General features: G+C 35.0%; 1 protein-coding gene across 2 annotated transcripts; it reads right to left on the reverse strand.

The window, feature by feature from the left end:
• Positions 1-31,621: 31,621 nt before the first annotated feature.
• Positions 31,622-37,559, reverse strand: LOC131146272 (HVA22-like protein a). 2 transcript variants are annotated; one of them, XM_058095748.1, is made up of 5 exons: positions 37,277-37,559; positions 37,067-37,093; positions 36,748-36,870; positions 32,160-32,403; positions 31,622-31,951 (listed from the first exon to the last, which is right to left on the reverse strand). In XM_058095748.1, the coding sequence occupies exons 1-5, from the start codon at positions 37,339-37,341 to the stop codon at positions 31,877-31,879; spliced, it is 534 nt and encodes a 177-aa protein (XP_057951731.1). In that variant the 5' UTR covers positions 37,342-37,559; the 3' UTR covers positions 31,622-31,876. The 2 variants fall into 2 exon arrangements, with proteins under 2 accessions (XP_057951731.1, XP_057951729.1); XM_058095746.1 differs by having other exon boundaries at positions 31,622-32,403; positions 37,277-37,554.
• Positions 37,560-72,089: the final 34,530 nt, after the last annotated feature.

Below are 72,089 nucleotides of genomic sequence, written 5' to 3' on the forward strand. Positions count from 1 at the left end.
TGTACCCATTAGGGTTTACAAGATTTGAAATTCAAAAAGGGAAACTTTTGCAAGTATCTCGCAATGTAGATCATCGTCATCGACTATGTCGCCCCCATGTTCTTCCTCGGTTGCGCCCTGGTCGAAGGTCTTGAGAAATCACGGATTTGAATTCGGCTCCTCTTGACATAGTCGCACCATTGGGTCTTTATTGGTCGAGTTGATGGTCAAGGCTTGTAGGAACTCATACTTCAGGAAATCTCAAGAACTCGACATAGTAGCTCGTAGTGGTCTCTCTGGTCAAAGACTTGGTCGATATTCTTGATAATTTTGTCTTAGTTAGTTTCAGTCTTTGGACCTCATTGCCCCAGAGGGTTGCTGTGCCAAGGACTTGGTCAAACCCTGTAGTTGTTTAGCTTCAAGCTTGAACCTTGGAGTCTTCAGCTGCAGCCTTAGTCACCCTTGAGTTAGCTATTCGCACCCCATGGTTGAACAATATATTTCTTCCTTTAATCATTCAAGGCTCTAAGGAATTGGTTGATCATCTGATTTGAGCTTTAAGTCTTCCAAATTCTCCCTTGGCTTCTCATGTTGTCTAACTCCTTGGTTTTAACTTGTTTTCCTTGAAACACGAATAAACCTTGCGTGACTCCAAAACATGATAACAAAGGGTTACATACAAGATGAAAGAGGATAAACAAAGGTAATTGAGGGAATAAAATCATGCATTTTAGGGACTCATCAATGGGGAACTAGAAAATGCTTTACTTAAAATGCACAAGTTTCTAGTTAGGATGTCTAAGAAGAAAACATTATTGAAAAATGAGAATAAAAGGCTAACAAAACAATTAGAAGAATTAAAAAATTATCATGCCATCCTAAAGAAGAAAAAGATTGAGAAGATTTTGAAAATAACATGCTTGGAGAGAAAAATAGAAAATCATTCTAAAATAACAACCAAAGCTAAAAGTGAGAAGAATGGTTCAAATAAATCCTTAGGAGTTGAAAAGAAAAATCTTTTAAAAAAATATTTGAACTCATATAAATCTCAGTCATTTTTATGCCTCATCAAGTAAAAATAGAATAAATAAACATAGTCCTTCACATATATACTAAACTTGTTTATACTGTGAAAAGAAAGGGCACATTCAATATTCTTGTCTATTTAAAGGTGTCAAAAGCAAAGCAAGAAAAATGGTATGGGTTGTCAAGAAAGCAAACCCCTCACAACCAATGGAAGAAGAGACTTCAATAGGAATTACATAATGGTTTAGATCAATTCTTCCTTAGATGTTAGGATGCATTATAAAAGGGGATAGTGATATCTAAATGCTTGGGAAGTGGTCTGTGTCTAAAATATCAAATCCTAGTATACACTGTTGTTATACTAAGAATCTTAGAGAATCAAGCCAATATTAAAATTTAGTGATGTATCCAATCTGACCACTTAACATATATCATAATGATTGGGTAAAATATGAAAATATTGGCTATAGCATGCTAACTTTGAACTGAAAAGGAATGAGTCAATCTCTGCTTGAATGGGATGTTGGTCTCCACACAATTCACCTCATTCCTCTTAAATGTTCCAAGGTTAAGGGCTTAATTGAGTAAAATTTCCAAAACCTATAATTTTTTATATGGAAAATATAAATCATCATATCTTGAATAATATGTCAAAAGCATGATTGAGTAAAATCCACTTTGAAATGGACAAAGACATTTTTACTTGATAAATGATTCATAATGCTTAACTCCTGCTTAAATATGAATATCTAAAGTTAAACATACTTTGTCCATCACATAGAATGGAGCTTTAGGAAACCAATCTTATACTACATATCCTTTATTCCTAAACTCATTTGTGAACATAAAATCCTTGATGAAAATTTAGTCATCACTCAGGTCATAAGCACTGTTTATCATAAATTCCTAATCTATTAAAGTGCTTGTTTAAAGACATCCTTTTATAATCAAGTTAAGAGGGATCCACTAAGGGATTCAAGTTTTATTGTCAAATTAAAATATTCCCTTTTTTACTTAAAATGCAAGAATTCCCTAATTCTTGTTCATGCTAAATCCATCTCCTCCATAGGAAAACTTTACCATTCCACGATCATATCTGGTAAAGTATCATCCATTCATTAGTTTGTATCCTTGCTCAAGATTGTGATCATATCTAGGGGATGCATTCCAATAGTGATAAATTAGAAATCACCAAAGAGCTTTGTTTAAGAAAGATTCATATTCTTTTAAACGCTCTTTGCCAAAATAGTGAGGACATAATCTTTAGCTTGTCTATCTTGAATAATGTCCTGCTTCTCCTAAATACTCTTCTGAACTTATTAGTGATTTAACTTTTAAGAGTATTTATTCGATCTCCTTTCATAAGCTCTCAAATAAAAATAAAATCCATTAGAGCTTTATATTCTTTTAATGGTGTTGAATGGTTAAATTGGTTGCATTAGGTTTCAATCTAGATGAAGGCATAAATTTCAAAGGAAACCTAGGCACGACCTGTTAAAATGGAAAGCCATTTGAACCTTGTGCCCTTCATATTCTGAAAAATTGGCCTATTACACTGAAGGGACATTGTTTAGGAATTTTTGGTCCTACGAGCCTAAGCTTCTAAAGGCAAGTTCAAATCATTGAAAATTTAAGGCACTTGGCTAAAATTTTGAAGTATGAAAAGATGACAAAGGCACAAGATGATGAGTAAAGTGCATAACTGAGGGGGAGTATTTCTCTTTGTCATTTCATGGCTATATATATATATATATATATATATATTAAATGCTCTTATGATCATATTTTATGCCTATATGCCTTTATGAGAACAACATTGCAGCTTATTATCCATTATGTACCAAATGATTAAATTTCTTTGATGGATGGTTAATATCTAGTATTCTGAACTGCTATTGATTATACTGAATTGTTACCATCTGCATGCTGATAGAAAGATGGGTTGTTGCATGCTAATTGATCTAAACGCCATCTGCATAGATTATGCAGACTTTGTGAATTGCATGCTGTAGAAACAACCAAGCTTTTGGTGCATACCTATATGAACTACATTACTATTGCATGATTATTTGAGTATAATTTTGTTGGCTACCGAGTTCTGAATGGGATGCAATGTGCAGTAACTTTGTACTAAATGTTTATAATATACTGCATGCTGAAATTCCTATGAAGGATGATTGAATGATGAATGTTTTGATTAGTAAACTTCATCCTTAGCTCAAAATGCTTTTATATGTGCATTTAGGGGAGCTAAGCTCCATCCTTTGAGAAAAAGCATAGATTTAAATATCTTAAGGACTCATTTGCATCATATTTCACTTTTTGAGTATTGAGGCTCTTTAGAAAACCTTGAACATCATATCCTGCTCTTAAAGCTCTATGAATAGATATTCTATGGAAAAAATATGATAAAGGCCAATATTATGAAGACAATAAACCCGACTATACATTTTTTCCCTAAGTGAGTTCACCGCCAACTGTAGCGGCACCATTGGCTAAAATTTGTCCCTTTTTTAATGCATTTATCATGTTGAACTTGTGTTTTTTTATGCATACAAGTATGGATTTTTCTCAGGTATATAAGAACTAGTGTACGCCTTAAAATCTAATTTCTGATGCATTTGTGGTCTATAGGGATGATTATACTGGTTGCATGTTAGAAATAAATTAATCAATATCCAATATAATTATTCTAAAGATTCAAAAATGATTGCTTATAATTAATCTTTGCTTATACTACTTGACAACTGTACCAATTAAGTGTAATAATATGAGTGCGATTAACATATCTAAAAATCCTATTTCACACTCAAGAACAAAGCATATTGACATAAGACACCACTTCCTAAGAGATCATGTTAAAAAAGAAGACATTATTCTAGAATTCATCAATACAAATGATCAATGGGTTGATATCTTTACTAAGCCACTCTCATAAGATAGATTTATAACCATTAGAAGAGAGCTTGGTCTACTACATAATATAGAAACAAACTAAAAGGACAAGACTTAAAGAAAAATCCACAGTCAGCCAACTAACTCTAAGGTCATCTGACTAACTGAAGTGCTTTTTGGAATGGAGGCCAGTTAGCCAACTAACCCTAAGGTCAGCTAACTGACTGAGGTACATTACCCTGGACACGAGAGCAGTCAACCAACTGACACTAAGGTCAGCCGACTGATTGACAGAGCAACCCAAGACTTGTTTAAAGTTGTTAGTTAACTAACTTAGGGTTTGTTTTTTTGTGTGATCTAAGTTTGTTTTGGCATGTACTTTGTTGAGTTGTATAATACAACACTTATCTTGGATTGCCTTCCTTGTTGCTTGAAAAATAGGCTCATGATATGTGATATGCAGCATGCTACATGTGGATGTTTGAAAAATTGGTATCTTGAAATTGGTATTTTGAAAATCTGAGCATAAAGTTATTAAGTATGAAACATGATTTTTTTTTGGAAATGTCTTGACCATGTATGCTTATGATCATACGAATAAATGAAAAATTGGCATCTATGGGAGGTGCATGATAAAAGTTCAACATGAATATCTAAGATGTATATTGGTATTCATGAATATATCACTTGATTTTTGAGCAATAAAACATAATTATGAGAATTGGTAATATTGTCATGATCTTGGTATTTGAATGATGCATTATGCATGACAAATGTAATTTTTTTAAGTATCTTTCACAAATATGAATGTTGGGCACCATATGCATGACTGAAAATTCTAAGATCTCGCAACACATATGAAATAAGAATGCCCAATATGAAATATGATATTGAATTTTGGCATGATTGAGAAGTGTGTGATCATATGTTCATTTGAATCTTTACCCTTTTTGATTGATGTCACAAGGGAGAGTAGTATTTGAGCAAAAATTTTGGCATGATTGAGAGCAAGATATTGAATTTTGAGCATGTTGAGCATGGTAGTGAAAAATCATGTTGGCCTAACAAGGCTTACAATTATTATTTTGATGATAACAAATCATGATGTGTTTAATATGGTTTAAGTGAAAGTTTTTTAGGAAAAAAGCAAGGCTTAAAGGTAGCAACAAAGTTCAAAAGGATGATAAAATTTATTGATCAAAAAAGGTCCTGAAGAGTATGAGGATTAAAGATAATTTGATGAAAGCTCAAAGAAAAGATCAAAAACTCAAAGATGATGGAAGAATAAGGACTTACTTGAAGATCAAAGGAATAAATTTTTAAGGATGTTTGTATGTAAGTACTTCAAGTAAATTTCAAGTATAAACTGAATTGAAGAGGGCCAATCCTTAACTCGTCCACCAATCTTTTGTGGACACAACTACACATTTTGGAAAAAGAGAATGCAAATCTACCTCCAACACATGGATTGGAAAGCATGGGAAGTAGTTATGGATGGAGACCTTATTCCCACCAAGGTATTAGATGGAAAACAAATTCCAAAAGAGAAAAAGGATATGATTGATTGAAATTATAAAATGCTTCAAATAAACTCAAGTGCTATAAATGCTTTGTATTATGCTTTAGACGCTAACGAATTCAATAGGGTCATGGCTTGTAAAACGGCTAAAGAAATATGGGACAAATTAGAAGTTACATATGAAGGAACTATTGATGTAAGGGACAATAGGATAGACATGTTAACAAGCGAATATGAAGCATTCAAGATGAGTTAAGATGAAACCATATCAAGTATGTACAAAAGATTCACCCACATAATCAATTCCTTAAGTGCCTTAGGAAAAACTTATACCACCTACGAAATGATTAGGAAAATCTTGAGAGGCCTTCCCTCCATATGGGAACCTAAGGCCACAACAATTACTGAAGGAAGAAACCTTAAGACCACCTCCTTAGATGAACTCATATGTTCACTCCTTACCTATGAAATGGCTCTAAAAGAAAGAAATCCTGAACCAAAGCATAAAAATTCTATTGCACTAAAAGCATCAAGCCACAGCTCAAGTGAGGAAGAAAGTGAAACAAGTGACTTAGATCAAGACGAATTAGCATTCATCACTAAGAGACTAGGAAAGTTTTATAGAAGGAATAAAAGATTTCCTAAGAAGTTCAACAAAAGGAAAATTGAAAAAGGAGAATCAAGCAGAAAAGAAAAGAAAAGTAAAAGTGAACCTCCTATATGTTATCATTGTAAGAAGCCAGGAGATATCAAATCGGACTGCCCATTGCTCAAGAAAGATAAGAAGAAAAAGAAGGAAGCTATGAAGGCTACTTGGGATGACTCAAGCTCCAGAGAAATAGAAAATGAATCAAGTGGACAAGAGATGGCAAACGTATGCTTCATGGCGAATGCTGAAGAGGTAAAATCTTACTACTCTTCAACAGAATCTTGCAATGAATCTTGTGACGAGTCATGTGAAAGTATGCCCTCATACAAAGAATTACAAGCTGAATTATTTTCCTTACATAAAAGATTCATAAAAATTTCCAAAAAAAATATAACCTTGAAGGAACAAAATAAAGAACTATTGAAGCAACTTGAATTATTTAAAACAATTGAAAGAGAAAAATATTTTTGTATTGAGAAGTTAGAGGAGGAAGTAAGTAAAGTAACTTAAGAATTAGGCAAAACTCATAAAGAAAACTTGAATAGAAAGGATCTAGAAATAAATAAACTAAAGAAATCAGTAGAAGATAAAGAAAAAATTATATATAATTTTACAAAAGGTAAAGATAATTTTGAAAAAAATGATTGGACAGCAAAGGCTACATGTGAATAAAGAAGGAATAGGTTACAATGGTAAAATAAACAAAAAGAATAAAAAATTATACATGCAATACTCCGTCAAGAAAGCCAAGCACTATGCTAGCACTTCCTCAAACAACAAACATGAACACACTACTTGCTATATGTGCAAGACTAAAGGTCACGTAATGTTCGATTGCCCACTAAAAAGGAAGTATGTTAAAGTACAAAGAGAATGAAAAGTTAATAATGGAACTAACAACAAAACAAAGAAAGTTAAAAGGATTTGGGTTCCAAAGACTAACACAATGAATCCTCCATTGTAGGTATGTTTTAGGACAACATCATCAATGGACAAGTAGTACTTGGACAGCGGGTGTTCAAGACACATAATTGGTGATAAGACCAAGTTTTCCTCTCTAAAACAAAAGGATAGAGGATATGTCACCTTCGGCGATAATGCCAAAGGTAAGATCATTGGCATCAGGAGAATAGGTAAAGAACCTTCTATTACTATTGATAATGTATTATTAGTAGAAGGTTTAAAACACAATCTTTTAAGCATTAGCCAATTAAGTGACAAAGGGTTTGAAATAACCTTTAAGAAAGAAAAATGTGTTATTCAAAATCCCAAAGAAAATAAAATCTTGTTTATAGCTCTAAGGATAAATAATGTTTATTGTATAAACCTTGAGAATCTAATGAATCAAAACATTACCTGTTTGGCAGCCATGAATGAAATAAGTTGGCTATCGCATAGGAAGTTAGGACATGCTGGCATGGACTTATTATCCAAATTATCAAAGAAAAATCTTGTAAAAGGATTATCAAATACCAAATTCATAAAAGATAAGATGTGTGACGCATGCCAAAAGGAAAAGCAAGTTAAAACAAGCTTTAAAAAGAAAAAAAGTATATATCTACTAAAAGACCCCTAGAACTATTACACCTAGACTTATTCGGCCCAACTAGAACCTTAAGCCTAGGAGGAAAACAATATGTTTTTGTAATAGTGAATGATTATTCAAGATTCACTTGGGTATTATTCCTAACAAATAAAGATGAAGCTTGTGACATGTCAATCACCTTATGTAAGAAATTACAAAATGAAAAGGGCTATAATGTAACAAGTTTTAGAAGTGGTCAAGGTAAGGAGTTTAGAAACAAAGAGGTTGATAAATTCTGTAATGAATATGGAATAAACCATAATTTCTCAGCACCTAGAACTCCACAACAAAATGGAGTTGTAGAAATAAAAAATAGAACTCTACAAGAGATGGTTAGAATAATGATAAACGAAAATAACCTATCTAAATACTTTTGGGTTGAAGCTATAAATACAGCATGTTGTATTATAAATAGGGTATCTATAAGATCAATTATAGATAAAACACCGTATGAACTATGGAAAGGAAGCAAACCTAATATCTCTTACTTTCATGTATTTGGATGTAAATGTTTCATTCTTAACACTAAAGATGATTTAGGAAAGTTTGATGCAAAATCTGATGAAGGTATTTTTTTAGGCTATTCTACAAATAGCAAAGCTTATAGAGTTTATAATAGAAGAACTCTTACTATCATTGAATCAATACACATAACATTTGATGAATCAAATAATTATGAAAAGAAAATAAAGAATGATGAAAAAGAAGATATTCCACAAAAAGATGAAGATCTTGAAATAAAAGAAGAAGATAATAATGTGACTTCAAAAGAAAACATTATAGAAAATCTAGAACTGCCTAAAGAATGGAAATATGCTAAAAGTCATCCAAAAGAACAAATACTTGGAGAAACTTCAAAAGGAATAACAACTCGAGCCTCATTGAAAAATATTTGCAATCATTATGCCTTTTATCTCAAGATGAACCCAAAAATATTGAAGAAACCTTAAAAGATGACTCTTGGATTATAGCTATGCAAGAGGAACTAAATCAATTTGAAAGAAGCCAAGTGTGGGAACTTATACCTAAACCTAAAGACAAATCAATCATAGGAACTAAATGGGTGTTTAGAAATAAAAAGGATGAAAATGGAGTTGTTGTAAGAAATAAAGTTAGACTAGTAGCACAAGGGTATAATCAAGAAGAAGGTATCGATTACGATGAAACTTTTGCCCCCGTAGCAAGAATGGAAGCAATTAGGACGCTCTTAGCTTATGCAGCCTATAAGGACTTCAAATTATACCAAATGGATGTAAAAAGTGTTTTCTTAAATGGATATATAAATGAAGAAGTATATGTAAAACAACCTCCAGGTTTTGAAAATTCAAAAAATTCAGATCATGTATTTAAGTTAACAAAAGCTTTATATGGATTGAAGCAAGCTCCTAGAGCTTGGTATGAAAGGCTAAGCAAGTTCCTAATTCAAAACAATCTCTCAAAAGGAAAGATAGATAGTACTTTATTTATAAAAACAAAAAATAAAGACATACTTATAGTACAAATTTATGTTGATAATATTATTTTTAGAGCAACTCATGAGGATTTGTGTAATGAATTTGCTAAGTTTATGCAAAAAGATTTTGAGATGAGCATGATGAGAAAGTTAAATTACTTTCTAGGGTTACAAATCAAACAAGCAAAAAATGGAACTTTCATAAATCAATCTAAATATATTAAAGACATGTTAAAGAAGTTTAATATGGAAGAAAGTAAACCTATAGGGACTCCCATGAGTTCTTCAACTAGTCTTGACAAGGATGAAAAAGGGAAACAAGTAGATACTAAGCATTACCGAGGCATGATAGGAAGCTTACTTTACCTAACAGCAAGTAAACCGGATATTATGTTTAGCGTATGTATGTGTGCTAGGTTTCAATAAGCTCCTAAGGAATCACACCAATCAGCAGTTAAAAGAATCCTTAGATATCTACTAGGCACACTTGAACTAGGTTTATGGTATCTAAAGGGAACTGAATTTGAAATGATAAGCTATTCCGATGTAGACTTTGCTGGATGCAAGGTAGATAGAAAAAGCACAAGTGGAACGTGTCAATTTTTAGGACACTCTCTAGTCTCTTGGTCTTCAAAGAAACAAAACTCTGTAGCATTATCCACAGCAGAAGCAAAGTACATAGTAGTAGGGAGTTGCTGTGCCCAAACATTGTATATGAAACAACAACTAAAAGATTTCAAAATTCAATATCAAACTATTCCAATAAAATGTGACAACATAAGTGCCATAAATAATTCAAAAAATTCGGTATCTCACTCAAAAACAAAACATATTGACATAAGACATCATTTCTTGAGAGATCACGTGCAAAACGAAGACATAATGCTAGAATTTGTAAATACTAATGACCAATTAGCTGATGTATTCACAAAACCACTCTCTGAAGAGCGATTCATATTCATTAGAAGAGAATTGGGTATGATGCATATTCAAGAATTTTTTTTGCTTGGCAGGCGACTGCCACCAAGGTACCAAATGATTGCTAGGCTACTGACTTTTGAATTTATTATTGGCAGGCGCCTGCCTTATCCTAGCAAGCTACTGCCTCGCGGAAGGTAGGGTTTAAAACCTTGTTTTATGTCTTTTTAACTTCCATTAGGCGCCTGTTACTTCTCATTTCTCTCCAAAAATCATCTTTCCTACTCTCTCCATATAGTCTCCTATTCCAAATTAGCCTGAAACAGAGCATCAAATCTGCCCTCCACATCAAATCACGAACACTACCTAAGGTTTATCAACCTTTCTTTTCAATACAAACATGTCATGGATCAAATCGGTTGGTAACAAGGGTTCTTCCTCTTCGACAAGGATCAACAATGATGAAGTAGAGAAATGGTTAGGCACTCCACATGCTAAGAAACTTTATAGAAATCAAATCGCTTCAGCCGAACCCATTCTAGGTAAAGTTCTTGATGTTACATTCTTCAATTTCGATTTTCCTAAAATTATGGAACTTTTCAAGGAAATTGGTTGGGATCGGTTTATTACATACCAAGCAAAAGGATACTATCCAAACGTGGTTTAGATTTTCTATGCAAATATGGAACGATTTGAAAACGGGATCAAAACAAATCTTCTTGGAAAAAATATGCATCTTACTCCCATATCTTTAGGAAAAATTATTCGCGTCAAGCCAGGAGATTTTGAGGTCCACATTGTTAAGAAACAATGGATAATGTCCCAAGGATTTACTCCAGAGGAATTTTTACCTCTAGTCATAACTGATACACCTATCAACTTTGGACACCCACCTCTTTACAAACAGCTTAATCTACAAGCTTTAATCCTACACAAACTTATTACTTATAATATCCTACCTCGTTCTGGTTCTCATGATCATATTTCTTTCTTAGATTGTTTTGTTATGTGGTGTATTCTTAAAGGAAAAAAGCTGGATCTTCCAAGTTTAATTACCCAATGGATTATTATGAAAGTTGATGCTCCTCGTGTCATTCTACCATATGCTGGGATGTTAAACATAGTGTTTTCTCATTTTAATATTCTTACACCATCATTTAACTTCACTAGAAAAACTAATTACGATATTTTTTTAGATACTATTCTTAAGCGTATGGGATATTAGCACTCTCCTCAAGGGTGGTTTCATAAGGGACATCATCATAGATCATCTGCACCACCACCTCAGCCTTCCATACCAACCTCTTCAGTTCAACCTGACCCAAAAACTCCTTCTTGGTTCGTTCCATTTTTTGTGATTGAATGCAATCTAGACTTGATACACTAAGGGAAAAGGTTTCTACTGTGGAAACTCATTATTCCAACCTTGTTCAGCGTGTTGACAAGATTGAGAAACATTTGGCCAACTCTTCTAAAGGCAAATCTCATATGGATATCAGCTCTGCTCCATCAAGTGATGATGAATCTGTTGAAAAATTTGATAAACAAGAAGAAGAAGAAGAAGAAGAAGAAGAAGAAGAAGAAAGTGGATCTATGGAAGCCTCCGATTGATGTGTCTCATTTATGTGCTATTTCACACTTTTTGTCTATGTATTCATGTTTCACCGGATAGTATGTTCTTTATGTTTGTAAGATCTACGAGTACTATGCAGCACTTCTCTATTTTTTTTGTATTACCCTTTTCTCCTTTTTGATTGATGTACAAAGGGGGAGATGTTTGAGAGAAGGGAGTGCAAAAATGATAAAACTATGACTATGGATGTATGAAAAATGTTAATATGCTCTATAGTTTGTAAAACTATGGATGTATGGATCATTTATGTTTTATCTTGCATGGATTATCTTGTATGAATTATTTTGCCAATAACATAAATTCATTACTTATGTGACTATGACTATGAATATATCATGCTTGTTGCAAGGGGGAGCCATGAGAATTATCTCTTATTATTTTTGCTCTCAATTTGTCATCATCAAAAAGGGGGAGATTGTTGGCCTAACAAGGCTTACAATTCTTATTTTAATGATAACAAATCATGATGTGTTTAATATGGTTGAAGTGAAATTTTTTTAGGAAAAAAGCAAGGCTTAAAGGTAGTAACAAAGCTCAAAAGGATGATAAAGTTTATGGATCAAAAAAGGTCATGAAGAGTATGAGGATTAAAGATAATTTGATGAAAGCTCAAAGAAAAGATCATAAACTCAAAGATGATGGAAGAACAAGGACTTACTTGAAGATCAAAGGAATAAAGTTTTAAAAATGTTTGTATGTAAGTACTTCAAGTAAATTTCAAGTATAAACTGAATTGAAGCTCACATAAAATCAAAAGAAATTTAGAAATATATTTTTAGAAAAACCCTAAAATATGTTTTTCAAAAATCATAGAAAAGAAGAGTTTTAAAAATGAAAGAAAAGTTTTTAATAGAAGGACCAGGCGACTGCCTCCTTGTGGTAGGCGACTGCCAAATTAAATGATGATTTTTTCAAAGAGACAGTAGCATGCCAGGCGACTGCTTGAACATAGCTAGGCACCTAGGTGGTCATGCCAGGTGACTACCTTGGTTCTGGTAGGCGACTGCCAGTATTCTGTATTGTAAGTTTCTACTATGACAGGCGACTGCCAAGTCGTGATAGGTGATTGCCACTCGAATGTTGGCTTAAAACTCTTAATGGGAAGATTTTTTAAATGGATTTTTTTGGACACTGTTATTTTGAAAAACTTGGAAACTACTTAGAGGAAACTTTGGGGCTAAGGAATTACTTTTAAAACTTCTATAAATAGCTCCAAACTTCAAAGATTTTAAATACCAAGAAATTTTCAGCAATCAAAGTTCTCTAAAAAGCTCTCAAACTTTCTTGTGTTCATCCATCTTCATCCTCTGAGTTACTGCTGATATAAACTTCGAAGTAAAGCATTCAAAGTCTAAATCTTTCAATACTTGAAAGATATTTGGTGATTTAAATTCAGTATTGAGCTTCAAATTCTTTTATATTTGATTTACTTTGAAGTATTGTTGTGCTGAATGTTGTACTAACCTACTCTGCTATGAGAGTGTTTTCTTGTACACAAACTCTTCTCTATATTAGTTCTTGTTTATAGACGATTCAAGGTTGTAGAATCATTGGACCAAACAAGGGAATATCATTTGGAGAGACAGGCTCTAGCCCAACGGAAGGAGTGATTGTAATCGGTATTGTTCCACCCGTCAACGAAATTGAACTAGTGAATCCTTTGGTGGTTTGCCAAAGGCGAGGACGTAGGCTGGGTATAAGCTAAACCTCGTAAAACCTTCTGTCTTTCTCTTCTACCTTACTCTTTACTTTTCATCAATACTTACAACTTGTGTGTATGCTTTAAATTGTTTAATTCTGAGTGTATGGTTGTTAAATAGACTAGAGGATAATTTGTTTTGGCTTGATCAGCATTGATTGTGGAAACCGAAAGGGACTACATTGGTTGATCATCCTAGACTTATTAATCTGAAAGTTTGTTTAAAAACTAAACACAAAGAAAAGTTTTGAGTTTGGAATAACACAAGGATTGCATAAATTCAGCGTGCTTTACAATTCATTATAGGGCTATTGTTACAAAGAACAAGACTTTGATTATCTTGTTGATTGGTTGTGGTTGAATTGTTTTTATTTACTTGTTGTAATTATTGATATAAAACAAAGAATTAAAATTGAAATATTTTTAAAAAATCCAATTCACCCCCCCTCTTGGGAAGCTATCCTAATTTCAAATCATATTTGAGCATATTGAGCATGATAAGAATAAAAAATTGAGCAATGAGCATGATTGGTCTTGAATCTACAAATTGTTAAAATAATGCTTATGGTAAGGGGGAGTAGAATAATGCTAGTTGTAAGGGGGAGATTTTTTTAACGCTTATTCATATTTTTTGCTCCTCATTTTTCATCATAAAAAAGGAGGAGATTGTTGGCCTAACTGGGCTTTTCAATCTTGTTTTGATGATAACAAAATGAAGGCTGCTTTAACATGTGGTGTTGAGTGATTTGATTTCCGATCTAGGTAAAAGGAGACTCACGGTTGATAAGCTGAAGATCAATGTCAATCTAGTGGAAGCTCCTCAGAATATTGAAGCAATGAACGACAAATGAAGAAGTTAAAGGCCAAGCAAATCTTAAAGTCAAAAGTGAACCTTGAGAGGCTGAAGGACTTAGTGATTAAGGAGACCATGATTAGAAGGTGTTGACTCTACGAGTCCAATCTGATTTTGATAATGACAAATCACTTGGTATTTGATCTGTGCATTGAGTTTGTGAACAGGAACTATATTAAGCATGCACAGAAGGATAAAAAGTCATGAAAGCCATAAAGTAAAGCTGACATATCTTGCCAAGATCCATGGAACTCAAAGAGTACGAGAATCAAGATGCAAAAGGCAAAGTTCAAGAACGTCATGGAATGGGTACTTAGAACTGATATATTTACATTTTCATATGATTTAATTTGAGGCTCAACATATACCCTAGAATGACTTTAGAACTCATGCATTTCATGAATGTCATTAGATGACATTCATGGACTTAGAAATATTGTTAAAACCTTGGAAAATGTTTTTAAAAAAGAGCCAAGAAATAGAGCAAAACATATTTTTAAATTAGAAAAGAAAAATTCAGAAAAGGGGCACTTTGGTAGCCTAAACTCAACCTCAATCGCTTGAAGAATTTCTTCAGGAGTCTGAAGATTAAGTTCAGTAGCCTAAAGAATTAATGGGAAACACAGAAAGTTGGCCGAGGCACTTCAGTCGCCTGAACCTAGAACTTCAGGCGCCTGAACTCGCCGCTTCAGGAGCCTGAACCTCACTTTAGGCACTTGACCTTGTATTCCAAGTTAATTTTTCAAAGCTTTAAGGGACTTCGATCGCCTGGGCTTCAACCTAAGTCGCCTGAACTTGCAGGAAAATTTAAAATTTTTATTTTTATTAAAAGGACTCGCGAGATATTTCTTTGATCTAACAGTTGAGATCAATTCTAAGGGTAAGACACTATATATAATGAATATCTAAACCCTAGTATGGAAGAAAAAGAAAGTCAAGATCAAAGAGGAGAGAAGAGAACTTTGTTTGAAAGAGAATTAAGAAATCTGAGCGTAAAGTTATACGATTGCCTGCACTCTAGCTTATATTCATCAAGCTTAGGCAATTCTACTTTAGAAATCAAAAGGGGATTCATTTACTCAACTTTATTTCTTCTTGGTATTGAGGTTTGTTTGATTCATTTAGCTTTTCAAGAGATTCTCATATCAACATCTGTTATTGAATATCTTTAGAGAAGTTTGGTATTGAATTTTTTCATATTTATATAAAGATTGTTTTTTGACAAGTTGAATACTTGAGAAATTTTTTATTTGTCCATTGTTTAAAGAGTAATCATTCAAGTGTGTTCAAAGTTAAAGACGTGATATTTTGGTTACTTCTAAACGATTGCATCGTTTCATACATTCTGAGCTTCAAGTTTAATCATATGTTAATGTATTAGAAATTTAAATTGTACTCACGAGCTTTGTTTGAAAGCTATTTTGAGTGTTTTACATATTTCATTGTATTCACGGTTTGGCTTGTGAACCGAGGTTTGAGGAGAGATCTGTATCTCTTGTAAACAGCGGAATAGGAGGGAGTTGTTCCTCTTGTAAGCAGTCAATTGTAAGGGAAGCTCAGTCCTAATTTAAAGAGCAGTGATTTTAGTGAAATCCTTGAGTGGGTTGCTCAAGGCGAGGACGTAGGTTGAGTTGGCTGAACCTCGTAAAAACTACGTTTGTCTTCTCTCTTCCCTTAACTCTTTACTTTTCGCACTACATTATATTATTTGCATTGCATGTGGATGTTGAATTACTTTGCACACAATTAATTGGGTAAAGAGAACTTATTGATAAAATCAATTTAAGTTAGTTATAAATCCTAGCAATTGATTTGGTAAATATACAAATAGGGATTAAGTGGTAAATAGGTTCAAAGAATTTTAAAATACCCAATTCACCCCCCCTCTTAGGATTACACCTTAATCAATCTTTGGTATCAGAGCGGGTTTACATAGACTTAATAGTCAATTTGTAAAAAGATCACATGACACATATCAGTGTAACTCCATTCGCTAAAGGACACTCATCCACTAGACCACCCATTTTCTATGGTGTAAATTACGCTTATTGGAAACGTATGATGAGCATATATCTATTGAACGTAGATTGAAAGGTATGAAAAATAGTGACTAAGGGTAATCATATTCCCATGAAATTAATTGATAAGATTAATGTACCTAAAACTGAATATGAGTATACAGAGGAAGACTGGAAATCAGTATAAATCAATGCTACTGTTATGAACTTGCTTTTCTGTGCACTAGACGTAAATAAATTTAATAGGGTAATGGCATGTAACTCGGCTAAAGAAATTTGGGAAAAAATTAGAAGCTACATCTGAAGGCACTAAGGAAGTAAAAGACAATAGGATATATATGCTCACTAGTGAATATGAAGCATTTAAAATGACTGTTGATGAATCTATACAATCCATGTACACTAGATTCACACATATCATTAACTCTTTAAATGCTCTTGGAAAAACTTACCCTATTTATGAGTTGATCAGGAAAATACTCAAGGGATTACCTCCAGTGTGGGAAGCGAAAGCTACGACAATAGCAGAAGGGAGAAATCTCAAGGAGATGTTAGTGGACGAACTCATTGGATCACTCATCACCTATGAGCTGGCAATAAATAAGAGAAAGAATGAGCAAAGTAAAGCAGAGAAGGTCACTGCACTTAAGGCATCATCAAGCTACTCAAGTGAAGGAAGTGATTCTGAAACGGATGATGACATAGCCTTGCTTACAAATAAGTTCGTAAAGTCCTTGAAAAAGAATAAGAAGTCCAACAAAAAATTTCGAAACTCTAAATCTGAAATAGGAGAGTCTAGCATGAAGAAAAAGAATGAGGATCCACCAACATGCTACAACTGCCGAGAGGTTGGACACATCAAACCTGAGTGTCCTAAACTAGTGAGAGCCTCAAAGAAAAAGAAGAAGGCGCTGAAAGTTGGTTGGGGTACACACAACACTAAATGTTCAGAATCTGAAACCAGCGACGATGAGGTTGTCAATCTGTGTCTAATGGCACATGATGATCTTGAGGTACAATCATCATTTTCATCATCTTCGTATTATTCAAGTGATTCTGAAAATGAAAATGATATGATTTCATATGATGAACTGAAACAAGAATACTTGTACTCTATTAAAATGCTTGAGAAAAAAACAAAGAAAATTTTTGAGTTGAAAAGTAAAGTCAAAGAACTTGCAAGCTTACTTGAACGTCAAAATGAATCTCATGCATCTTTCATAAGAAATAAAGATTTGAAAATTGAGGAGTTAGAAAAAGATTTGAATGATAAATATGAAATTATTTGCAAGTTTACTGAAGAAAAAAATAATTTTGAAAAGCTCCTAAGATCTCAAAGAAATTCCCTAGAAAAGGAAGGGCTTGGCTTTAATGAGAAGGAAAATCTCAAGAAGTGACATCTTTACATGGGTTATTTTATAAGAGAGTCAAAGTCATTTGTTCCAACTAAGAAATATCATAGAAATACTACATGCTTTAAATGTAAAAGGTTGGGCTACATACAGTTCGACTGTCCTTCCAAAAATAAAGATGTTAAAATTAAAAAAGTATGGAAGGTAAAAGGAGAATTTAGCACTAACCCCTCTACATCCAAGAAAATCTGTGTACCAAAGCTAGTTGTTTGATTATGTCTTGCAAATATGTTTAAGATCAGCATCCTCAAAATATAAATGGTACATGGATAGTGGATGTTCACGTCATATGACCAGGAATAAAGCGAAGTTCACATCCATCACCCCCAAGGATGAAGGGTTTGTCACTTTTGGAGATAATGCTAAGGGAAGGATCACTGGTGTAGGTAAAGTTGGTAATAACTCGTTATTAATTATAGATGATGTCTTATTGGTTGAAGGTTTAAAACACAACTTATTGAGCATAAGCCAACTATGTGATAAAGGTTACAAAGTATCTTTTGAACATGACAAGTGCATAGTTGAACACAAAACTGATGATAAGATATTTTCACTGTTAAACGTCATGAAAACATATATACCACAAGCTTTGATAACTTAACTTCACAAAGTGTGACATGCTTATCTGCTATGAATGAAATTAGTTGAATTTGGCATAGGAGACTAGGACATGCAAACATGGATTTAATCTCAAAACTTGTTAAGAAAGAATTAGTTAAGGGGCTGCCTAAGACTAAATTCATGAAAGATAAAATCTATGATGCATGTTCACTGGGAAAACAAGTAAGAACAAGTTTTAAGAAGAAGAAAAAAATCTCCACTACTAGGCCACTCCAAATGCTACACTTAGACTTATTTGGTCCAAACCCAATTCAGAACTTAGGAGGAAAATCATACGCCTTTATCATAGTTGAGGATTTTTCTAGATATACATGGGTATTATTCTTATAGCACAACGATGAAGTATGTGAACAATTCATAAACCTGTGCAAGAAAATCCAAAATGAATAGGGATATACAATCACTAAAATTAGAAGTGATAGGGATAGAGAATTTAAAAATCAAGACATGGAAGATTATTGTAATTCATTAGGAATTACCATTAACTTTTCAGCCCCTAGAACACCACAACAGAATGGTGTAGTTGAAAGGAAGAATAGGTCTATACAAGAAATGGCCAGAACTACGCTTAATGAACATAAATTACCTAAGTACTTCTAGGCTAAGACAGTGAATACCACCTGCTATGTTCTAAATAGAGTTCTAATTAGACCATCACTTAATAAGACTTCTTACAAAGTATGGAATGGCCATAGACCGAACATATCATATTTTCATGTCTTTGGCTGTAAATGTTTTGTGCTTAGAGACAATGAGCATCTAGAAAAGTTTGATGTGAAATCTAATGAAGGTATCTTCCTAGGGCATACCTTAGATAGTAAAGCCTATAGAGTATATAACAAACGAACATTGATGGTTATAGAATCTATTCATGTAGTGTTTGATGAGTCAAATCCCTTCTCCAAAAGAACTGTTGAAGATGAAATTGAATTAAACAAGGAATTTGAAGAGCTATCCATTGAGAATGATTCAGAAAAGAAAAATGAACTTAAGGAACCATCCACTGAAACTAATCAAACTAAAAATAAGGTTAATGAACCACCTAGAGAATAGAAATATCTAAAGAATCATCCCATAGATCAAATAATAGGTGAACCATTACGTGGAGTAGCCACTCGATCCTCACTTAGGAATATGATTTGTCACACTGTATTTTTATCTCAAGAAGAACCTAAGAATGTGGGTGAAGCTATAGAGGATGAACCATGGGTGTTGTCCATGCAAGAAGAGTTAAATCAATTTGAGAGAAACAAAGTATAGACATTAGTTCCTATACCTGAGGATAAGTCAATCATCGGAACCAAATGAATATATAAGAATAAGAAAGATGAACATGGAGTAGTTGTGAGAAATAAGGCTAGATTAGTAGCTTAGGGATATAATCAAGAAGAAGGTATAAATTTTGAAGAAACATTTGCACCTATAGCTAGAATGGAAACCATTCGAATGCTTTTAGCATATGCAGCGTTTATGGATTTCAAACTATATCAAATGGACGTCAAGAGCGCATTTTTAAATGGTTACATAAATGAAGAAGTGTATGTAAAACAACCCTCGGGTTTTGAAAATCATAAGAATCCAGATCACGTGTATGGACTGACAAAAGCCTTGTATGGTTTAAAGTAAGCTCCTAGAGTTTAGTATGAAAGGCTAAACAATTTTTTATTACAAAATGGATTTACAAGAGGAAAGATAGATACAATCCTATTCATAAATTCTAAGATGACATTCTCCTAGTGCAAGTATATGTAGATGACATCATATTGGGCACTACGAATCAAGAATTATGCAATGAATTTGCCAATACTATGCAAAACGAATTTAAGATGAGCATGATGGGTGAACTAAATTTCTTCCTAGTACTTCAAATCAAACAAGCAAAACATAGAATATTCATAAATCAATCGAAGTATATTAGATACCTACTCAAAAAGTTTAATATGGAAAATGGAAAAATACTAAGTACACCTATAAGCGCTTCATTGAAATTAGACAAAGATGAACAAGGTATACTAGTAGATGTCAAGTTATATTCGTGGAATGATAGGTAGCTTATTATATCTTATTGCCAATAGATCTGATATAATGTTTAGCGTATGTTTGTGCGCAAGATTTCAATCTGCACCAAAAGAGTCACATTTGTTAGCCGTTAAACGAATACTTAGATACCTAATAGAAATCGTGGAAATTGGATTATGGTATCCTAAGTACACATCTTTTGAGATTATTAACTATTCAAATGCTGATTTTGCGGGTAGCAAAGTGGACAAGAAGAGCACTAGTAACACTTGTAATTTCTTAGGACATTCCTTAGTCTCTTGGTTTTCCAAGAAACAAAATTCAATCGCTCTATCCACAGTTGAGGCTGAATACATAGTGGTAGGTAGTTGTTGTGCTCAAACGCTATACATGAAGCAACAACTGAAGGATTTTGGATTAAGTTATGAAACAATCCCTATTAGATGCGATAATATGAGTGTGATAAATATTTCAAAGAATCCCATATTACATTCACAAACTAAGCATATAGAGATACGACATCACTTTCTTCGTGATCATGTGCAAAAAGGGGATGTAACACTTGAGTTTGTATGCACGGATGAACAATGGGCAGATATATTCATGAAACCACTTGCGGAGGATAGGTTTATCCAAATTAGGCATGAATTAGGCCTGATGCATAGTCGAGAGGTTGCTTAGAATTATATTAGATAACATAATTCAAGGGGAGCAACGTCACTTAAAGATGTAATAACTTGGTATCAAATCAATCAATCAATATTTGTACACATTCGATATAATATTAGTCTACATTTGGTATCGCATCGATCAATATTTGGTATCCTCACATATTCATTGAAACTTATGCATTATCAAGGGGGATGGTTGATGTAAAAAGGGAAGAAGTAAAATTTTTCCAAATCTAATGGTTGAACAAGATTAAAACTTTAAAATTTCAAAAAGGAGAAGAACATAAGGTTATGTCCATTCATGTCTTTTTATTATACACCTTTTTGTTGATGTCAAAAGGGGGAGAAGAATGAGTAAAAATTGTTTTTGATGTTATGAAAAAAGGGGAGATATGTAAGGGGAGAAGGATATCAGCAAAAATAAAAATTGTTTAAACATCATGTTTCATTTGGATTCAGGCTAAACAATTTGTGTATAAACATGAGCATATTTTCATTTATTGAATATTTGATGCATTAATTGAGGGGGAGCCTTGTTAGGCGTAACCTATTATATATATATATATATATATATATATATATATATTTTTGCTCATGTATTTGTCATCATCAAAAAAGGGGAGATTGTTGACTCTATGAGTCCAATCCGGTTTTGATAATGACAAATCACTTGGTATTTGAACTGTGCATTGAGTTTTTGAACAGAAACTATATTAAGCATGCACAGAAGGATAACAAGTCATGGAAACCATAAAGTAAAGGTGACATATCTTGGCAAGATCCATGAAACTCAAAGAGTATGAAAATAAAGATGCAAGCGACAAAGTTCAAGAACGTCATGGGAATGAATGCTTAGAACTCATGTATTTACATTTTCGTATGATTTAATTTGAGGCTTAACATATACCCTAGAATGACTTTAGGACTCATGCATTTCATAAACATCATTAGGGGACATTCATGGACTTAAAAATATTGTTAAAACCTTGGAAAATGTTTTTATAAAACCAAGAAAGAAAGCAAAGCATATTTTTAAATTAGAAAAGAAAATTTCAAAAAAAGGACACTTCGGTAGCCTGAACTCAACCTCAGTCACCTGAAAAATTTCTTCAGGAGCTTAAAGATTAAGTTCGGTAGCTTGAAGAATTAATAGGAAACACAGAAAGTTGGCCGAGGCACCTCAGTCCCCTGAACTTAGAACTTCAGGCGCCTGAACTCACCACTTTAGGAGCTTGAACCTCAATTTAGGCGCTTGACCTTGTATTCCAAGTTAATTTTTCAAGGCTTTAAGGGACTTCGATTGCTTGGGCTTCGACCTCAGTTGCCTAAACTTGCGAGAAAACTTAAAAATATGAATTTTATTAAAAGGACTCGCGAGATGTTTCTTTGATCCAACAGTTGAGATCAATTCTAAGGGTATGACACTATATATATTGAATATATAAACCCTAGTACGGAAGAAAAAGAAAGCCAAGATCAAAGAGAAGAGAAGAGAACTTTGTTTGGAAGAGAATTGAGAAATATGAGCGTAAAGTTGTACGATTGCCTGCACTCTAGCTTATATTCATCAAGTTTAGGCAATTCTACTTCGGAAATCAAAAGGGGATTCATTTACTCAACTTTATTTCTTCTTGGTATTGAGGTTTGGTTGATTCATTTAGCTTTTCAAGAGATTCTCATATCAACATTTGTTATTAAATATCTTTAGAGAAGTTTGGTATTGAGTTTTTTCATATTTATATAAAGATTGTTTTTTGACAAGTTGAATACTTGAGAAAGTTTTTATTTGGCCATTGTTTAAAGAGTAATCATTCAAGTGTGTTCAAAGTTAAAGACGTGATATTTTGGTTACTTCTAAACTAGTTGATTAGATATCCTAAGAAGTGCATAATTATATCTATACATATTGAAGGATAGTTTCTGAAAATCATATATTAAGTTTTTGATCCTTGGTATTCTCATCGTATAGGGCAAATACTACCAAGATCACATTGAGATTGAAATCTTGAGAGAAATATTGTTTTTGACAAAGTGTGTGTCAAATATTTGCAATCTTCAAAGCTATTTTTGTATTCAAAGATTTAAACTAAGTTCTCCAAAGTAGTGATTTATATAAATATTTTTGGAAGATTTGATAAAAAGAATTTTTTGTGTGGAAGCATATCATACATAAATGATTGCATCCTTTCATACATTTTGAGCTTCAAGTTTAATCATATGTTAATGTATTAGAAATTTGAATTGTACTCACGAGCTTTGTTTGGAAGCAATTTTGAGTGTTTTACAGATTTCATTGTATTCACGGTTCGTCTTGTGAACTGGGGTTTGAGGAGAAAGCCGTATCTTTTGTAAGCAACGGAGTAGGCGGGAGCTGTTCCTCTTGTAAGCAGCAGATTGTAAGGGAAGCTCCATCCCAATTTAAGGAGCATAGATTTTAGTGAAATCCTTGAGTGGGTTGCTCAAGGCGAGGACGTAAGCTGAGTTGGCTAAACCTCGTAAAAACTGCGTTTGTCTTCTCTCTTCCCTTAACTCTTTACTTTTCGCACTACATTATATTATTTGCATTGCATGTGGATGTTGAATTACTTTGCACACAATTAATTGGGTAAAAAGAACTTATTGATAAAATCAATTTAAGTTAGTTATAAATCTCAGCAATTGATTTGGTAAATATACAAATAGGGATTAAGTGGTAAATAGGTTCAAAGATTTTTAAAATACCCAATTCACCCCCCTTTTGGGATTATACCTTAATCAATAGAAGGATTGTTGTAAGTACTTCAAAGTCAATCTTATTTAGATATGTGAAGTTCTTTAAGAATTAAAGACTCAGAGATCATTATTTGAAAAACTCTTAAAAATGTTTTTAAAATATTCCAATTAAGTTTTTCAAGTAAACTAGGGTTTTAAAGATTGTCAAAATTGAGAATTTTTGACTTGTGGGAAGATTGTCAAAATTAAGAATCTTTGAATTTCAAACCTATAGGAAGATTGTCAAAATTAAGAATGTTTGAATTTCAAACTTGCAGGAAGATTGTCAAAATTAAGAATTTTTTAATTTCAAACTTGCAGGAAGATTGTCAAAATTGAGAATTTTTTACTTGCGGAAAGATTGTCAAAAATTAATAATTTTTGAATTTCAAACTTGCGAGGGGATTGTCAAAATTGAGAATTTTTGACTCGAGAAGATTGTCAAAAATTGAAAATCTTTGAATTTCGAACTTGTGGGAAATTTTTCAAAATTAATTTTATAATTTAATATTTTTTTTTTGAAAAGTTACCTAAATGGAAGATTTTCAAAATTATTTCTATAATTTAATATTTTTTGAAAAATTTACCTAAATAGAAGATTTTCAAAATTAATTCTATAATTTAATACTTTTTGAAAAGTTACCTAAATGCTTTAGGTTAAATGAGGAAACTTTTCTTTGAAAAAGTCTATAAATACCTCCTTTGAGTAATGAAAAAATACACAAGCAAAAGTAGCAAAAAGATCAAACGAGCAATACGTTGAAGTTATATACGATCCCTGCATTAGAATTCTCCTAAAAGTTTTTGTGTGCTCACATCATTTTGCTGGAGAAAAACTATACGATATTGGTGGATTGACAAACAAGAGATTTGTTCCGAGTTGCATTCAATTTTTTTAAAAAAAACATTGGCGACTTCTATACCTTTAAAGTTTCACATTTTCTATTTAACTCTGGTTTTTGAAGTACGATTTAGAATTTAATTTGTACAACCTGCTCTGAATTGTGAGAGTGTTTTTGTACGCAGATCTATTTCTTTCATCTTGATCTTTGATGATTCAAAGGTTTGTTGGATCGTTGGACCAAGCACAAGTTGTTGCTTGGAGAGGTTTCTCTTCCTAAAAAATAGGGTAATTGTTGTAAGGTTTTTGTTCCACCCAGAAGGAACAGGGTATAGTGAATTCCTTAAGTGGTTGACCTAAGGCTAGGATGTAGGCTGGGGTAAGCCGAACCTCGTAAAAGTGGTGGTGTCACTCTCTTTCCCTTACTCTCTTTTGCATTTCAGCAACGATATAACCTGCATTGATGTTTTAATATTGTTAATCATAAAGTAACGCATATTGGAAATTAAGTAAACCCAAAGTCTAATTTATTTTTGGCTTTTCGAAAATCGAAAGGGAGTACGTTAATTAATTGATCTTTTGCAGAAACCAAAAAGAAGTAACGTTGATTGATTAACATCCCAAAACCTATTGACTGAAGGTTTATTTAAATTTTGATATTAAAAAGGTGTTTGGATGTCATTTTAATATTCAAATTCAAAAGCCAACTACAGGAACTTCACATTCATATACAGGGTCACTAAATATTCCAAATTGATTTCTTGGTGTATCGTTGTTTTGCTTGAATAGTTGATTGATTGATTGATTGTGGTTGCTGTGATTGTGAATTAATTAGAGGAAATAGGAGTTTGTGTGGATTGCCCGGTTAACAAGAATACAAGAAAGCCTTAAAAGATTGTAAAAAGGAACAAAAAGGATTTAAGGAATTTTTAAAAGACCTAATTCACCCGCCCTTTTGGGACTACATCTTAGGTTTCACAAAGCTCTTACATACTCTTTTTCATTGCAAAATCATTTTTAAAAGCAAATTCTAGTTTCTCCCACACTTTCTTTTGAAAAACTCTTTTGTGGAGAAATCATTCATTTGAAATCTTTGAGCAGTCTTTTTATACACATATCTTAACTCAAAGATCATTACTCTCATTCTCTGCATTGCCAAATATTTATTGAGATCAATACAGTTTCCATGCATTTTTCTTTTGAAAATATTTTTTGGAGAAATCATTTTAAAGAGCGTCTTCATAAATCGTCTTGAACATATATCAACTCATATATATTGCTGAAAAACTTTATATTCATTGGGCATATATTTTTTTTTTTTTTTTGTGGGAATATAGTTTTTAAGATCAAATTCTTCTCCCTCTTTCCATTAAAACAAAAAAAAAATCAATTCTGGAGAAAGAAAATTTGGGTTGAGTATTTAGAAGGCTATGTGTATATTTATTGATATATACCTTACTTGAAAAGCTTCTTGCATTGATTTTTCCAAAACCCTAAGTTGATCCCACATTCATATGAAAATATTTTTGGAGAACGAAATAGTTTTTTGGGGTTGAATCTTTGAAGTATTTATCATATACATCTTATTCAAAGATTGCAAACATTTTATTGAGTAAAATACACAGACTCTACTGAGCTTGACTTCATATCTTGTGGGGGAGTGTTTTAGGAATTTCCAATTTGACACTCGTGCTTATTGAAGAAGAAAACATTTTTATCTGTCAACAAAAGTATTTATCATCTTTGTATGCTTGCAATGCGGCGGTAGTGACACCTGTGTCCCAAGCTATGAGGTATCGCTTGTTGTTGAAGAGGAGGGCTCCATCCTGAAGGAGGGGCAGGTGGTGTGGTATCACCTGAAGCGGCGGTGGGGGAAACCCACCCCCCACCCTCTAAGGAGATTTGTAAACGGACTTTGCTCTACCCGGTTGGTTAAGTAAGCGGATAGTGGAATCATCACTGTGGAGTTGGCTTGAGGCGGAGGGACGATAGGCGGGTGAGCTGGGAACCTCATAAAAATAGTGTGTTTGACGCTTTCTTTTCCCTATACTCTTTATTTTCTGTAAGTTTTGTATGCTTTATATTAATTTATTGTGATGTTATATTTGTTTAAATATTGCATACAATAAATATTTGAGGGATGTGAGTTCGCATGTGATATTATCCTAGGGTTGGTAATAATGACTTATGTTTAAAATTAGGCCAAATGACCTAAAATTTTTAAATATCCAATTCACCTCCTCCCTCTTGGGAATACACCATCCCTCATAGTTCATTTAGCCAATTAAGTATGGTGACAATTATCAAAACAAAAAGGACCCCAAGTAGAAAGAATCGATTCACCATTCCTAAAATCACCCAATTTATTTTGAAAAAGTAAAATTGATTGCACGTTATTTTATAGCTTTTGAAAAAGATTTAAAATAAGATGAAAAATGAGTTTAAGTTCGAGAACAAAGTTGTGAATAAAAAAATAATCATTAATTCTCTTAAAATAAGGCAATTAAACAATATGGCACCCTATTAGCAGTCGTTCTATGAACGATCCACCTCAATTATGTTCGGGTGTCCCCAGAAAACACAATTCTAAAAAATAATTTTGAAATATTTTGTAAAAAAAATGAAGAATCATAGGGAAAGTGGTTGGACCACACTAGAATTGGTCGATCACACTGCTATTGAGTTAGGACTGGTCATCGACATCGGTCAACGCCTCCTATCCTATAATAGAACAAAAAACTTTATTAAATTTTCAAACAATTTTTAAGTTATCTCAAACCTATAAATGATATAAGGGTACTCTTGAATCTATATGGAGGGGAGGTGTGGACCCTCCATGGAGCCTCCCGCTATCTTTAGTTAACCTTCCCATTTTCCTTTATTTTGTTAAACAACACAAAATAAATACAAAAACACAAAAAAATGGAAAAAGGAAAATAGTTTGTCTTGTGAAACTCTAGCTGACTTGGCAAAGTAGTTATAGAATGCCTACATACTCTAACAAGCTGGGAATCAAGCCAATCTAGTTTCCAAAAAATGTAATATTTTAGGAATTAAAAACTTGTTTTAATTTTAAAAGAAAAGCATTAATGTTTGAGGAAAAAAACCCATAATTTTTAGAAAAGATTTTTTGAAATATGATTTCAACGTATCCATAGAACACACTATTTAAAAAAAATGATTTTTGTGAACCTCATTACAAAAAGTGCATCTTAAAAGTAAAAATTCTAATTGATTTTTTGATTTTTGGAAGAAAGAAATCATAAAACCAGCATGACTTGTTGCCTGAAAATCTTGGTTCTTCAGAAAAAGAGCGGTTTGATTTTAACCAATTTATTCAAAAGTTGCAAACATGAATACATTTTAAGGTCTTTTTTTTCTAAAAAAGATATATATACACTTTTTTAAGAAGAACAATCATTAATTTAAAAAATAACAAATACAAGATTCAGGAAGACTTGATCTACTATCATAGAATCAAAGAATTAATATTCATTACAAATACAATAAAAAAACAAACCAGGAAAAAAAAAATTGACCTTTGAAAATATAAGTGCAAGAAGGCTTCTTTTAAGCAATATTATGAGTAAGGGATATAAGCTCAAGCCTTAAGATAAACTCAAAGAACTTTCTCCAAAAAGAAATTTTACAATAAAAGAGTATTGGAAGAAAGACAATTTAATCTTTAAAAGATTATAAAAAGGCTAGCAAGCAATTACATATGAGTTATGATTATAAGCTCAAGGCCTTTTCAAAATAAAACCCCCAAAAGGATTTTACCAAAATGATTTTCCAAGAGAGTAGGAGAAAGGAAAAAATAGCATTTTTAATGCCACACAAAAGGGTATAAAAATATGAGGGAGAATCAAAAGATGTTCAAATAAGTTTCAAGGTGATTCTTCAACCTTCTCCAAGTGAAATGGTTTGATATTTATAGACAAAAACAAAATATAACTGTTATATGACCGTTGGGCATTTAAATATTAATTTATTTTAAAAAATTTGACCGTTTATGCCTTGAAATTCAAAGTCTTGGGAAGTTTGGTTTCCATTTTATTGCACTTCGGTCTGCCGGGCACTATGATCCGATCAACTGGGCTTCAAGCGTATGAAGACCAGTCGACTGGGCTTCAGTGGCTTTCAAGAGTCTGGTTTGTCGGGCCTTTGTAAATTGGCCATTTTGCACAATTCGATCGACTAGGCTTTAATAGCCGGTCGACTAGGCCTTTTGTAAAAGCACATTTTGGCCAAGTTGTTCCATCCAGTCGACTGACCCTTATGAAAAGCTTGGTTTTTGCCTTCTTTTAAGTTCAAAACAACTTTAAATCTTTTGTAAAAATTTAATTTTGAGTATAAAAGGTTTTTTCATGAAAACTTGGAGGTCCTAAGGTCAATCTAAGGTCTGTGAAGAGCTTCAATTTTAATCATGTAATCATGCATGCACAATTAAACTTAATTACTATTAGAACTGAAAAATGTAAAGTCTTCAGTCTTCTGCTCTTGCAATGTTTATGAAATGTGCCGAGATATATTCGTTTAGGTACTTTCATAGTTTCGATTTTGCATCTGTCATTTGTGCTTACAGAACTATAAACTTGTTCAAACACTTAGTGCACAAATGAGATGTTATGATTTGTCATAATCAAAATAGGAATTGGACTCAAAAAGTCAACAATTCCAAAAGTTTTTTTTTTTACTACCACGCACAATAGATTTATTATTGAAGCATTAAAAAGTGAATATGTTTGACACGGATGATCGCATCATTGATTGGGTATAGCAGAGTTCTATGGCTTATACCGGATAGGCCACATCCAACTTGACTAGCATTTGGTGACAGCCTTTGTGGAGCACTGGAGACCGCAGACACATATATTTCACCCACCCCATGGTAAGACGACGATTCAATTTCTATGGATATCCACAACAAGCAAGGTTAATATCCTCTAATTTGGTCTCTTTAAAAGTGGATCTACCAATTCGAGGTCTCGAGGCACATATTTCCAAATTAGTTGGCATGAATCTTCTAAATGAAAATTTTGACTATATCGAAAAATAGACTCTTATCCAATCTTCGTGGACATAAGTTTCATCACGAACAATGAATGTCTGAGCAACTAACAAATTATACAAATACAATACAAAACTTTGTTGACTACAAAAATTACTAAAAAGTGAAAACTAGATTGAAGTAGGTCTTCTTTCTCAATTCTTCTTCTTCTTTTTGTCTAATTAAATTAAATACATGCATTTATATTATTTTTTAAATGCCTACAATAATATTTAATTTTATATAAATATACACAAATTCAAATACAAAATTTAAAATCCATGCTCCCAAAGACTTCTTTAATGTAAAATCTAGTTCAAGGACTAGTCAAAGGATGCTAGTGAGATTGTGAGACTTTAATAAGAAAAAACCAACTTGGGTACTAGGATTGTAAATACCTAATAGAGGATGGTTCCATCTTGTAAGGAGTAGAGATGACCAACCTGTGATGAGCCTCTAATCCATAACTACAGGCGCGCTAGATTTTACGCGCCACTAAACTATAGCTATAGGCAACTTGGATCTAATTTAAAAGGCAATTGAATAGGAATGAAAGGAAACTAGTGGACTACCAATTCAAAATCAGAGCATAAAACGAAATAAATACATAAATATGTGAATTAACTGAAAGGGTAAAGCACCTAAATAAACATCTAACATCAAGCTCCTAACTTATGAATCGTGATGATCTCCCGAAATACGCCCATCCTCCAAGTCCTTTCTATTCTCTTTTTCAAAGAATCAAGATCATGATCAAGTTAACAAGAGGCCATGACCAAGTTCATCAAGATCTTAGCGGCAACATATAACAAGTGGAAAGAATATGGTGTCACCAAGATTTCAAACTTGTCAAACCTAGTCTCTTCGCCCCACTAATTCTTACCATCCTAATCAAAATGCAAAGCTCAAACTTTAGCACAAAACCTAGTGTGCTCTAATTTGTTAAACATGTCCTAAAAGTATTGGCACAAAAGCAGCCAAACAAATGAAGAACACAAGAATGAAATGATTAACATACTTCAAAAATATGCCTACTTCCACAAAGCCTTTGCAAAATCTTCACCATATTGTCAAGGAAATAACGCATTAGAGTTTCAATCATCATTTGAAAGTATGTGTACCCATATAAAAATTACAAAATATCTATACAATAATATATTAATACTATGCCTTAGATACAGTGTCATACCATGACACTATTGCGTATATTAAACTATTAATCATCATGAATAGTATGGATACTATGCCTTAAACTATTAATAGCATGGAGGGCTTTACCGTTTGCACCCGTTGAGGCAATATTGCGTATTAGGGAGGTTTTGTGTGGAATGCTTGGGGGCCAGCCAGCCATGCTCAAAACCCCTCGCTCACAGGCTTCAAGCAATTACTGAATATGAACCACAACTCAAGAAAACAGTACAATATGTTGAACGAATAATTGGTTGCATAGACATGACTTCAATCCCAACATGATTAATTACAAACCAAACTAAACAAAACAAAACAAAAATTAAAATGAATAGAAGCCATTAGCTGCACAATACAATGGTCTATAATCCAGGCATGCAATTTGAATCTCTCTCTGTTGCATTGCAAAGTACAAGACAATCATGGTGCCAATACAGAAACTGCATGGGGAACCCACGTTTAAGTGGCCAGGCATCTCTTTTACGATCTCAAAAACGATGATGTGCTGAACCACGAGCTCAGTGCAGTGTTCAAGGCTGATGAAAACAATCCACACAATAGGAGTGGCAAACTGAAAGGAAAAAAGGGAAAAGGAATGATAATAGGACGTGCATAAGAATTATAAGAATCTTTAGAGTAAGGGTAACATATCTGAAAGCCAGATTTTCACAAAGTTGGAACTGCAAGGGGGAATGCCTTCTGTCAAATCATAAATACTTGAATTAAGGCACCTCAAATCAGTGATAAAATAAGCTCCAGCGTAAGCAACAAATTATTTATGAGGACTGATACCCCATGCATCTAATTTTTCAGTTGGTTCTACAGATCCAATACCATTAAATAACACAATTTAAACATTTTTAACAATTAACAGTCTTACAGTTCTTATTTGTGCATGGATAAAAAGAAAGAAGGAAAGATTGGAAAACCACAATAATTACAGGCTAATATTATAGCAGTTTCTATCCATCAACCAGACCCTATATCTTACAGAAACCAAGTATAAACTACAGCAACAACCCTAGCTACAACTCGTAGGTGTAGCCTGAACACAAGCAACTAGGTATTGGCAAAAACATGTGGGGATCAACAAGGCTCAATATCTATGATCCTCAAAAACCATGTAATTGCTGCTCCTTCTATACTGCTCTTCCCTATCAACTGATTCAGCCTGCAGAGCAAGATATACATGAAAATGGCCATTAGATAAACCATTGAATTTATATAATGCATGACAAGATTTCACTCCCCTAATCAAAAGATTTTCTTTTTTTTTCTTTTTTTAAGTTTTCACAAAATTCTAGATTATTATAATTCCTGAGAAACCCGTGTGGACACGTTATTTTAAAAGTAATTAAATGCAAATAGGTTGTACCAACCTTGCTGATAAGCGTCTTGAACGCTTCTGTTCCATTTTCTTCAATATATTTCTCAGCAGCAGTTAGAATGTCATCTTGCTTCCTGAATACATCCTTCAACTTTGGAATATACCAAACATTAACCGTCTGTCGGTTGACAAAGAAAGGTCTCACAAAATGCTCATAGACGTATGCAGCACCACTGAAGTATGGTATGACCAACCAGCAGAGCAGTATCAGCTTCACATATGGCCAGATTGGGATCCTGCCAAACCGGAGAAAATATTTACAAAGAGCCTGACTTTTTATCAATTTCCACTGCATTATATGTCAACTTGTGAAGGGCAGGTACAATTGAACATGCAAAACATTTGCACTATAAAGTACATTATTTTGAGTATAATCTTATTGTCAACAATATTTTTTCACTATATTTTTGACAGAAAAAAGAAGGGCTAGTTTAGTTGCAAAATATAGTTTTATTTTCCATTCTCAGTTTCCAAAAGAATTTTAAAAAATTCACATTGTTATCCAATTTTCTAAAATTTGTATAGAAAAGTTTGAAAATGTTTATTCATTCATTTGTAACTTTCCCATACAAATGATGGAAAAACTAGTTAGCATTTTTTAAATTCTTTACAAAATATAAAAGACAAAAAAAACTATTTTCACAACTGATGGTACCCTAAATATTTCTGGTAAACCTCAACCGAAAAAAAAAAAAAAAAAAAATAGGACAATATTAACCCTTTTTATATAGCAATCAGGACGAGCAAATAATTAGAAACGAGCAATATCATCAAAATTAAAAGGTCAAATAATTCTTTCTGTGAAATTTGTTCTTACAGAATTTAATATCTTTGAATCTATCAAAAGAAATGGTCCATGATCGCATAAATTGGCGGAAAAGGATTCATATAGCCGACCCCACTTAGTGGAACTAAGGCTTGGTTTTGTTTGTTTTGTTAGCTGCTCCCAACATCAAAAGCTATAGATAACACAAGCCTTGCCTTCTAAATAACTTTACCCAAATATTTAATTTATAAGAAAACAATCAATTATTTTATTGAGTCACTCGATGAACTAATGGACTTTCTAAATAGTAATCATTTGTGCACAGAAAAAAAAAAGTCAACAAGACCGCAAAAAATTTTCCATGACTTAACAAATTGCTCCAGCAGAACCTATCCATGTGGATGCAGCATTCATATTAAAATCACCACAAGAACAATGTAGCATACTTATAAGTATATGCATTGTAGAAGATCAAGTGATTTCAACTGAAATCACTGCTGAAGATCAGGAGAATTGATCCTGCTGTAACCGATAATGATGCAGGCTCAAATCTCAGTGATGGACTCTTATCAATTTACATCCAAATCATGCTGTCCACAGGCTCTCTCTCAACTGTACGTGTCTCTCTTCGTGAATGGCAGTGTCGAGTTGGACATGCATCCACACCTGTTGCCAACAAAGTTCTTTCATGCATCAATTTTCCAGTAGAAAGCAATAAAAAGCACTCTGTGTGCCTTGAATGTCAGATGGCCAAAAGCCATGACTTGCCATATAAGTACTCTACTCATGTTTCTTCATATCGTCTAAATTTAATTTTTAGTTATGTGTGGGGACCAGCATCCATGGCTTCTACCACTAGTGCCAAATATTATTAGTTTTCTTGATGATTATTCAAAGTTTGTTTGGTTATTTCCAATGAAATTCAAATTCGAAGTTGAATCAATCTTTCTTTAGTTTCAAGCCTACGTTGAAAAACACTTTGAACGAAAAATAAAATCCGTCCAATCTGACTGGGATGGAGAATTTTGACGCTTGAACACTTATTTTACACAAACTGGAATTAATCATCTACTAGCATGCCCATATACTCATCAACAAAATGGATTTATTGAGCGTAAACATCGACACATTGTTGAAGTTGGATTAAGTATGTTAGCACACTCAAACTTACCAATGCTTTACTAGGACGATGTTTTTCAAACAGCTACATTTGTTATTAAAAGACTATCAACACCAGTTTTGAAGCAAAAATCTACCTATGAAATTCTATACAACTGCTTGCTTGATTTCTCTTTTATGCATGTTTTTGGTTGTACATGTTGGCCTAACCTAAGATCTTACAATACAAACAAACTCAATTTCGGCTCAAAAACATGCATACTCATTGGCTATAGTCTCTGTCATCAAGGGGCACAGCTGCCTTGATCTTTCTACTGGCAAGATTTATGTCTCACGACATGTGGTTTTCGATGAGACGCTATTACCATACACCAAAGAAAATACTTCCAACCCCTCTCAGCTGCAATCTGTTCCCCTTCCTCTCCATATCAATGTCTCACCTCCTTTAGTTCCACAGATTTGCAATGTAACCATATTCCTATTAGAACAACAGCTGCACTTTGCTTGTCTCTTTCTACATGTCTAGATGAGGATATCAATCCACAAGCTACTACAAATCAACTTCAAATCATAGAGCTCCCCTCGGTTTTGCCATTCATAGTAGTGTTTCAAGTCTTGTGACAAACAGTCATCCTGTGACAGCAAGATCAAAGAACAATATTCACAAACCTCGCAAGCAATCAGATGACTATGTTAGGCATCTACTACCTCGAGCATTGTTAGCCGAAAGATCCATCACAACTGTAGAACCAAGCTCTTATACTGAAGCATCAAAATCAATTCTTTGGCGAGAAGCTATGAACAAAGAATTTAATGTATTGCTGCAAAATGGTACTTGGTCCTTTGTTCCACACTCGCCGGGTACAAATATTGTGGGATGTCATTGGGTTTACCGAATTAAAAGAAAAGCTAACAGGACTATTGAGCGTCATAAAGCTCAACTAGTCGCCAAAGGCTTCCATCAACAAGAAGGAATTGAATTTTCAGAAACATTTATCCCAATTATTAGACATGCCACAATTAGATTGGTTCTTTCAATTTTAATTTCTCATGATTAGCCCATTTAACAAACTGATATGCAAAATGCATTTTTGCACAGTGATCTTCAAGAAGAATGTTTTATGACTCAAAACAAGGTTACATTCATCCTCAATTTCCAAGTCATGTCAGTAAGTTACATAAATACCATATGGTTTGCGAAAAGCTCCCCGAGCTTGGTTTTCTAAACTTTCAGACAAGCTAAAGTCATTACACTTCCATGAAAGCAAAGCTAATACTTCACTATTTGTTCTTAAAACAAAAACAACTGTTTATGTTATAATATATGTGGATGACATATTAATCACTAGATCAAGTTCGGCTACTATCAATCCAGTAATTCATTGCTTAAAGGAAGCATTTGCTATCAAAGAATTGGGCCCTCTTAACTTTTTCCTTGGTGTAGAAGCACTTAGATGCAGAGAAGGTTTTTATCTTATTCAGCGCAAACATATAGTGGGATTTGCTCAAAAAGAGCAACATGGATCAGGAAAAACCATGTAGTAGCTCGATGGTTTCCACTTGCAATCTCACTTCGATAGACAAATCGTGTTCTAATGCAAGCTTTTATAGAAGTATTGTCGATAGCATGCAATAGCTTGCATTTACACAGCCTGATTTGGATTTTGCAGTATCAAAGTCAATAAGTTTATGCATAATCCTCTTAAATCACACTGGCAAATCGTAAAGCGAATACTTCGCTATCTTAAACATTCAGTTTCAATAGGCTAGCTAATGTCTAAAGCTTGAAACTTCATGCATTCTCAAACTTGGATTGGGCAGCAGATAGGGATGATAGAAGACTTGTGGGTGCTTATTGTATTTATTAGGGTCCTAACTTGATCTCCTAGAGCTGTAAACAACAGACAACAGTGGCTTGTAGCAGCACTGAGGCGAAATACAAGGCATTGACAAACACAATATCCGAGCTAATGTCGATCAAGTCCAGTTCTTTGGTGCGACAATATTGGTGCCACTTATCTCACATCCAATCTTGTGTTTCATGCAAGAATGAAACACATAGAAATCGACTTTCATTTTGTTCGAGATCAAGTCTGCCGCAAACAATTAGTTTAGTTCATCTCTAGTCGTGATCAGTTAGCATATGCACTAAAAAAACCATTACCACCAAAGAAGTTTCGAGATGTTCAATAAAATCTGAATGTTCCTTATCTCCCCTTCAGATTGAGGGGACGTGTAGAAGATCAAGTGATTTCAACTGAAATCACGGCTGAAGATCAGGAGAATTGATCCTGCTGTAACTGATAATGATGCAGTCAATGAATACCGAAACACTTGCTGGAGTTTAGGGATGAGGAGATATGATTCTAAGGACTTCAAATTGTATAGATGTATAGAAGTTTGAATTAGAATGGTTAAACGTTGCTGATAAATAGGAAATCAGTTGTAAATGTGTTTATATATACTGCATGTAAGCTACAAGAAAATCATGAGAAACACAGAAATCTTTCAAACACTTTCTCTCTTCTATTTCTTTACATGCATCAACCATTTAAAAATAAAGTCAAGAACAATGTGAGCTTTTGAATTTCTAAACGAGGAAAAAGTCTAAAAAGAGAGTTTAGATAATCATAGTTCACCAGTGTACGGTTCAAAACCATGTCACCAGGAATTGTCGAAGTTAAACAAAATTTACCACTCAATGATTTTGGCAAAGGTGAGTTCGAAAAGGGTAATCATAGAATACAGAACCCAGTAAGTGAGCCATTGCTGATCGTCCAGGGGAGATTTAGTCTCGATTGCCCTAATTGAGGCATACCTGTCAGAAAACCCAACCACACACCCATCATAATTCAATCTATTCACACACTCATACAACTAAAGATCAAATATAGGAAACACCCAAATCTGAGGATGATCATCAGAAATTAAGTATCATACAAAAGCAGACACCAAAAGAATATCTGGGGTTTAAGCAAAAGAAGGGAAGGAAGAAGGGGGGAAAATCCACTTACAGCGGATAAAGAAGACTGACCACAGGCCTGCGAAACAAATCCAAAACTCAAAGCATTAGCGAAAAAAATCACAAATTGGGTTGTCAAATTCTTGAAAAACGTTGTAAGAAAGGGAGGGGGCAAACTAAGAAGGAATCTAAGCAAATGACATTATCTAATCCGCTGTTGAAGGGAATTGGTAAAGCAAGAGAAGGGAGAAAGAGAACATACAAGGCAAGAACATCGAAGTTCCGGAGCAGCACACTGAGAATGCTTTCACCACTCCCGGATCCCATGTCAGAAATGTTTTATGCTCTGAAAATCCACAAGATGATTCGAGAGCTTGGGTCAGGTTCTCAGGTGCACACACGCTGAGAGAGAGAGAGAGAGAGAGAATGGGCAGCACAGCAAAATTGAGGGTTTTTTTATGCGGAAAAGCTACCAAGAGCAACAGTTCAGAAATTATCTGGTGATTCTGAGAACAAAGCATCCTCCCATTAAAATCAACCACGTGACATATGATGAACGGGTTTCATTCTCTTAATTTGCATTGGCCCTGACAATGGTTGGGACCACGTATTTGCCCCTTTTTATTTTTATTTTTTTTATTACGTCGACTGTACTGACTTTCCAGCTCATCCAGTTGACACTCCAGCTGACACTCCTATTGACTGGGCACAATTTGACATACTCTGGTGGTGACACAGGATACTCAGATTATTCACACGCCCACGCAAGAAGACCTCTCTCACTGCGCAGGAGCAAATACAGGATTTGCTCGCTGGGGCAGGAATCGAAGCTGGGACTTAAACCAACAAGTGGCCCATCCCAAGCCCGCTCTTGCCACTTGAGCCATTGCCCGGGAGCGTATTTACCCCTTTTTGGTAACATCTAAGCTGACACCATTTGGCGCTGCAGTGCCAAAATAACATCGTATTAGTACCCACACATCACAAAATGTGCTTGAACTTTTTGCTCATTGCCGTTGATGGAATTCATTTTTTTATGTGTCCTAAAGTATATATTTGAAATTATGAAGTAACTTGTCAATTTGAATAAATTTGAATATAATTTTATATTATATTTTATTTAAATTTAATATCTCCCTAAACATGAAATTTGAGTATACAAATTATATAATCCAAATAATTACAAAACAAATCTTGAATTTTGAAATGTCCTTACAGCTAAAAGGATAGCCTAATTGCAAATTATTAACAAAAGCCAATTGATGAAAATTGGATTTTGAACACCGTAAATCGCTGAAAGTGTGTTGAATACACTCATCAAGCACATTCTTGATGATATTTTAGTAAATTCAATGCAAAAGATTACTTAAAATCCATCAAATAAATGATGACATTATTGTTAATCAACATGAATTAGCACCTGAAAATTTTCTTGTAAATAACTATCATCAAATCATCCAAATTAACCCATAGGGCACCTTTTTTACATTAGTAAATTAAAATTGACTAATCCTCTTCAATATTTAATTTTAGTTTTGCTGGTTTTCGTCCCTGTCTTGCTGGAGTTAGGTGTTGTCAATGTCAAACTCAAACAGTTCATGTTGACTTTTTGAGTCCGATCTTGTTTTGATAATGACAAACCACTTGTATCATATGTATGCATTTAGTATTTGAACAAGTTTACAATTCAGTACACATAAGGTAAAGGAGAAATGGAAGCCAAGAAGGGACTTAAAGCACATACAACTTGGCTTATTCCATGAAGAATTGAAGAGTAAAGATGAGAAGATTGTTGACTCTATAAGTTCAATCATGTTTTGATAATGACAAACCATTTGGTATTTGATCTGTGCATTGAGATTGTGAACAGGAACAATATTTAGCATGCACAGAAGGCTGGAAAGTCATGGAAGTTATGAAGATTAAAGTATATATATCTTGGCACAATCCATATAACTAAAAGAGTAGAAGAATAAAGATGCAAGCGGCAAGTTCAAGATCATCGTGGGAATGAGTATTTAGAACTGAATGTATTTACATATTTCATATGATTTAATTTGAAACTCCAAATATACCCTAGATTGACCTTAGGACTCGTGCATATCATGAGAATCTTTAGGGGATATTTATGAACTTAGAGATTTTTTAAAACTTCAGAAAATATTTTATAAAAGAGCAAAGAAAGAGAGCAAAACAGATTTTTGAAACTAAAATAAAAAAATCAGAAAGTATTATGTTCAGAAGACCGAAGTCGCTGCCCATAAGTTTGAAGTGTCAACTTCAGAATACTGAAGTGTACACTCAGTCGTTTGAAGATTCAACTTCAAAATATTGAAGTTTAAGCTCAGTCGTTTGAAGAATTTTTTCAGAAGACCGAAGATTAAGTTCAGTTATCTAAAGATTTATTAGAGAAACACAGAAATAGGCAGAAGCACATTAGAAGACTGAACCTTGACTTCAGTTGTCTGAACCCCAACTTTAGACGTCTGACCTTGTGTCCAGTTCAATTTTTCAAAACTTTAAGGAACTTCAGTCGTCTGAGCTCTACTCCTTAGTCGTCTGAACCTGTGGGAAGATTAAAAATTTAATCTTTAGTGAGAGAACATGCGAGCTATTTTTTAATCAAGTTGATCCAACGGTTAGAACTTATCCTAAGACCAAGTTTACCTATATAATCAACCTCTAAACCCTAGTGCCCCAACCTTTGGCATAAGATTGAGTGTATTGAAAGTTTAGCACAACTTGAGAGAGCATTGAACACACTGCTGAATTCTTGCTTGGGATTTCAAAACTTATACGTCAAATCTGAGCTAAGGTTACATTGATCTTCAAAAGGCATTCTAGCAATTGTTGTGCATTCAACTTGGTATTAAGGTTTAGTAAATCGATATGTTTGTTACTACTTATTCTCAAAGAGTTTTTCATTTCAAAACCTATCATTGAATATTATTTGAGAGATTGATCTTGAGTGTACTTATATACATATAGATAGTTTTGAAAATATCACAACTTGAGAAAAGTTTTGCCAATGGTTAAACATTTTTGATTCAAGTGTGTATCCATTTAAAGACTCAATATTTTCAATATTACAAAATCACTTGATTAAATATCCTTAGAGCTCATAACTATATATATTATTGAGGGATATTTTCTGAAAAATATTATATTAGGTTTTTGATCTTTGGAACACATCATATATATATATATATATATATATATATATATATATATACATACATATTCTAATACAAAGATCATATTGTGTTTTGGATATTTGGAATAAAACTTATCGATCTAGATTTTTGGAGAAAAACTGAATTACATATTTGTATTGAGCTCATTTGGTTGGATTCAATATTTGAAGCAGAATAGTCATATTCTTTTAAACCAAAGATTATTTAAAGATTCAACTTCACAAATTATTTGATAGCAAGAACTTAGATTTTCATAATATTCAAGAAAAATTTTTTAAGATCACATTTGGTGTTCTTGCATCTAGAAAGTTTATCTAAAACCCTAATTTCTCCAAAGCATTTATTTATATAATTATTTTGGGAGATTTGATCAAAAGGAAATTTTGTGAAGCATATCATTCATATAACGATTACATCGTTATATACATACTGAGCTTCAAGTTTTATCATATGGATATGTGTTAGGTTTTCCATTGTACTTACTAGCTTTGTTAGAAGCAATATTGAGTTTTTTTTTAGATTTGAAATTCTATATTATAATCACAGCTCGGGTTGTGAATTAGGTGAGGAGAAAGTTGTGCTTCTTGTAAGTAGTGGATTGTAAGAGAGTTATGTCCCGGTTAAAGGAACAGGGATTTAGTGGAATCCTTGAGTGGGTTGCTCAAGGCGAGGACGTAGGCCGGGTTGGTTGAACTTCATAAAAATTGTGTTTGCCTTCTATCTTCCCTTACTCTTTTTAATTTCCGCTTGCATTTCATTATCAGTTTTTGCATGGATGTATGTTGATTTATATTATACACACTTGATAATTAATTGGGTAAAATAGAATTTATTGAGATAATAATTTAAAATAATTTCTAGTCCATGCAATTAATTTGTTAAATATTGAAATAGAGATTAAGAGGTAAAATAAACTTAAAGATTTTTAAAATACCCAATTCACCCCCCTCTTAGGATTACACCTAAATTAACAAAGACTTTTATTTTTAAATTGTATTGCATTTAGAGTTATTTGTAATATGCATGCTTTACATGATATGATGCTAAGTTCAGTGGATCGTAGACTAACCTTAGGGAAACATATTTTTCTTGAAAATCCTTTAACTCTAAAAGTTAAACTATTACAAAGGGTTTAAAATGATTTTGAAGTTTAATTAGGGCCAAAATGTTAATTTTGTTAAGGCCTAGTCAACCGGCTTCTAAAGCCCAGTTGACCGACCAGTGCATATGGCCAGAACTTTAGTTCTGTAAAGGCCCTAGTCAATCGGCCCTCACAGGACAGTCAACCGGCAATACCAAACGGCCATATTGTAAAGGCCCAGTCAACTGGCTCCTTCAGAGCTTTCCTAGCCCTAGTCGATTGGCCAGTTCAAATTGACTAGATGAATAGCCAAACCAACCGATCCTTTTTATGCTTATTAAAGCCTAGCCGACCGAATCATATGGTCTGGCATGCCAAAACTCGCGAATTTGAAAATTACTTTGGTCCTAGTTGACTGGACCTCTCGGGTTCAAGCAATTTTGAGCTCCAACGGTTGGAAATTTCAAAAATAAAATAATATTTTTCTCCACAATGGTCACCTAACGACTATATTCTCAAAATATCTATAAATACCAAGCCCAAAATCATTTAAATGACCTTTGCACATATCATAATATACTTCTTTATTGTTGTGCATTTGTTTTTACAAATCAAAGCTCTTACATACTCTTTTTCATTGCAAAATCATTTTTGAGAGCAAATTCTAGTTTCTCCCATACTTTCTTTTGAAAAACTCTTTTGTGGAGAAATCATTCATTTGAAATCTTTGAGCATTCTTTTTATACACATATCTTAACTCAAAAATCATTTACTCTCACTCTCTTCATTGCAAATATTTATTTGAGATCAATTACATATTTCTCCTGCATTTTTGTTTTGAAAATATTTTTTGGAGAAATCCTTTTAAAGAGGGTCTTCAAAAGTCTTGAGTATATATCAACTCATATATATTGCTTGAAAGACTTTATATTATTGTGATATATTTTTTAAGATCAAAATTTATTCTCTCTCTCCATTTCATTTAAAAATCATTTTTGGAGAAATTTTACGAGTTATTCAAGAAGGTTTTGAGTGTATATTTATTGATATATACCTTACTTGAAAAGCTTCTTGCATTGATTTTTTCCAAACCCTAGGTTCTCCTATATTCATATTGAAAATATTTTTGGAGAAATATTTTTTTGGGGTTGAATCTTTGAAGTATTTATCATATCCATCTTATTCAAAGATTGCAAAAACATTATTGAGAAAAATACACTTACTCTACTAAACTTTACTTCATATCTTGTGGGAGTGTTTTAGAATTTAATTTGCACATCTCTGCTTATTGAAGAAGCATGTTTATTTATACACAAAAGTATTTTATCATCTTTGTATCCTTGTGGTTTGGGTAGTGAACCGCGTGCCGGACGTGGGGTATCGCTTGAAGAGAAGGGCTCCATCCTGTAAGGAGTGTGTCAGGTGTGTGGTATCACATGAAGAGGGAAAATCCACCCTGTAAGGAGATTTGTAAACAGCTTTGCTCCGCCTAGTTAAGTGAGCAAGATAGTGGAATCCTCAAACAAGTTGGCTTGAGGCGAGGACGTAGGCAGGTACAACCAAACCTTGTAAAAATATTATGTTTGCACTTTCTCTCCCTATACTCTTTACTTTTCTGCAAGTTGTATGCTTATATTTAATTTGTCGTGGTTGTTATATTTGTTTAAATATTTTCATACATAAATATTTGAGGGATTTGAGATTACTTTGAAATATCCTAGGGTTGAGTAATACTGACTGTGTTTTAAAATTGGGGCAAAATTGACCTAAATTTTTTAAATACACAATTCACCCCCTTCTTGGGAATACACCATCCCTCACACTTGGTATCAGAGACTCGTTACAAAAAGTTTAAACGCATTTGTTAAAGATTTTATGGCTCTAGTTGGTGTATTTCCATTATGTGAGGGTCAATCCTTTACCATGCCTCCATTATTTTGTGGTGTCGATTACACCTCATGTAAACAAAGGATGAGCGTATTTATAAAATCAATGGATTGGAGGCTTGGAAAATGATTGCTAAAAGAAATTGTGTGCCAATGAAGTAAAATTATATTAGTTTAATCAAATACAACTCATATGCCATGAAAATGTTATATTGCGCTTTAGACTCTAATATTTTTCATGAAATCATGACATGTAACTGCACAAGAGATATATGGGAAGAGCTTGGTGGGAGATAGAAGGATCCAAAGAGAAGGAGATCAGTACTCCAGCTATTTCGACTACAAATGATCAAGAGAAAGCAATTTGTTTATTAACTGCATTAGTCGATAAGGAGGTACACATATCTCAATCTCCTTCATTTAATGATACATTTGATGAATCCTATGTTGAATCTTGCGATATATTATATGATGAATCATCTAATGTTTCCCGTGAAGATTTTGTTAATAATGCATGTAATGATTCATGTGGTAGTTATTGTGATAAATCTTGTGATGAATCATGCAATCAATTTAATGACGAAAGCATGCTCTCTAACGAGTGGTAGGCTCGCCAAGGCTTGGATCCTTAACTACCAAATATAATATTTGTAAAACCTAACTAATCCCGAGTTCTATAGAAAGTGGGGAAAGTTGGGTGTCGATCCTCAGGGACTTAGATGCAATTACCAACCATTTTCAGATTAGTTTATTAAAGTTTTTGTGTAAAAAGAAAGTAAAAAAGAGAGGTTTTGAAAACAGTTTTTATAACAACTACTTGAAAGCATGTAAAACTAAAGTATCTCTACTCCTACAAAGCAGTGCTCAATCATGAATCTGACCTAGGATGTTATGTGCGTGAACTATGCTCAACTAGCTATACGTATTAGTACTAACCCAAAAATCAGGCTAAACGAGTGAGGGTCGTTCGAGGGCATGAGGTAGCAAGGGTGCACCAACCGTCTGGAGCACAGTCAGGAACCAGAGTATACCCTATCTCAATAATCACATGCACCTCTGCAGTGTTCGTAGCCTAGTACGTATATCTGATTGAATCAATAGTAGTGCTATCCTATCATGTAAGGCTTCATCAAAATCAAAGCAACAAATTAAAGAAGTAAAGAAAGCAGTAAATCGAAAGCAAGTGAAGGGAAATCATGTAAAAGATCATTCTATTGCAATGAAAACGTCTGTCACTAATGCCAAAAATACAATCGAAGATCAGAATATGAATGTAAATGAAAGCAAGTAAATCTATCCTAAGGTTGGTTCTCAATGGCATTTTAGGTCTCACACAAACCCAAAATTGGCCAAAGAGGATCCCTGGGCTCTTTGTAGAAGCTACTATATATACCCATTAGGGTTTACAAGATTTGAAATTCAAAAATAAAAACTTATGCAAGTGTCTTGTGACACAGATCATCGTCGTCAACCATGTCACCCCCATGTTCTTCCTCGATTATGCCTTGGTCGAAGCTTTTGAGAAAGTAGAGATTTGAATTTGGCTCCTCTCGACATAGTCACACCATTGGGTCTTTATTGGTCGAGTTGGTGGTCGAGGCTTATAGGATCTCGGACTTCAGGAAATCTCAAAAACTTGACATAGTCGCCTATAATGGTCTTTAGTCAAAGACTTGGACGAGACTCTTGGTAATTCTATCTTAGTCAATTTTAGTATTTGGACCTAGTCACCCCATAGGGTTACTGTGTCGAGGACTTGGTCAAAACTTGCAGCAGTTCTGCTTCAGGCTTGAACCTTGGAGTCTTCAACTGTAACCTTGGTCACCCCTGAGTTAGCTATTTGCACCCCATGGTCAAACAAGATCTTTCTTCCTTTAATGATTCAAGGCTCTAAGGACTTGGTTGATCATCTGATTTGAGCTTTAAATCTTCCAATTCCCTTGGCTTCTTGTGTTGCCTAACTCCTTGGTTTTAAGTTGTTTTCCTTGAAACATGAACAAACCTTACGTAACTCTGAAACATGATAACAAAGGGTTGCATACAAGACAAAAGAGGATAAACAAGGGTAATTGAGGACCTAAAATCATGCATTTTAGAGACTCTTCACAACCCCCAATTTACACTTTGCTTGTCCTTGAAAAAAGAAAAAAACTAACAACACTAAGAAAATTAAGAAATTCCTCTCTACCTCCTTTTTTGTGGGAAGCATGGTTGCATTTACCATATGCAACAACGATTTAAACCCCTAGGTTGAACCTAATGGATGAGTTATAGTCTCGTGAGGGTTTCTAGGTTGGCACCCACAAACACCAACTTAGTGAACATCAAATAGATTACATGCAACATAGTCATACCATTTTACATACAAGAATATAGCCTAGTTACATACATACCTTTTCTTACATGACTTCATTATCCGCACACTCCACAGCAATTCACTCATGCAAATCTCAACAATGCATAGCCATCTCAAGAACAGAACTTACAGAGAATTAACCAGCGATTGCAATTCAAAGTTAATATTATCATGTAAATTCAAGTATGGATAGGCGACATCCCAAGGCATGTGTAAGGTGTATGTTTTGTCACACTTAGAGTATCCTTGGACACCTACAGAATGGCCGTCTTGACTCAGCCTCACTGGTATACCCTCAAAGTCACTCAAGAAAATGGGTTCACTCTCATATGTGAGGAAGAGTGTCATGATCAAACGTCTTATATATTTAAAGAACTAACATTACACATGGAGTGAGCTAGTCTCATACGGATAGGATATAGCCTATTAATAGGTGTCAGGTCCTTCACCCTAGCGTCTTCTCACCTTCTTGCCACATCCAATCAAGACCACCCTAGATCAACCTATTCATGAACCAGGCTTGACTACGTCACATGCATTAGACAATTGAAGAAGCTTCATATGTGTAGAATCATGTGTTGTGTCCCTAACTTGACCTTTTTGTATATATAGAGCAGGTATTCTATATATTTTTCATTTCTCTTTCTTTCTTCTGCTAATTCTTTTTATCATTTTTCATTCATGGTCAGCTAGGACATTTTTCAAAACTTTTTATCATCTTTATACCACCAATGGGAATTAAGCTCGAAAAGAGATCCATGAATTGGGATTATCTCTAGGGGTGGCTCAATTTTCACATCTTGAGTAGGTTACAAGACCTAAGTTTCTATCTCCCCACTACATATCGCCTCTAGGATAGCAAATGCAAGAAGTGAGACTAGTTGGGCAAAGGAAATCTAGAAAATAGAAGGAAAGTTGATTTTTATAAACTCAGAGTTTGACATCAACAACTCAAGAAATGAATGAACGGCTCAACAGTACCTCACAAGATGTCATAGTCGCCACGGTTGTTCTCTCAGTGCTCTTAAAGAACCCTAAATGTTACAAATCACGTGGAAGTGTGTTTTTAGCCTCATGAAGTACTACATGAATACAAGAGTTTGCATAACCATATTAACACAAATGAATCATTAGTCAACCCGCATAGAGTGTTGTATCCGTACATAGGCTATGTTATGTGAAACTAAGCACAAATAACTCACTACATTGTTAGTGAGCATAACAAAGTCATATAATTGGTGTGGGTCTATCCATGTAACATCTAGGTTATATAGAAGCATGTAAAGGGTATAATATATGTTAACATGGCATATAATACACAGTGTTCAATGAAAATTTGAAAATTTGAAATATCGTGTCATTTTTGTGCATTGAAATGTGACATGTAGTGTGTTACTCCCTACCCCCAACTTAAAACTTCAGTGTCCTCCCTGAAGTGCGGAAAGAAAGAATGTGGGATGCATGGGGGAAGAAAAACACTGCATGGTGTAGTTAAGTCAAACAATGTACCTGCATATGGAAGAACACAGAATCCAAAAATAACATGCATTCAATAATACATTGTAGCACAAAAGACAATTCTAAAAACACCATGTAATTTCATTGGTACCACAGATAATAGAGTGTATATAAAGATATTACAAACATTAGGACTACCTTGCAAAACATGGGGATGTCTAAGAAAAGACTAGATAGACAAAAAGTATAATAGAGAGGTCCCAAAAACTAGCCCTCGCAGCAACCTAGTCTTCCTCGGCCAATCCACTGACAATGTAATATTAGGCACTGCCTCCTAAGTCTCCTGATGCATTAGATGGTGTACCCACTTCAGATTGGCAGACCTCATCAGAATGGACACTTGCAATAGCCGCTTCCTCCTCACAAGCATTATCGGACTCGGCTGGTAGAGCAGGTGATGGCGCATAAGCAGGAGCCTAAGGGACAGATGAAGTAGATGGTGGGGTATTGTCCTTAGAGTGGATTCTACCATACCTCCCAATGATGGGAGGTTGTTGCATCTGGAGGGGAACTAAGAAACTCGGCATGTCTAATGGTAGAATGAGGGTCGTGGTCATAGCCGGGATCGGTAAGGCTGGTGCTAGAGGAGAAGGGGGCTTAGTTGTTGGCTCGACACTATCTGGCTCCTCTATAGGTAGCGCGAGGGACTGAGCCTTGCCCATAGTGGCAACTGGTGATGGGATATCAGTCAAGGCTCCTCTGCCTCCATGCCATAATTTTCGACCTCTATCATTATCACCAAGTTGGTCGGTGAAGTGGCTTAAGAAGGGGGAAATGGATAGGCTGGCGAACGCACCATTAGGGAAGTTAAGGGAAATGCGGGGCGATGCAGAGAGGTATAGGGTATAGGATAGGGAGCGGGGGCACCATTTGGCTTTGACGTATCAGCAAATCTCGGGGGTACAACCGACTCGATGCCCTATAGGAAGCTAAAACGAAGAATCTCGAGGATGATTTGAAAATCACAGCTCATCTCTCATCGTATTGCTGCCACCTCAAAATGAAGAAGCTTAGCATCATGGCACAGACGACCCAGTTCATCCCCTGTCTAAGGCAGAAAAGGGGATGCTGGTGAAGGTGGTGTTGCGGCTGACGTGGAGGGTGCATCTGCCATCCTTCTATTCTTCTTCAAGGCTCAGCGAGGAGGGGACACAGGTAGGCGTATGGGCTCATCCTCAATGTCATAAACTAATTTTGGTACCAGCAACTCAGACCCTGAAGCTCCTTCAAAGGGTGCCCACTTATGCACCTTCAATCGCGTCGTGGCTACCAAGCTCAAGCCCTAGCCCCATGTTTTCTCTATAGTGACCTCGCCAACCTGAATATGCTCCTCAGGGTCACCTAAATTGATTTTTTTCTTCATAGGATGGCTATAACCAACTGTGTATATGGAATGAGAAGTTTTCAACGTTTTCGAACTGATTGGCTTTGCACTGGCTTTGGTAACAGCTTCTTCAAGTAGGGATTCTTTACATGTTGCTCATAAAAGGTAATCATCTCCTCAAAGATCACCCTAGGGATATACACTGCCATGCCCTAATATACATCATATAACACTTGGAGGTGAATGCCACGCCACTTGGAATGATGGCCAAATGCACAGATGTTGCACTGTAGGATTAGATCGAGGAGTAGCAGATATACTGGCAGACAGTTCCTCACCGCGCATGTCCCTCACTGTGTAAGTGAACTGTCATAATAAGGGTCATGAAACATATGGTGGATAATGTGGTGAACATCTCAAGAGTCAAGGGGTGCCTTTAGAATATCATTCACCTCATTATTGGACCAAACTTGATCAATCAAGACAGATGTTAGTTCGAACGAAATGCCCTGAGTTCCCCGTAATGGGGTTATGCTCCATATTGTTTCCAAATTCTCGCACTAGTTGTGGATGGCATGTCATGGTTGGCGGGGCCATATAGTGTTTGAACTTCCTTGTCCGAAGGATTTCGATGCAATACCTTTTGTGTGGATGAGCACAAGTCTCCTTCAATTTAAATGCATACATTGGCTTCTAGTAATAGTCGTTGAGGGTCATCTTCTTAACAACTTCCCTTCTTCTCTCCCTATCTGGTTCTGGCTAGGCCACTTGACTACTCACTAGTGTTGGTGCAGGTAGCATATGCTCTGACCCCAAAGATGAAGGTTCATCTCTCAATTGAACAGAAACCCTCCTTCATTTGATCGTGGCATGAAAAGACTGAGTCTGCTAGCAAGTTGTAATGCCCTAGACCTGCCACGTGGGGTCCAGAGTGTTATGAGTCCGACACGCGTCTCTGATACCATTCACACAGCGGACATAATAAAATAACCTTGAACATAACATACCAGAGTTCCATATTTGTACATCAACAAGCTCATATCATACAACCACATTCTCTATATCACAAATCCTAGATGAAATATAATAAACATAAAAACTAAAAACATAACTGCTTTGGTACCACTCACAAAACTACCCAAGCCTAGAGCTATCTAAGCTCAACCACCTGGATAACCTGAAAAGATTTAACCAACGATGGGGTGAGACACCTCTCAATAAGGAAGAAATAGTTTATAACAGTGTGTGACTGAAGTGTTTTTAATATATAATTAAAATATCCCTCCAAATGCATTCACGATCCATAAGCAGCCCAAAATATCATGCTCATAATCACAACATGGTCAACGTCTTTGTCATCCAATTACATGCCCATAATCATAAATATTTTATTGATAATTCTCAAGAATAGGGAAGTCTACTCGCCCATACAAGTAGATACCCTTTGCTCTAGTGCTAACACCAGGGCACTCACCTTTCTTAGTAAGCCCTCGGGTTATGTATCTAGGTAAAGTTACCGAGAATAGGGAAGGTCACCCATCCATATAAGTGGCTTCCCTCTACTCTTGTATCCACAAATAATTACCAAAGTACTCGCCTTCCTCAGCAAGCCCTCGGGTGGAGTAATCTACTTTACGATAAATACATAATTAATTAAAAGTCACATGCAACCAACCATATTTGTTTCACAAAACTCCATACATACACGCACATCACAATCAATCCACACAGGATAATCATACAGTCTTCAATCATACCCAGATAGGGTCTATATCCACATATCACGTAATCGTCCACATAGAACTCTAACACACATATAATACATGTCCACATAGGACTGGTCCACATAGGACTATCCAATCACAAAGATTACACGGTCCACATAGGAAAAACTAATCACACAACATATATGTCCACACAGGATTGGTCCACTCAGGACTAATCAAACCACATAGGTTACAAAGCAAACACCTCATTCATGGTAAATAGGTAAACAACATCCTCATACCACTACCATTGTTTACCTCCTAATATAAACATCCATATAGCGACCTCCTCATACCACTGCCAACGTTATATGACGGTTATACTAGGTACGATAAATGACCTCCTTATACCACTGCCAACACTATATCGTAATTTACATGAACCACACACAAGTCAAGAGCAAGCAATCATTCAACATATCCATAGTATACACAATGTTTGTATCCACAATCAACCAGTATATTCAACCAGGAAGATTTCATAGTCAAACAATATTCACAGTCTCAATGATTTATCATTCCACATTACTCTCAATCATTTAAGCAACCCAAAATATCATGCTCATAATCACAACATGGTCAACGTCTTTGTCATCCAATTACATGCCCATAATCATAAATATTTTATTGATAATTCCCAAGAATAGGGAAGTCTACTCGCCCATACAAGTAGATACCCTCTGCTCTAGTGCTAACACCAGGACACTCACCTTTCTCAGTAAGCCCTCGGGTTATGTATCCAGGTAAAGTTACCGAGAATAAGGAAGGTCACCCACCCATACAAGTGGCTTCCCTCTACTTTTGTATCCACAAATAATTACCAGAGTACTCGCTTTCCTCAGCAAGCCCTCGAGGTGGAGTAATCTACTTTACGATAAATACATAATTAATTAAAGTCACACGCAACCAACCATATTCATTTCACAAAACTCCATACATACACGCACATCACAATCAATCCACACAGGATAATCATACAGTCTTCAATCATACCCACACAGGGTCTATATCCGCATATCACGTAATCGTCCACATAGAACTCTAACACACACATCATGCATGTCCACATAGGACTGGTCCACATAGGACTATCCAATCACAAAGATTACACGGTCCACGTAGGACAAACCAATCACACAACATATATGTCCACACAGGACTGGTCCACTGAGGACTAATCAAACCACATAGGTTACAAAACAAACACCCCGTTCATGGTAAATAGGTAAACAACCTCCTTATGCCACTACTAATGTTTACCTCCCAATATAAACATCCATATAATGACCTCCTTATACCACTGCCAACGTTATATGACGGTTGTACTAGGTATGATAAAATAAACTCCTTATACTACTGCGAACGCTATATCGTAATTTACATGAACCACACACAAGTCAACAGCAAGCAATCATTCAACATATCCATAGTATACACAACGTATGTATCCACAATCAACCAGTATATTCAACCACGCAGATTTCATAGTCAAACAATATTCACAGTCTCAATGATTTATCCTTCCACATTACTCTTAATCATTTAATTATCAAAAATGGTTTCAGCCACACGATTTTTTTCCCAATATAATTTATTTATCTAAAAGCAACATTTTCAACACTAGCATGGTTTAGAAAATTATACCTGGATATGTAGAAATTTATACCCAAAATTAGTCATTTAAAATTATTAAAAAAGTTATTATAAAATATTTCCCCTTACCTGCTCCTTAAGATTTGGCCTAAAATAAAAAAAACGAGACCTTGTATTCCAAAAATTTCAAATTCCTCAAATCTTAGTAAAACACCCTTATAATACTTCCTAGGCTCCAAATACCTCAAAATAATAATAATACCTTAAATTATTTCACTTACCCTAGTTTTGGATATTTCCCAAACTTCTCAAATCAAAGATCCACTCTGCTTATATTGTAGAGAATCTTCCTAGGAGTCTCGTGGTAGCTTTCGATCGTCGAACCAAGATAAATTCGACCCGTAATCAAAGAGAGAAGGTAGTAAGGCCAAAATTCTAGTTAGAGAGAGGATACATGCAACAGTTTTCATGCTGAAATGAAAGAATTTGCTATTTTTAGGCAGGGGTACGTCGATGAGACACGTGAACTCATCGATGAGTCCTAGTACATGGTTCGGCAATGAAATAGTAAACTTGACGACGAATTTTAGTCATATGAAAACCCCTTTTAGTAATTCCTCATCGAAGAGACATGTGCCCTAGTCGACGAGCCGAGACAGAACGCTCGTCGACAAGACCAGTTAGTTCATCAACGATTGTTGAATGCTCACTGTCACCTTTTAAAAATTTCTTTTTCCTTCCCTTCTATGCTTCTTATTATTTTAAATAGTTAAAATTTTTTGGGTCATTACATTCTCCCCTCTTTAAAAGAATTTCGTCCTCAAAATTCGTTAATCACCCATTTTCACAACCAAAAAGCTAACTAACCACATTCGAATTTCAAACAATTCAAACATATGCAGCATCAAACCATTAAGTCAAACAACATTAACACACATACTAACATAAACATATTACCTAGGCCTTTAGTGTTGCCATCTTCAGGCATACTCAACATATAGACATGCGTCGGGGCACCGCCACCGTGAGACACCGGATTGTTCCTTTGGTTCTGATTTTGGTTTGGAGCTGGCGCATTATTCAGCGGTTCTCGACATTTCCGAGCTATGTGACCCTATTTGACGCATCTATAGCATACAACACTTCTACTCTGGCATTCTCCCCAATGTTGTTGATTACATCTAGGGCAGCGAGGGTGTGACGAATCACCCGGTCGTCCCCGATCACTTCTTTTTTACCCCTGGCCCGCTGCATCTCTATCTCTTCTCCATGACTATTGTCTGACATTCGTTTGGGATCATGGAGATGTAGGCCTTTTCCTTCTTTCTAATGCCTCTTTACCCCTCTGCAGACTCGACTCTGCCACCGTTGCTTTCTCCACCAATTCCGTGAAATCCCAAATCTGCAGACATGCCATATGCTCGTGAATCCTCTTATTCAGGCCCCTTTCAAACCACCTAGTCTTATCATATTCATCTGGAACCACAGAAGGTGCAAAACGAGATAGCTCCAGAAATTTAGCAGCATACTGCTGAACAGTGAGGCATCCCTAAGTCAAGCTGAAAAATTCCTCCGCCTTCGCATTTCTGGTGGTGGCAGGAAAATATCGGTCGTAGAAGACCTGTTTGAAGCGACCCCAGGTCATTGCTATAGGTACCACTCGCTGTTTCTCCAATAGTTTCATTGCATGCCACCATCGTTCAACTTCTTCGACCAGTTTGATGGTGGCAAAGAGAACCTTCTGCTCCTTGGTACAGTTCAACACAACATGCATTTTCTCCATTTCTTGCATCCACATCTAAGCCTTAATTGGATCAATACCACCCTCAAAAGACGAGGGTTTCAGATGAGTAAATTGATCAATGGTGCAAACCTAATGCACCGGTGGATAGCTTGTTCCCCCGAAATCCCATCTCATTTCTTCCCTAACCCAACGAGTTATTCCTCGTAACAATCAAGAAGTGTCAATCTCATCCCCACTGGAAGCTCCCATTTCACTTCCTCCTCTTTCATCCATGTCTTTCTCCCTTGGATCCATCCCTGAATATAAATATACAATAGAGGCAATTAAGAATCTCCACATCTCAATACATCTCTGACATAATCATAAAGCATAAAACCAATTTAATATTCAAATCCCTAATTAAATATCCAACATCCAATTATCTGCAATCATTTTAACTTTGAAATTCAAATTCCAAATTTCAGTTTCACAACTAGGAAATATCATCGTTGATGGATTTACCGTGGTTTTCTGAAACCGTCGACTGATTCAGAAAATCACAGAAGTCCGTCAAGGGATTTTTGCCTCCAAGCTAAGAAACAAACTCAACACCTATCAACACCCTAATCTACCCATTCCTACTTTCATTCAACTCAAACCTATACTTTGGTATTAATCCTCTTAAATTTTGCAAGACCGTTATGCATTGCTTGGAAGTTGTAATGCCCCGGACCTATCACGTAGGGCCCAGACTGTTATGAGTCCAATTTGCATCTCTGATACCATTCACACAGTGGAAAAATTAAAAACCTTGAACATAACATACCGGAGTTCTATATTTGTACATCAACAAACTCATATCATACAACCACATTCTCCATACTACAAAACTTGGATGAAATATAATAAACATAAAAACTGAAAACATAACTATTCTAGTACCACTCACAAAGCTACCTAGTCCTGGAGCTATCTAAGCTCGACCACCTGGATAACCTGAAAAGATTTAACCAACGACAGGGAGAGACACCTCTTAATAAGGAAGAAATAGTTTATAATAGTGTGTGGCTGAAGTGTTTTTAATATATAATTAAAATATCCATCCAAACGCATTCACGATCCACAAGCAGCAAAAAATATCATGCTCATAATCACAACATGGTCAACGTATTTGTCATCCAATCACATTCCCACAATCATAAATATTTTACTGATAATTCCTCAGAATAGGGAAGTCTTCCCGCCCATACATGAAGATTCCCTCTGCTCTAGTGCTAACACCATGACCCTCACCTTTCTCAGTAAGCCCTCGGGTAATGTATCTAGGTAAAGTTACCGAGAATAGGGAAGGTTACCCGCCCATACAAGTGGCCTCCCTATACTCTCATGTTGAATCAGGTGTAATCCCAAGAGGGGGGGGGGGTGAAATGGGTATTTAAAAAATTCGTTGACACTTGTTTACTTCTTAAACCCTTCTTATATATTTACCAAAGAATTCTTGTTACTCAATTACTTGTGTGTAAGGCTATCCAACCTTTACATACAATATACACAATTTAAATGCAGTGCTAAAAATAAAGAATAAAGGGAAGAGAGAAGACAAACACGGTTTTACGAGGTTCGGCCGACTTGGCCTACGTCCTCGCCTTGAGCAACCACTCAAGGATTCACTAAATCCCTACTCCTTAAATTGGGACGAAGCTTCCCTTACAACACGCTGCTTACAAGAGACACGACTCCCTCCTACTCTACTGCTTACAAGAGATACAACTCTCTCCCCTCACATCGGTTCACACACCGAACCGTGTATACAATAGAATCTGAAAAATAACACTCAAAACAATGCTTCTAACAAAAGCTTGTGAGTACAATTCAATTTCAAAACACATTAACATATGATTAAAACTTGAAGCTCATGAATATATGAAAAACGATACAATTGTTTTATGTATGATATGCTTCAACACACAAATCCCTATTTAACCAAAACTCCTAAGTAAAGATATATTTAAAATGTTTTGGAGTATACTAGGGTTCTTGGTTCACTTTGCAAAAATGCACAAATATATTTAATGTGAACTTATTAATAAAAACTTTGTCTTGAATATTAAATCAATCAAAATCACAAAGTTTTCTTTCAAGTATTCAATCACAAACTGAGTATATTGTTTTTTTAGAAAATATCCCTCAATAAAATGTATAGTTATAAGTACCAAGGATATTTAATCAAGCGTTAATATATCTAAAATATAGATCCTTTAGAAAACACACACTTGAATCAAACCTTTCAATCAATCACACAATCTAAATCAAGTAATGATCTTGTTTAGAATAGCTACGTATATGTATAGACACTTTCAAGATCAATCTTTTAATCAAAATAGGTTTTTTAATAATAAGCTCTATGAACAATATATATGTATATTTATATACTCTTGAATCAAAAACCAATCAACTTAGCTAACAAACTTTCTCAAGTAGTGATCTTTTCAAAAATCAATTTTCATACGTATATGCACACTCAAGATCAAAACTTTTCTAATGATAATCAAGAACACGTAATGAAATAAGAAGTTCTTAAGAATAATAACTTGAAAGATCAAACCTCAATACTAGATTGAAGTACAGTTGAATGAATGAATGAACTTTGATTTTCGAAATAGATTTTCCCAAAGAAGATGAAAGTAGAATGAAGTGCAGACAATCAGCTCAAGTTTCTCTACAATCTTGCAATACGATGTGTTCTTATCTTGTTGTGTATCTTCGCTTTTTTCTAGGGTTTAGATATTCAATATATATAGTATCTTACCCTTAGGATTGATCTCAACCATTGGATCAAAGAAATAGCTCACGAGTTCTTTTAATAAAAATCACAATTTAAAGTTTCCCGCAAGTTCAGGCGCCTGAGGTCGAAAGCCCAGGCGACCGAAGTTCCTTAAGCCTTTGAAAAATCAAGTTGGAATATAGGTTCAGGTGCCTAAAGAGGGTAGTTTAGGCTCCTGAAGTGGGTTTAGGTGTCTGAGGTTCCAAGATCAGGCGACCGAAGTGCCTCGGCCAACTTGCTGTATTTCCTATTAATTCTTCAGGCTACCAAACTTAATCTTCAGGCTCCTACAAAAATTCTTCAAGCGACTGAGGTGAAATTCAGGCTATAGAAGTCTTATTTTTCTTCTCTAGTTTTAAATTCTGCTTTGCTTCTTTTCTTGGGTCTTTTATAAAACAAATTTTCCATGATTTTAAAGACATTTCTAGGTCCATGGAAATTCCCTAATGATGTACATGAAATGCATGAATCCTAAAATCATTCTAAGTTACAATGAGCCTCAAATTAGATTATACGAAAATGTAAGTACATGAGTTCTAAATATCCATTCCTAAGATGTTCTTGAACTTTGCCGCTTGCATCTTGATTCTCGTACTCTTTGAGTTCCATGGATCTTGCCAAGATTTGTTAGCTTTACTTTATGACTTCCATGACTCGTTATCTTTCTGTACATGCTTAATATAGTTCATGTTCATAAACTCAATGCACATATCAAATACCAATTGATTTGTCACTATCAAAACAGGATTGGACTCATAGAGTCAACAATCACTATCAAAACCGGATTGGACTCATAGAGTCAACAATCTCCCCATTTTTGATGATGACAAATGCACGAGCAAAAATATATAATGGGTTACACCTAACAAGGCTCCCCCTCAATTAATGCATTAAATATTCAATGAATGACAATATGCTCATGTTCATACACAAAGTGTTTACCAATTCTTTGCTTTCATTTTATTATTTTTGCTTCCAAAATTTTCTCCCCCTTTTGACCTCAACAAAAAGGTGTAAACTAATAAAGCAAGAGTAGACGTACCCTTATGTTCTTCTTCCCTTAGACATCTTAAAGTTTTAAACATGTCCAATTGTTGATTAATGCAGTACTAAGTGATTATATCGTAATTGACGTTGTTCCCCTTGAATTATATCATCTAACATGATTCTAAGCAACCTCTCGACTATACATGAGACCTAATTCATGCCTAATTTGGATAAACCTATCCTCCGCAAGTTATATCTACCCATTGTTCATTCATGCATATAAACTCTAGTGTTACATCCCCTTTTTGTACATGATCACGAAGAAAGTGATGTTGTATTTTTATGTGCTTAGTTCATGAATGTAATATGGGATTCTTTGAGATATTTATTGCACTCATATCATCACATCTTATAGGGATTGTTTCATAACTTAATCCAAAATCCTTCAGTTGTTGCTTCATATAGAGCGTTTGAGCACAACAACTACCTGCCGCTATGTATTTAGCCTCAACTGTGGAAAGAGCAACTGAATTTTGTTTCTTGGAAAACCAAGAGACCAAGGAGTGTCCTAAGAAATGACAAGTACCACTAGTGCTCTTCCTATCCACTTTGCTACTCGAAAAATTAGCATTTGAATAACTAAGAATCTTAAAGGATGTGTACGTAGGATACCATAACCAAATGTCCACGGTTCCTATAAGATATCTAAGTATCCATTTAACAGCTAGAAAATGAGACTCTTTTGGTGTAGACTGAAATCTTGTGCACAAACATACGCTAAACATTATATCTGGTCTACTGGCAGTCAGGTATAACAAGCTACCTATCATTCCACAATATAGCTTGACGTCTACTGGTATACGTTATTTATCTTTGTCTAATTTCAATGAAGTGCTTATAGGTGTACCTAGTATTTTTCCTTCTTCCATATTAAACTTTTTGAGTAAGTCTCTAATATACTTTGATTGATTTATGAATATTCCATGATTTTCTTGTTTGATCTGAAGTCCTAGGAAGAAATTTAGTTCACTCATCATGCTCATCTCAAATTCATTTTGCATGGTATTGGCAAATTCATTACACAATTCTTTATCTATAGCGCCAAATATGATGTCATCGACATATACTTGCACTCGGAGAAAATCATCTTTCTTAGACTTTATGAACAAGGTTGTATCTATCTTTCCTCTTATAAATCCATTTTCTAATAGAAAACTACTTAGCCTTTCATACCAAGCTTTAGGAGCTTGCTTTAAACCGTACAAGGCTTTCGTCAGTCTATACACGTGATCTGGATTCTTATGGTTTTCAAAGCCTAGGGGTTGTTCTACATACACTTTTTCATTTATGTAGCCATTTAAAAATGTGCTTTTGACATCCATTTGATATAGCTTGAAATCCTTAAAAGTTGCATATGCTAAAAGCATTCGTATGGCTTCCATCCTAGCTACAGGGGAAAATGTTTCTTCAAAGTCTATACCTTCTTCTTGATTATATCCCTGAGCTACTAATCTAGCCTTATTTCTCACAACTACTCCATGTTCATCTTTCTTATTCTTATATATCCATTTGGTCCTTATGATTGACTTATCCTCAGGTATGGGAACTAAAGTCCATACTTTGTTTCTTTCAAATTGATTTAATTCTTCTTGCATGGACAACACCCAAGATTTATCCTCTATAGCTTCACTCACATTCTTAGGTTCTTCTTGTGATAAAAATGCAAAATGACTAACCATGTTCCTAAGAAAGGAGCGAGTGGCTACTCCACGTAATGGTTCACCTATTATTTGATTTATGGGATGATTCTTTATGTATTTCCATTCTCTAGGTGGTTCATTAACCTCATTTGTAGTTTGATCAATTTCAACGCATGGTTTTTCAAGTTCATTTTTCTTTTCTGAATCATTCTCAATTGATAGTTTTTCTGGTTCCTTGTTTAATTCAATTTCATCTTCATTAGTTCTTTTGGAGAAGGGATTAGACTCATCAAACACTACATGAATAGATTTTATGACCATTAATGTTCGTTTGTTATATACTCTATAGGCTTTAGTATCTAAAGCATACCTTAGGAAGATACCTTCATCTGATTTCACATCAAACTTTCCTAGATGCTCATTGTGTCTAAGCACAAAACACTTATAGCCAAAGACATGAAAATATGATATGTTGGGTTTATGTTCATTCCATAATTAGTAAAGAGTCTTATTAAGTGATGGTCTAATCAGAACTCTATTTAGCACATAGCAGGTGGTATTCACTGCCTCGGCCCAGTAGTATTTAGGTAATTTATGTTCGTTAAGCATAGTTCTGGCCATTTCTTGTATAGACCTATTCTTCCTTTCAACTACACCATTCTGTTGCGGTGTTTTAGGAGCTAAAAAATTAGGGGCAATTCCTAATGAATTACAATAGTCTTCCATGCCTTGATTTTTAAATTCTCTACCCCTATCACTTTGAATTTTAGTAATTGTATATCCCTTTTCATTTTGGACTTTCTTGCATAGGTTTATAAATTTTTCACATGCTTAATCTTTGTGACCTAAGAATAGTACCCATGTGTATCTTGAAAAGTCATCAACTATGAAAAAAGCGTATGATTTTCCTCCTAAACTTTGAATTGAGTTTGGTCCAAATAAGTCTAAGTGTAGCATTTGGAGTGACCTAGTAGTGGAGATCTCTTTCTTCATCTTAAAGCTTGTTCTTGTTTGTTTTCCTAGTTGGCATGCATCACAGATTTTACCTTTCAAAAATTTAGTCTTAGGCAGTTCCTTAACTAATTCTTTCTTGACTAGTTTTGATATTAAATCCATGTTTGCGTGTCCTAGTCTCCTATGCCAAATCCAGCTTATTTCATTCATAGCAGATAAGCATGTCACACTCTGTGAAGTTAAGTTATCAAGGCTTGTGATATATACGTTTACATGACGCTTAACAATGAATAGTATCTTATTATCAATTTTGTGTTCAACCATGCACTTGTCATGTTCAAATGATACTTTGTAGCCTTTATCACATAGTTGACTTATGCTCAATAAATTGTACTTTAAACCTTCAACTAATAAAACATCATCAATAATGAGTGAGGAATCATTACCGACTTTACCGACACCTATGATCCTTCCCTTAACATTATCTCCAAAAGTAACAAACCCTTCATCCTTGGGTATGATGGATGTGAATTTTGCTTTATCCCCGGTCATGTGGCGTGATCATCCGCTATCCATATACCATCTATCTTTTAAGGATGCTAATCTTAAGCAAATTTGCAAGACACAATTAAACAACTAGCTTTGGTACCCAAATTGTCTTGGGTCCAGGAGGGTTAGTGCTAGATTGACCTTTGACCTTCCATACTTTCTTTATTTTTACATCTTTATTTTTGAAAGGATAGTCAAATTGTATATGACCCAACCTTCTACATTTAAAGCATGTAGTATTTCTATAATAATTCTTAGTTGGAGCATATGACTTTGAATCTTTTGTAAAATAACCCATGTAAAGATGTCTTTTCTTTATATTTTCCTTACCATTAAAACTGAGCCCTTCCTTTTCTAGGGAATTTCTTTGAGATCCTAGGAGCTTTTCAAAATTGTTTTCTCCTTCAGTAAATTTATAAATAATTTCAGATTTATCTTTCAAATCCTTTTCTAACTCCTCAATTTTCAAATCTTTATTTCTTATGAAAATGCATGAGATTCATTTTGATGTTCAACTAGATTTGAAAGTTCTTTGACTTTGCTTCTCAACTCAGAAATTTTCTTTGTTTTCTTCTCAAGCATTTTAATAGTGTACAAGTATTCTTGTTTTAGTTCATCATATGAAATCATATCATTTTCATTTTCAAATTCACTAGAATAATATGAAGATGATGAAAAAGATGATTGTACCTCAAGCTCATCATGTGCCATTAGACACAGATTGGCAACCTCGTCGTCGCTGGATTCAGATTCTGAACCACTAGTGCTGTGTGTATCCCAGTTGACTTTTAGCGCCTTCTTCTTTTTCTTTGAAGCTTTTATGAGCTTGGGGCACTTAGGCTTGATGTGTCCAACTTCTCGGTCGTTGTAGCATGTTGGTGGATTCTCCTTCTTTTTTTTCATGCTTTGCTCTCCTCCTTTTGATCTAGAGTTCTAGAATTTTCTATTGAACTTTTTGTTTTTCTTCAAGAATTTCACGAACTTCTTTGTTAGCAAGGCCATGTCATCATCCGTTTCAGAATCGCTTCCTTCATTTGAATAGCTTGATGATGCCTTAAGTGCAGTGACCTTCTTAGCTTTGCTTTGCTCATTTTTCCTCTTGTTTATTGCCAACTTATAGGTGATGAGTGATCCAATGAGTTCATCCACCAACATCTCCTTGAGATTTCTCCCTTCTGCTATTGCTGTAGCTTTCGCTTCCCACACTGAAGGTAATCTTCTGAGTATTTTCCTGATCAACTCATAAGTAGGGTAAGTTTTTCCAAGGGCTTTTAAAGAGTTAATGATGTGTGTGAATCTAGTGTACATAGATTGTATGGATTCATCAGTCGTCATTTTAAATGCTTCATATTCACTAGTGAGCATGTCTATCCAACTATCCTTGACTTCCATAGTGCGTTCATATGTAACTTCTAATTTTTGCCAAATTTCTTTAGCTAAGTTACATGCCATTACCCTATTAAATTCATTGACGTCTAATGTACAGAAAAGTAAGTTCATGGCAGTGGCATTGATTTAAACTAACTTCCAATCCTCTTCAGTATATTCATCTTCAGTTTTAGGTACATTAATCTTATCAATTACTTTCATGGGAATGTGATTTCCCTTAGTCATTATTTTCCAAACCTTCCAATCTATGTTCAGTAAATATATGCTCATCATACGTTTCCAATAGGTGTAATTTACACCACAGAAAATTGGTGGTCTAGTGGATGAGTGTCCCTCACCGAATGGAGTTACACAAATGTGTGTCATGTGATTGTTTTACAAATTAACTATCAAGTCTATGTAAACCCGCTCTGATACCAAATATTGAATCAGGTATAATCCCAAGAAGGTGGGGGGGTGGTGAATTGGGTATTTAAAAAATTTTTTGACACTTGTTTACTTCTTAAACCCTTCTTATATATTTACCAAAGAATTCTTGTTACTCAATTACTTATGTGTAAGGCTATCCAACCTATACATGTATTATACACAGTTTAAATGCAGTGTTGAAAATAAAGAGTAAAGGGAAGAGAGAAGGACAAACACAGTTTTACGAAGTTCATCCGACTTGGCCTACGTCCTCACCTTGAGCAACCACTCAATGATTCACTAAATCCCTGCTCCTTAAATTGGGACGGAGCTTCCCTTACAATACGCTGCTTATAAGAGGCACAACTCCCTCCTACTCCACTGCTTACAAGAGATATAACTCTCTCCTCTCACACCGGTTCACACACTGAACCGTGTATACAATAGAATCTGAAAAATAACACTCAAAACAATGCTTTTAACAAAAGCTTGTGAGTACAAATCAATTTCCTAGCACATTAACATATGATTAAATCTTGAAGCTCATGAATGTATGAAAAATGATACAATCGTTTTATGTATGATATGCTTCAACACACAAATCCCTATTTAACCAAAACTCCCAAGTAAAGATATATTTAAAATGTTTTGGAGTATACCAGGGTTCTTGGTTCACTTTGAAAAATGCACAAATATATTTAATGTGAACTTATTAATAAAAACTTTGTCTTGAATATTAAATCAATCAAAATCACAAAGTTTTCTTTCTAGTATTCAATCACAAATTGAGTATATTGTTTTTGAGAAAATATCCCTCAATAAAATGTATAATTATAAGTACCAAAGATATTTAATCAAGCGTTAATATATCTAAAATATAGATCCTTTAGAAAACACACACTTGAATCAAACCTTTCAATCAATCACACAACCTAAATCAAGTAATGATCTTGTTTAGAATAACTATGTATATGTATAGACACTTTCAAGATCAATCTTTTAATCAAAATAGGCTCTTCAATAATAAGCTCTATGAATAATATATATGTATATTTATATACTCTTGAATCAAAAACCAATCAATTGAGCTATCAAACTTTCTTAAGTAATGATCTTTTCAAAAATCAATTTTCATACGTATATGCACACTTAAGATCAAAACTTTTCTAATGATAATCAAGAACACGTAATGAGATGAGAAGTTCTTAAGAATAATAACTTGAAAGATCAAACCTCAATACTAGATTAAAGTACATTTGAATGAATGAATGAACTTTAATATTCAGAATAGATTTGCCCAAAGAAGATGAAAGTAGAATGAAGTGTAAACAATCAGCTCAAGTTTCTCTACAAACTTGCAATACGATGTGTTCTCTCTTGTTGTGTGTCTTCACTTTGTTTTAGGGTTTAGATATTCAGTATATATAGTATCTTACCCTTAGGATTGATCTCAGCCCTTGGATCCAAGAAATGGCTCGCGAGTTCTTTTAATAAAAATCACAATTTTAAGTTTCCCGCAAGTTCAGGCGTCTGAGGTCGAAAGCCTAGGCGATCGAAGTTCCTTAAGCCTTTGAAAAATCAAGTTGGAATACAGGGTCAGGTGCCTAAAGAGGGTAGTTTAGGCTCCTGAAGTGGGTTCAGGCGCCTAAGGTTCCAAGATCAGACAACCGAAGTGCCTCGGCCAACTTACTGTGTTTCCTATTAATTCTTCAGGCTACCGAACTTAATCTTCAGGCTCCTGAAGAAATTCTTCAAGCCATTGAGGTGAAGTTCAGGCTACCGAAGTCCCATTTTTCTTCTCTAGTTTTAAATTCTGCTTTGCTTCTTTTCTTGGGTCTTTTATAAAAAAATTTTTTCATGATTTTAAAGACATTTCTAAGTCCATGGAAATTCCCTAATGATGTATATGAAATGCATGAATCTTAAAATCATTCTAAGTTACGATGAGCCTTAAATTAAATCATATGAAAATGTAAGTACATGAGTTCTAAATATCCATTCCCAAGATGTTCTTGAACTTTGTCGCTTGCATCTTGATTCTCGTACTCTTTGAGTTCCATGGATCTTGCCAAGATTTGTTAGCTTTACTTTGTGACTTCCATGACTCGTTGTCCTTCTATACATGCTTAATAAAGTTCATGTTCACAAACTCAATGCACAAATCAAACACCAAGTGATTTTTCATTATCAAAACCGAATTGGACTGATAGAGTCAACATCTCATATCCACAAATAATTACTAGAGTACTCGCCTTCCTTAGCAAGCCCTCAGGTGGAGTAATCTACTTTACCATAAATAAATAATTAATTAAAGTCACACACAGCTAACCATTCTCATTTCACAAAACTCCATACATACACGCACATCCCAATCAATCCACACAAGATAATCATACAGTCTTCAATCATACCCACACAGGGTCTATATCCACATATCACATAATCGTCCATATAGGACTCTAACACACATATCATACATGTCCACACAGGACTATCCAATCACACAGATTACACAGTCCACACAGGACAAACCAATCACATAACTTATATGTCCACGTAGGATTGGTCCAATTAGGACTAATCAAACCACACATGTTACAAAGCAAACACCCCGTTCATGGTAAATAGATAAACAACCTCCTCATACCACTACCAATGTTTACCTCCCAATACAAATGTCCATATAGCAACCTCCTCATACCATTGCCAACGTTATATGACGGTTATACGAGGTATGATATAACGACCTCCTTATACCATTGCCAACGCTGTATCATAATTTACATGAACCACACACAAGTCAACAGTAACCAATCATTCAATACATCCACAGTATACATAACATCTGTATCCACAATCAACCATTATATTCAACCAGGCAGATTTCATAGTCAAACAATATTCGTAATCTCAATGATTTATCATTCCACATTACTCACAATCATTTAATTATGAAAAATGGTTTCAACCACACGATTTTTTTCCCAATATAGTTTATCTATCTAAAAGCAACATTTTCAACACCAGCATGGTTTAGAAAAATTATACCTGGATATGTAGAAATTTATACACAAAAGTAGTCCTTAAAATTATTAAAAAGCTATTATAAAATATTTCCCCTTACCTGCTGCTCGGGATTCAGCAACAAAACGAGACCATGTATTCCAAAAATTCCAAATTCCTCAAATCTTAGTAAAACACCCTTATAATACTTCCTAGGCTCTAAATACCTCAAAATAATAATAATACCTTAAATTATTTCACTTACCCTTGTTTTGGAATGTTTCCCAAACTTCTCAAATCGAAGATTCGCTTTGCCTATATTGCAAAGAATCTTTCCAGGAGTCTCATGGCAGCTTTCAATTGTTGAACTGAGCTAAATCTGGCCCAAAATTGAAGAGAGAAGGTAGTACGGCTGAAATTCTAGTGAGAGAGAGGATACATGCAACAGATTTCGCACTGAAATGAAAGAATTTGCTATTTTTAGGCAGGGGTTCGTTGATGAGAAACGTGGACTCGTCGAATGTGGACTCATCGATGAGTCCTGGTATACAGTTCGGTGATGAAATAGCAAACTCGTCGATGAATTTCATTTATGTGAAAACCCTTTTCGATAATTCCTCGTCGATGAGCCAAGACAAAACACTCATCGACGAGACCAGTTGGTTCGTCGACGATTGCTCGTTGTCACCTTTTAAATTTTTTTTTTCCCTTCCCTTCTGTACTTCTTATTATTTTAAATAGTTAAAATTTTTCAAGTCATTGCAGAAGCATCCCTGGTCAATGATTGGCGAGGCATTTTTCGAGACATAGAAACCTTAGAAGCTCTACTAGGCAATGGCCACATACAAGGGAGGTCGCAATTATAGCTAAGACTCACTAGAGTGGTCGCCAAAGGTTTTTCGAGACCTGGAAGAGATGGGCAAAGGCTGGGTGACACAGTATGGAGTGGGTGCGACAAGGTATGACTGAGAGGGAGGGAGTTTTGAAAGTGAAAGATAGTGAGGGAAAAAGGGTTCTCAATCGAATTCTTATATTCCCGACCAGGTCGCACCAACTCTAAAGCTGGTTGTGCCCATGGTCGATCCTCTCTGTATTATGAAAGGTCATCTTTCTTTAAGGGCAATGACAAGGGGACACTTGGTGTACTGGTCGCGTCCTAGTCATACCCTCAATTGGGCTACAACTTCTCCTACAAACTCTAACCCTATTTACACTATAATTTACATTTTAAAGACTAAATAAGAAAAAGAAAATACTTAGATTGCCTCCTAGAAGCACTAAGTTAAACATATTTAGTCAGAATCTGTAAACACTCCATCCAAACTCACTCAGGTTCGATAACAAGCGTATCTTCCCCCATTTCTTCAATGAACTAGGAATGCTTCCCTCCAAGCTGGAGATCATGTCATGAATTGAAAGAATCTTCTTATATGGATCATCTAGTTTATTCACGGATGTGTCCTTGAGCTAAAATACTTCCCCTAAAGGATTTCTCAATAGAATTAAGGGGATCACTTCCTTAATACATTCATCTATCATATCAACGTCCATAGCTTAGACATACTCAGGGGGATGTTTGGAAGTGTGGAATACGTTCAGCTGAAGCTGCATATTACCAAAGGAAACATCCATAATCCCTGACCTACATTGAATGAAAGTATTAGCCATGACTAAGAAAGGTCATCCTAATAGGACAGGGATCTAGTCTTTGGTAGGGTCTGAAGGTTCCATATCCAAGACTATAAAATCAACTGGATAGTAGAACTCTTCGACCTTATCCAAGATGTCTTCAATTACACCCCGAGGTCTCTTGATGGATCGATCAACAAAGTTCAAGGTAACCGAGGTGGGCTTCAGCTCTCCTAGATTAAATTTCTTGAAGACTAAGTATGCAAAAGGTTCATACTTGCTTCTAGGTCCAAAAGAGCCCTATCAATCGTGTAATCACCTATTACATATGAAGTAGTTAGAGCGTTAGGGTCTTTTAATTTAGAAGAGAGGTGACCCAAGAGAATGGAGTTCGCATGCTCAGTCAATCTAACTTGGTTATTCATATGCACCCTCGACTTTTGCTTCTATGTGCACAAGTCCTTAAGGAATTTGGCGTACAGAGACACTTGTTTTATAGCATCTAAGAGAGGGATGTTGATCCTAACTTGTCAAAATGTATCCATAATGGACTCAGTGGTAGTATCCTTCTTAGATTTTGAGGGCGCAAGAAGAGCTGTTGGGTACGGTGCTTTAGGAATATAATGGGGAAGTGCTCCACTCTTAGTGATGGTAGGTGTCTTGATATCATTTACCGGGTTGGAAGATGGAGGAGCACATGGTTCCTCTTCAGTTTCAATCCTCGTCTTCTCCCTACCTTTTTCATGTTCTAAGTTTCCCCTAACCCTATTATTAACCTCCTTACCACTCCAAATAATGGTAATAGCCCGGGCTTGTGCATTGTATGATGCATGCCCACTTGCTGACTTACAATCCACCCCATATTGGCACTTAGGATTCATTAAAGGCAGACTTGGCAACATGCCTTCGTATCTCCTACTTAAAGAAGTCGCTAGTTGCTCCATGGTGACCTCTAGCTTGGCAATTGATTATGAGTGAGAGTGGAGGAGTTACCGATCTACTTGGCGATCAGCCTCAATGCCTTTGAGGTTTTTTAGTACCGTTTCCTAGAAAGAATCATATGTGGAATATGGAGGAGCTAGGTTCTGATATGAAGATGGTCTAAGGGTAGTGATGGGAGGATTCTAAGGGTTTTGATACAGGGGGAGGGGGTGGAGCATTGGGTGAGAATTGAGGTCTTTGGGCTCGAAAGCCCAGAGCTTGTGGCCTCCAAAATAAAATGGGTGCTATTTCGACCCAGGATTGTATGTGTTAGAATAGGGGTCATTTGACGTCTTCTCATACCAATTGTGGGTAGCCTTTACTTCTTCCTGCACAAACTCAGGTTCAGATGGAGCGTGGGGGAAATTGTAGCAAGAATGGGAAGGGTCAGAACAAATGGTTCACACCTTTGCACACATTACTTGTTGCTGTCTTGAGGACAAGAATTAGTCTAGTTTTTGAACTATTGTGTGCAAGGTGGGTGCAAGGTCATAGCCTGAAGCTAGCTCATAAACTCCCTTAGGTTTGGAAGTGGATGGGGTGGAGGGTCGACGAACAGTAACAGTATGCTGCTAAGAGTTTTTAGTGAGGTTCTCGAAGAGAACCTAGGCCTCATTCTCATGTTTGGTAAGGAAAGTACCTCCACATGATGCATATACCATCAACCTATCTCTTTTAGCCAACCCTTCATAGAAGGTCTGAACTAATTGCCACTTAGGTACGTGATGGTGCAGGCATTTACGGAGTAAGTCCCTAAAGTGCTGCTAGGTCTCGAAGAATAGTTCCCTATTTAATTGGGAGAAACTCGTGCTTGCCCTTCACAATTGGTTAGTCTTCCCAATTAGGAAGTACTTCTTTAAGAACTCGTGTTGCATGGTGGCCCAGGTGGTCACCAAGTTCGGCTTTAAAGATGTCAGCCAATATTTGGTATTATCCTTCAATGAGAATGGGAAAAGCCTTAGGCAAAGGGCCTCATCATCAAAGTTATGTATTCAGATGGAGGAGCATATCTTGAGAAATTCATCAAGATTCTAATAAGGGTTTTTAGAAGAATTCCCATAGAAGGTGGACAAAATCGAGATGATGGAAGTCTTGATCTTGAATTGCGCCACCTATACATCCAGAAATTGGATGCAAGACAGCGAGGTGTATGTGTCAAGCACAAAGTAGTCCTGAAGAGGCTAAAGGGGCTGTTCTCCCACCACAGATTGGCGGGGAGCTTGGGGTTCTAGGAATTGGGCAGTGGGAACCGGTGGAAGTTCGACCATTGCTTTAAGTTTAGATGACTATGCAAACACAGGATTCGAGGTGGGTTTCCTAAGGGACCTACTAGATCTCTCAATCTTAGGGTCAATAGGAATAAACTCTGGATCCAAAGAATGCAAACCCAGCATACACACTTTAAGTACACAAATTCAAGCCTTCAGCAAATCAAACTAAAAGAAAAATAAAAATATATACAAAGAAACAAAGCTATAATACTCTAAAGTGGAAATTGGCTAATGACCGTAATCAAGTCCACGACAACGATGCCAAAATTTGGTAGGCTTGCCAAGACTTGGGTTCTTAACTACCAAATATAATATTTATAAAACCTAACTAATCCCAAGTTCTTTAGAAAGTAGGGAAAGTTGGGTGTCGATCCTCAGGGACTTAGATGCAATTACCAACCACTTCCAGATTAGTTTGTTAAAGGTTTGTGTAAAAAGAAAGTAAAAAGGAGAGGTTTTGAAAAGAGTTTTTCTAACAACTACTTGTAAGCTTGTAAAATTAAAGTATCTTTACTCCTACAAAGTAGTGCTCAATCATGAATCCAACCTAGAATGAAAAATATCATTCTATTACAATCAAAACGTCTATCACTAATGCCAAAAATCTATCATAAGGTTGGTTCTCAATGGCATTTTAGGTTTCACACAAACCTAAAATCGGCTAAAGAGTAACCTCGAGTTCATTGTCGAAGCTACTATATGTACCCATTAGGGTTTACAAGATTTGAAATTCAAAAATGAAAACTTTTGCAAGTATCGTGCGATATAGATCATCGTCGTCGACTATGTCACCCCCATATTCTTCCTCGATTGAGCCCTGGTCGAAGCTCTCAGGAAAGCACAGATTTGAATTCGGCTCCTCTCGACATAGTCGCAACATTGGGTCTTTATTGGTCGAGTTGATGGTCAAGGCTTGCAGGATCTCAGGCTTCAGGAAATCTTAAGAACTCGATATAGTAGCCCATAATGGTCCCTCTGGTTGAAGACTTGGTTGAGATTATAGATAATTCTATCTTAGTTAGTTTCAGTCTCTGGACCTCATCACTCCTGAGGGTTACTGTGCCGAGGACTTGGTCAAACCTTGTAGTTGTTCAGCTTCAGGCTTGAACCTTGGAGTCTTCAGCTGTCGCCTTGGTCGCCCCTGAGTTAGCTATTCGCACCCTATGGTCGAACAAGATCTTTCTTCTTTCAATCATTCGAGGCTTTAAGGACTTGGTTGATCATCTTATTTGAGCTTTAAGTCTTCCAAATTCTCCCTTGGCTTCTTGTGTTGCCTAACTCCTTGGTTTTAACTTGTTTTCCTTAAAACACGAATTTCACCTTGCGTAACTCCAAAACATGATAACAAAGGGTTACATACAAGACGAAAGAGGATAAACAAACGTAATTGAGGGAATAAAATCATGCATTTTTGGGACTCATCAATAGGGAACTAGAAAATGCTTTACTTAAAATGCAAAAGTTTCTAGTTAGGATGTCTAAGAAGAAAACATTATTGAAAAATGAGAATAAAAGGCTAACAAAATAATTAGAAGAATTAAAAAATTATCATGCTATCCTAAAGAAGAAAAATATTGAGAAGATTTTGAAAATAATGTGCTTGGAGATAAAAATAGAAAATCATTATAAAATAACAACCAAAGCTAAAAGTGAGAAGAATGGTTCAAATAAATCCTTAGGAGTTAAAAGAGAAAAATCTTTAAAAAAATATTTGAACTCATCATATAAATCTCATAGTCATTTTTATGCGTCATCAAGTAAAAATAGAATAAATAAACATAGTCCTTCACATATATACAAAACTTGTTTATATTGTGAAAAGAAAGGGCACATTCGATATTCTTGTCCATTTAAAGGTGTCAAAGGCAAAGCAAGAAAAATGGTATGGGTTATCAAGAAAGCAAACCCCTCACAACCAATGGAAGAATAGACTCCAATAGGGATTACATAATGGTTTAGAACAATTCTTCCTTACATTTTAGGATGTATTATAAAAGGGGATAGTGATATCTAAATGCTTGGGAAGTGGTATGTGTCTAAAATGTCAAATCCTAGTATAAACTGTTGTTATACTAAGAACCTTAGAGAATCAAGCCAATATAAAATTTTAGTGATATATCCAATTTGACCAATGTTATATCATAATGATTGGGTATAATATGAAAATATTGGCTATAGCATGCTAACTTTGAACTGAAAAGGAATGAGTCAATCTTTGCTTGAATGGGATGTTGGTCTCCACACAATTCACCTCATTCCTCTTAAATGTTCCAAGTAAAGGTTAAGGGCTTAATTGAGTAAAATTTTCAAAACTTGCTATTTTTGATATGGAAAACATAAATCATCATATCTTGAATAATATCTCAGAAGCATGCTTGAGTAAAATCCACTTCCAAATGGACAAAGACATTTTTACTTGATAAATGATTTTTAATGCTTAACTCTTGCTTAAATATGAATACCTAAAGTTAAACATACTTTGTCCATCACACAGAATGGAGCTTTAGGAAACCAATCTTAGCTACATATCTTTTATTCCTAAACTCATTTGCGAACATAAAATCCTTGATGAAAATTTAGTCATCACTCGGGTCATAAGCACTGTTTATCATAAATTCTAAATCTATTAAAGTGCTTGTTTAATGACATTCTTTTATAATCAAGTTAGGAGGGATCCACTAAGGGATTCAAGTTTTATTGTCAAATTAAAATATTCCCTTTTGTACTTAAAATGCAAGAATTCCCTAATTCTAGTTCATGCTAAATCCATCTCCTCCATAAGAAAACTTTACCATTCCATGATCATATCTGGTAAAGTATCATCCATTCATTAGTTTATATCATTGCTCTAAATTGTGATCATATCTAGAGGATGCATTTCAGTAGTGATAAATCAAAAATCACCAAAGAGCTTCGTTTAAGAAAGATTCATATTCTTT

This window comes from Malania oleifera, chromosome 13 (genome assembly GCF_029873635.1).
Source record: "Malania oleifera isolate guangnan ecotype guangnan chromosome 13, ASM2987363v1, whole genome shotgun sequence".
Classification (NCBI taxonomy): domain Eukaryota; kingdom Viridiplantae; phylum Streptophyta; class Magnoliopsida; order Santalales; family Ximeniaceae; genus Malania; species Malania oleifera.

Bases quoted from the DNA above. Each gene is read 5' to 3' on its own strand.
- LOC131146272 (XM_058095746.1), bottom strand. From the start codon at position 37,341: ATGGGATCCGGGAGTGGTGAAAGCATTCTCAGTGTGCTGCTCCGGAAC. The intron at 36,871-37,066 runs GTAAGTGGATTT...GTTTTCTGACAG, and splicing joins GTCAGTCTTCTTTATCCGCT to GTATGCCTCAATTAGGGCAA. The intron at 32,404-36,747 runs GTAAATTTTGTT...CCGGTTTGGCAG, and splicing joins TTTGCCAAAATCATTGAGTG to GATCCCAATCTGGCCATATG.